The sequence below is a fragment of the Cupressus sempervirens genome, chromosome 2 (genome assembly GCF_028749045.1).
Source record: "Cupressus sempervirens isolate cs-2001-9-10 chromosome 2, ASM2874904v1, whole genome shotgun sequence".
NCBI lineage: Eukaryota > Viridiplantae > Streptophyta > Pinopsida > Cupressales > Cupressaceae > Cupressus > Cupressus sempervirens.
In genome coordinates, this window is record NC_143119.1 from 668,070,820 (window position 1) to 668,142,908 (window position 72,089).

The window sequence follows — 72,089 nt, forward strand, 5'->3', positions numbered from 1 at the left end:
ATGTTTAGTCACGTGACTAAAATTGATCACATTCCACTATTTCTTCATATTTTATAGGCATATGTGACTAAATAAGTGACTAATTTGATGACTAGGTAAAATTAGAAGATCAACCAAATAGAATTGACTAAATACACTACCAAATAAATGACTAAATAAGTTACTAGATAATTATTCACTAATAATTATTCATTTAAACACAAGTGACTAAATACACCACCAAATGAATGACTAAATAAGTGACTGGATAATTAGTCACTAATAATTAGTCATTTGTACTTTCTCTCTTCAATTTTTCTAAGGTGTATTTATTAATGTATTGTGTTTATTTTATTTTCTCAAACTCATTCATGATCCTCAAACCTTCTCTTTCTCATACTGATTGTGGTTTCACATTGCATCTTCCTAGATACATTACTCTTTATTAAATGACTTAGGATATTTTATTCACCATTTTGGATTCTTTGATCAATATTGCAAACTAATGTAGTTTTACTCTAAGAGGTACAACAATAAATGATAGATTGATAAATTTTCACTTAATTTAAGTCTCTTCCATTTATATTATGTATTTAAATTCTCAATTATTTATTTCAATATTCATAATTAAAAGAATTATTAAATTTATACTAATATTTAAATCTATGTTTAATAAATATAAATGTTATTTTTTATAAAATATATTTAATAACATCGTTTACTAAATGTCATACTGATCCACCTTCACTACCTATTTAACATCACATTTCATACCTAAGTACAATTTCTTGTTTACATTATCGACATTTTACCTCTATAACAAAACTTACTTAGGCTCTAAATTAAATCTTTACATGTCCTATAAATATGAATAAGAGGTTGGACCTCATTTTCTTCCTCAAATTTGGAACCTCATTTTGACAAATTATTTTTTAAATATTTACCTCCAAAAGACTTTGAAGTTTTTATTACCAATGACAAGCACAAACCTTGTCTTAAAATTTTGAAATAAAATGCCAAAAATTACAAATATATTTTTATGCGTTAAAATAAAAAAATCATAGACCTCTACATCTTCATTTGGAATTTGGTGGGTAGAACAAAATCACATTATTTTCTCATCTCTACTAAGAGACAAAGATGAATCTTAGGAGAATGGAGAAATTCCTAGAGAACAAGTATGAAATTGGAAGAAAAATGTGTCATTTTTATATGATCTGTGATCACACACACCCTAGAATGACCCTCACTTAGGGTGTAGTGGCTTCTGGAAAAAGAATATTGCATTCAAAAAATGATATTGAAGACTTACACTTCCCATAATGAGACCAAATATTTGATGCTGGTACAAGTGTAACTTCCTCTTGAGGATATCAAAAATGATGTTAGATATGACAAGGAATATAGCAAATTTGGAGGATTTGTCAATGCTAATGACAACGTAGGGTTTCCTTTTCCTTCTCTTTTTTTGTACTAAATTGGGAACATAATTTTTCACCCTTAGGCTACAAGTTGTTGTCATAAAGCATTAGCTCCTCTAGTTTTAGATGTTTAGAGAATCTCATTTGTATGATTGAACCTTGAATTTATTCTTCTGAAGGGGGATGGTAGTTAACTTCTTAATATTGTTGGTTAGTCCTACACTATTCATTGACATATTGTTTCAATTTTAAAATATTTTCTACTAAAATTTCACATCACAACCATTATTGGATGCATTTATAGTTTAAAAAGAGTGAATTAAATATTGACACTTACCATGCATATTGTGCTCTACAACTAATGAGTTAACATTTACTAGAGATTGTGATTCCATAGCCTATGAGTCATTTGGCACAAAAAGATGAGGGGAAAATTTTAGATATATTGGAAGAGCTTCCTATATTTTTTTGGCACAATCCTAATTAGTTCAATTATTATAATTTCTAGGTTTATCTATGTTGCACCCTAATGGAAACTACCCTTGTTACAAAATTTGTGTATGAAATAATTTTTAGTAGTATCCTTCAAAGAGTTCAAAACTAGTTGTTGCAACAAATCCATGCTACTAGAGTCTCTGAGATTTAGTTTAGAAGGTTCTTTTATTGATGATACTACATCAAATATCGATTACCCAAGTGATGAAACAAAAGAATGATGCTTGTATATTCTAGAAATACTATCACATCATGTGATAATGGAGTCACCTCTAAGTGATCTTCTAGGAGGATTGTCAAGTGGCATACTTCAAAGACCAGAGTGAAGAACCTCAAACTCTCTTAATCAAATTTCCTTTCAACTTTTGATACTAGTCCCTTGCCTCATCTCTTTCATTACAAGTTGTGTAGAATTTTCATTAGTTTCCTTCTTATCTCCTCATGTTTCTTTATTTCATCATTTGCATTTAATTGGGTAGATTCCAACTCATAGGTTGTGTAGATTAGAAGATGTTTCAATTCATCAGGATTTTGCACCATTAGAAATTCAACTATTTGTTAAACAAAATAAAATGTTGAGGACTATTTAATATCACACTCATAGGTTTTCCAAAGGTTAACCAGCTAATTAGAAATCTTAGAAACAATAATGATTCTTCTTACTTGTACTTTATCCTAGTGCCTCATATTCACTCAGAATAGGTGAATTATTCAGTGTGTTAAACTTATTCCCATGTCTAGATTCCTATTACTATTAAGTGCAACATTTTCAAGAAAATGAAAGTAAATCTAATTATTTATTGCACATTTTTATACACATCACATTTCAATCAAGAGAGAAACATTATTACTGGTTTCAATAAGAAGATCAAATGCTAGATTCTTTGAAATAGACTTTAATATGAATCATAATCTAAATAAAATAAGCAAGGAACCCTTGCAGTGTCATCAACATGACAAATACTTCAATACTACATACTATGTAATGCGACCAACTCAATTGTGTGCCTTGGCTTGTAAAATAATTAATAACATACTACATATATTTATAAAGTTAATGTCCTAATCTTAACAAGAGAAACATTTAGGAAATATTTTGAACATACTATCCTTGTTTGATATTTTAGTCACTTGTCATTATCCCAAACAATGAATTCACATTTTTTTTGGAATATCGAGAACACAATTATTTTCATAAGAGAAAGGTTAGAGAAAGCCCATATTTAATTGATTTCACAAATAGACATGTAACTTGGAGAAAATAATCTACTTCCATAATTATGATTGATGGAATGCCAAGATGAACAAGAATGAAATCAAAACTCCATTTAGTTATTAGAGACATTAGTGTAATACCCCTAAATTGGCATCTTGCCATTCTGAACCAATTTTGATCTATTAATCTTACTCAAAGTCCTATTGTACTAGACAACTTTGAATTGATAATCTCTACCTAACCTAAGTGTCAAATGCAGAAAAACATTAATCTGCATTAATCGCATACTTTATTTAATTCCTAAATGAAAATTGAATTAGCTAAGTTAAACCTATTAATTTAATTATAAGTCCTTGCACATTAATTAAATTAAATTCGCCCCTTTAGCTAATATACATGAAGAATTAAATATATTTGATTTAATTAAATATGATTTCATAATTGAATATTCTAATTAATTGAATAATTAAATTCAATAATTAGAATGAGGATATTTAATTAATTCAAATATATTTATTTTGTCATGTATATTAGCTAAAGGGGTGAATTTAATTTAATTAAACTACTAGGACTTATAATTAAATTAATTCAATTAAAAGCTTAATTTAGTTTATTGCTTTTGAGTGGAATAAGGAGTTAACTAATTTAATTCCTTTTCTGATTTTAGTCGACTCAAAGTTTCCATTTCTAAACTAAAGAGAGGATTTGGAGAGTATATTTAATTTAATAAAATTGAATATGACCTCATAAATGAATATTATTAATTAATTGAATAATTAAACTCAATAATTAAAATGAGGATATATTTAATTAAATCAAATACATTTAATTCCTTAATGTGTATTTTAGCAAAAGGAGTAAATTTAATTTAATTAAAGTGCTAGGACTCATAATTAAATTAAATTAACTAATAAGTTTACCTTTGCTAATTTGATTAAACTTAGGAATTAGATAGAATATGTAATTGATGCAAATTAGGTATTTTCTGCATTTGACACTTAGGTCAAGTAGCGATTATCAGAATTTAGAATTGCCTAGTAAAATAGGACTTTGAGATTGATTAATAGACAAAAATTGGTTTAGCATGGCAATGCGCCAATTTTGGGGTATTACAATCAGTGAGGTTTGAAACACTAGGATTTCCCTCCAAAACAACTTTAAAAACTACTTCTAAAGGATTTTTTCCAGCTACTATCTATTTTACTTAGGACATAGACTTTAGGGTAAGTCTCAAGAGGGTTATAAGGAAAAAATATTAGACTTTAAGAGTTGGCTCAAGCTGTTTAAAAGAAAACGATTTCTATAGTCATAATTTACCCAATAGTCTTGAAACTTGATAATCAAGATTTAGATTACCATAAGAAACAACAATGTTGTCAAAATCGCTGATAGGCAATGAATGATTGAGGATCTATATCCATGAATAGGAATTATTAAGATTTCTTCATTTTCCCCTTACATTTAAGATTCTATGTGATGGTTTGACATAGTTTTCTATTTTTCATTTTTCACAGATATTGTGAAAGTGAAATGGCAATTAACACATTTTTTTGTACTGGACAATTCAGTGTTTATGAGGTCTCATACAAGGCTTTAGTAAAAAGGTAAAACTGATGATTACCTTTGTTCTCTTTTAACAGGCTACTATATGTACTACTAGAGATAGTGTTGCCTATGAATGAACTGGTCTATTTAGTGATAATGTTGTAATTATTGCATAAGTTTGTGCCTTTTTGTGCTTATTTAATGGATTTTTGTTAGCTTTGATTACTTACATTTCTTCAGTCTTTAGTGCATATTTTTTGTTGATTCGCGTTCTTTTTCATAATGCTTTGCTCTCCTTGTAATTATCTTCTTTGTTGAATTCTTGTTGATTTTCTCATCAAAACTTAATCATGTGGCATTGACGATTATTTTTGTAGTGCATATTGCTACCTATATGCAAGGATATGTGCAAAGGTTTTAAAGATAATTTTCCTAAATATTTTCTTGCCCCTATTTTAAAGTTCTAGAATAAGAGATATCTTAATATTTGGCTTGATGCCCTTGTTTGACACCACATGACATAGAAAAATAGGGATAGTTCAAAAACAATAGTTTTAAATTTTTAAATTTTTAATCATTATTGTGTCTAAATCATGAAGACAAGGCAATTTGTCTTTGAATGTCATTTATCTTTATACATGAAGTGATTGATAAAATTGGAGTAAGTCAAAATGAAATTGGTGATATTGTTGTAGGAATTGTCCTTTCTCTTGGTTCTCAAAGAGCCAATGAATGCAGGATGGCTAGTTTTTATGCTGGATTCCCAGGTATTTATACTGCAACTTTTTTCAAGATAGTTTTGTCATAAGATGAGTGAGTTTATCTAACATTAATATGCCATTTATTATGTTTTCATTCCCTTAGAGACTATACCTATTAGGACTGTAAACAAATAATGTTGTTCAAGCCTTTAGGTAGTTGTAGATGTCATGGCTACAATTATAGTTGGATTTTATGATATTGGTATATACTTTTGATTTGTTTCAGTGTATTATAATGGTGGGATTGAATTTAAATAGGATTATAATTTTGGCATATGCCTTCTTTAGGCATTGGTATAGGATTGGAGTCTATGACTATCAATCCTATGGCTTGGGAAGACTTTGTTAATCCAATGTTAACAATTGAAACAACTAAAATATAAATTTAAAGAGAAGGATTTTTTTTTTTTATGTATTACATTTTCATGTCTCTATTTAGCCTCTTTGTGGTTGTTTATTTAGTGCCTTGCAATAGGTTGAAACCTTAAAAAAAGCACAAGATTTCCTTCTTCCCATGGGTATCACCTTAGAAAATGTGGCTGATCATTATGGAGTTTCACACCAAGAGTAGGACAAGGAAATAGTATGCAATATATTTTGAGGGTTTAATATTTGATTTATGTCAAAGCTCTTGTATTAAATAAGAACCTATTGAGGTATAGAAAATTGGAGGACATAATATGAGTGGTAACAAAATTATTTTTATTCAAGTTGAATCCCATAGGAAGGGAACAACAACAATAGTTGCAAGAAAGTTCAAAGATAAAATCATCGCTATTGATACTAAGGTAAAAATGATTAATGTTTTCTATAAACTATGCAGTCTTGTGGCTCAAAAGGTTTTCATATAAATATGTTGACATGATCCATGTTGTGGCTCTTATTTTTATGCTTAAGCTTGTTGATCCTGAAACTGGATATGAAAAGCCTGTGATAATTTTTGTTGATGATGGTTTTCGTCCCAATGCATCATTGTTTGATCTGGCAAAGCTTAGACTAGTATTCAAGAAGGATGGTAGTACTACTACTAGTATGTTGTTTCCTTATGTATAGTTTTCTAAGATCAGATTTTTCAACCATTATTCATATTGAAAATTTAGATGTTATAATAGATTATAGGCTTTTTAGCTTTTCTAAGATTTTAGACTAACTCTAGGTACTATGGAATTATTCACTTCTTATCTACTTCATTTTAATAAAAATCTTGATGCAATCCATTCAATAAACTCAAGAAAAGTCAGTGATGGAGTTGGTGTTGTACTACTCATGAAGAGGTCATTAGCCATGCAAAAGGGTTTACCTATTCTAGTGTTTTTCAGGTTTGAAATGGCAATTTGATTTTGAATTAGTACCATTATGGTTGAAATTATTTCCATTTCACTTTTTCCTAAACTAAATGTTGATTTCATTTTACTTTACCTAAATCAATTGTCAATTTGATTTTTCTCTAATTTTACCTATCATAGTTGTTCACATTGTCCTTAATTAATTGCTTTGTAAGATATGTTTTCTAGGAGTTTTTCCATTGTTGGAGTGGACCCAACTATTATGGGAGTTGGTCTATCTTTTGCAATTCTAGCGGCAACAAAGGCTGCTAGTTTAGAAGTTGGTGATATTGATCTTTTTGAAATAAATGAGGTAAAACATGGCAATTGAAACTTAAATACATAATCATTCAATTAATTGAAGCATATCAATTTTTGATTATTACTTTCTTTTCCATGTATACACAATTTTTTGGTGAGGCTTTTTTCCTCTTGATACACATATTGTTGCCAAATATTGGAACTAGACCTTGAAAAGGTGAATGTTAATGAAGGAGCTCTTGCATTGGTCATCCCCTTGGAGCCATAGGTAATAGAATGATAGTTCTCAATTTTTTTTTGAAATTAGGCTAGGTTTTATTCACATGGGATATGTTTGAGACACACTTAAACTGTGAGGATAAAAGTTTTTCAAATTGATTCTAAAATTTTATCTTGGTTGTGTTATCCTTGTGTGTAATGACATTATTAGGGAGTAGATGAGTGCTATGGTAACAATAATAGTATTTCATATAGTCTACAATGAATTGCCAATCTTCACAAATCTATTTCTTTGTTCTAATTAAAATACATTTTCATGTTTGTAGTCTCCTAGAAAAGTTTACTATTGATCATGGCCTTAGGTCTACTGCTACTCTTGGTGTTCAGGAGCATGTCTTCATTGGAAGGTACAATTTGAGACTTCTTGATCATGTCTAGATTTTATCTATTCATCAAGCTTATTTCAATTGACATTTTGTGCAGTGCATCATGATCTTTATCTTCACTTATGTCTAATCAGTAATCAAGCTTTAGATATTAAACCTCACAAATGTAGTTCTAGAGGTTTTTTCATATTTGTGTGTAATTTTAACTAAGCTTTAGTTCTCTAAACTTAATTTCTAGACCACCTCATCTTTTGTAGGTTTCACATGCATTATGAACATCTAGATGTCTTTGACAAGATTTTTCATATTACAAGAGGAGGCATAAGCAATGTATATCATATTATTAATATAAGTGAAGATATATATGCAAGTATTTTTATAATTCCTTAAAATTATATCCACTATCTAGGCATGCTCCTTTCACAACAAAAAAATTAAATGCATAGATCATGTTCTAATTTTTGCTTTAAATTATTTTGGGTAAATAAATTATGGTAATGGTTTCTCACATTTTGTTCAAGTTTTAGATTTTAATCAAGTGGCATATTGATTGTGGAGGTTTAAAATTCAGCCAAGGAGAAATCACTAAGAAACCCACCCTTTATCTGCTTGGCATCCTTGCTTGGCATTGTTGGTGTTTATACATGAGCCACATTGAGACAACTTCTAGCTACAGCCATAGAGGCTACCTTCATGAGACAAAGATTTAGGGTAGGTCTATAATGCCTCTCCCATTTGATTTTTGTAAGTCATCCTAATGGATGCAACCTTTATGATCTTTCCTTGGGAAGTGATCATGATTGGGACCATGAGTGGTCTACACCCTTGAAGTGATTAGATTTATGTTACTATATTAGTTGCTTTGATTATGCTTATGGTTTATTTTATGAGATTATGATGTGTTAGATGGTTCACTGGGGTTTGTGCTAGTGGTTACTAGGATTGATGTCGTATCATGTTGTTGTTTTGTGATTACCCTAAAATGTGTACAATGATTGCACTGTGTATTTTTATCCTGCTACACTGGACCAGGTTCCTATAGTAGTGGTTAGTCATGTATATGAGTGTGTTAACTTATGTGTTTTAAGTGTCTTTTTATGTTGTTTAAACAACCATTATTAAATGCTTAAATAATTAGAAATGAATTGTCCATGTTGGATTCATTGGTTATGTGCTGTGGATATTTATCTTGTTTATTTTGGTAATTTATGAAAAATAGTTATTTAATATAATTTAATGCATTTATCACTTCAACTATATTATTATATGCAATTGCACTTGATTGTGTTGTTTAGTGTGCAAGATTTACATCCCTAGTAGTGGCACATGGAGCTAGTGATTTAGTTGTTCATATATAGCCAATGTCATCCCCATATGATCAACGTATCATATTTAATTGTTTAAATTAAACCTTGTGATTTAGAAAATTTAGACTCATTTGCATTATACAATTAGCCCTATGAGCATGTCTATGAATTTAGAGATTTTCAATTGTCATGAAAGTTATTAAGGAAATTTTGGGCTTTATTTATTTAATTTAATTCCTGATAACTTTGTCACAGATGAATTCCAATTACTTGGAATAGCCTGTTTTTATTTGGGTGGATTTAGGGTTTAAATAGGTAACCTAATTATTTACCCTAATCCTTTATTCACTCAAAAAGTAAATAAGTATACAAAAAGAAATTTTATTCCTCACTTCTCACTTTTGAATTAGAAAGTTTGAGAGTAAATTCCAAATCCTTTTCAAGAGGAAATATTGTTCTATTCATTGTGGGAGCTATGGGTGTGGGATCATTGTAAGGTTAATCTTGTTGGATCCAACTTGAGGAGACCTTGGTTTGCTGCAAGTTTTGGCAACTTTCACAAGATTTTTATTTTATTGTTTAGATTTTCATATTTTCTCTTTTGGCTGTGAGGTAAGGCTCTCCTATTTTATTGTTTTAGCTCCATTTCTACTTCTATCTTTGGTAGCTATTTGTTAGGAGGCTAAGAACTAGTTTTCCCCTTTGTTTTTGTATGCCATCTCTACTTGGTTGGGTAGATATGAGCATTTTACTATTTTTTGGAATGGGGTTTTGGGGTTTTGTACTGTTATGCTAGCTATTTTCACATATGAAATCCAAACCAAAATTTTAGTTGATATTCATGGATTTTGTACCCTAAGACCAAATGGTTTTTAATTTTAAAGTTATTGGGTTTTGAGGTTTTCACCTTGATTTGTGTACCACCCAATTTCTTAGGTTTTCTTGGCATGGTGTTGGTCATGGATTTAGATTATCCATATAGGATATCAATCTTACCATTGTTGGATCTTTATGTTTGCATTGGGATGTGTGTCATATCCATACTTTTGAATTTGTGTTTGGTTGAGGGATTTTGTACTTGGTGTTATTGTTTTTGATCGAACACTTGTTGTTATTTTATGGATGCTAGGATTCGTGTAGAATCCATACTCCTAGTTTGAGGCTGGTTGAGTAAGTCCATGATGTTTTTTTTATTATTCATTGGGATTCATGTAGAATATGTACTCCTAAGATTGTATTTCATAAAGTGTTATTTTTCTTGTGTTATCATCCAACCCTTGTGTTATAATCTCCATGATGGTGGTATGCCCATACATGAGCATGTGTGCATGCATTTGTTAGGTGACTTGTGAGGCCTAAACTCCCTGTTGTACTTTAGTGAAGTTATGTTCATTTGGGATTGGGTTGGAAATATGCATGCCTATGAGAACTCATCATTGGATGAGTATGGGTATTTTAGGGTAGCACCATAGAGGGGCTTCTACTACTATCTTGGTGACTATTTCCTAGGTTGGCATAAAGAAGGCTTAATTAAGTGATAACTAGATAAATTAATAGGTATTAAATATAAGATAAAAAATAAAGTGAGCACCCAATTTAGTTTGAGGACACTTGATATGTGAGCACTTGGTGTTAGTTTGAGGACACAATGTATGTGCCTTCCATTGGAGAGTTGATGTCACCTGATACTAGCTTGGGATACTTGATGCCAAGAAATTTACCCTCCAATGAGTGTCTAACTAGGACTTGTTGTACTTGCATTATCTCATGATCTTGGTTTTAGTTCTCCTTACTCTTTGGCATGAGTGTTAGCCATGGACATTTTCTTTATGTGTTTTTATGGTTGGTCATTATCTCCATTAGCATGATGAGAGTGGGACTATGGGTTCCATGTGGTTGGGAAGTGTAGCTACCTATACCACTATTGGGGAATAATGTATAAAGATGGTTTATTTCTAGTTGAGACCAATGCTTGATGTTTCACTTGGTATTTCAGATTTCCGAAGTATGTTTCCTTATAATTTATGCTTTAAATGAAATGCTTGGATATCATGTTTTGATGATGATATTTTCATTGATGCATTCCTTTATTATGATGTTGTAGCATATGGTTAGATGATGTGATTCACTGCTAGTTGGAGTATCTATGCTTTGATGGATTAGCATGTTGGATATTCTTGTTCTTATGATGTTAGTTACTTTTGTAGTAGTAACACCATCTTAAGACAACTCTAACTATCTTGTTGCTAGTTTGGGATGTTATGCATAGGGAATGGCTAGTGCCTTTGAGGTCTCATAATGCTATTATAGTTAGGAGGAACCACACAAGAGTTTTAGTTGTTTTGGTGCTTAGATGCTTATGCTTTCCTTCATATGATGTTTTGTTTATGAACCATGTATGTTCATTATGATGTTGCCTTCTACATGTTCTTTCATATTTTGTTATAGATTAAATTGATTGATTTTTTCTCCTTCTTGTTTCATGGTGTCTTGTATTTTATGCTCTCAAATGATCATTCCTCAATTTATGTGAATCTGGTACTCCCTAGTGTGGTGCTGTTATGTTTTTATGCATTTTTTTCTTGCTTCATTTTTCTGCTATTGGAAATCCTTGCATGAGAAAAGTGGTTCCTCATGTGAGAATGTATTGTCTCATGCAAGCATACATTCTCCCGTGCATGAGAATGTACTTCATCACATGGAGTGTGTACTTCCCCATACAACATGATGGGAATCCTCATGTAGAGTAATGCACTTCGTCACATGGAGGAAATGCACTTTCTTACACAATTTGATGAAAAGTATCATGCAAGACTAGAGACCAGTGCACTTCCTTGTGCAATAAATAGGGGGAGTTTAGGCTTACTTGATGAAAGTTTGAAATTTGGTTTTGGACACCCTATTGGATTTCACACCTTTCCAGTTCAAAATAGTCTTTCTATGGGTTTTAAAATATAGCATTTAAGTAAAAATTACTTAAGATATATTTTAATATATGTGAAAATTTATTTTAGATAGGTTCCAAACCTCTCCAAGTTAAGATAAAGATTGTAAGAAATTTCATGGCTTCAGAAATTCAGACTTAGCCATTTTTTAGGGATTTAGGATTTTAGGCTTACCCAAATTTTAGGAGTCATCTTTTATTGTTTAGCATGGTGTTTAGTAGATGAATGGTGGTAACTTTGACCTAACCCTCATCTTTTGCATGGGTTTTGTTGGTCTCTTCTTGTGATTCTTGATTATGATATGGTTAGTGGATATGGACTTGTATGTCTAACCATTCTTGAAACTTTTACTTCAAGATTAATGAGAACATCCTATTGGTATATTCTCATGATTTGTGTGGTCTTTTTGTGTGTGTCATGGTTTATAGCTTGGAGATCTTTGTAAGTATATGTAAGACTTCCACTAGTATAGGTGAACATGTGAGTCTTGCCATGTTCCCTATTTTCATCTGCTTGTCCTTGTGTTTCATTATTGCACTTGTTTACTTTATGTTATTATTAAGTAACTTATATTAAGAAAAAAATATTCAGTGCATGTTTTATCCTTGAGTTCCAAGGATCTCTAGCTGGGATTATAAGGTAATTTTGGCTATGAATATTTAGTTAATACGAGCATCCATTAGGATTAAACCCTCCTATTTTGTATTAAAATCAGAACTAAAATGTTTGCAATTAAGGGCTAAATATTTTCTAGTAGAATCTAAATAATCAAAATATTTTGCATACTATTCAAAGGCTATTAATGATGTGGGAAAAACTTCTATATTCTACAAATGATCATTGGACCATCTATGGATGAATGGCAACTTTTTGATGTAATGTCTATAAGTATATGCTCTATGAGAACTTGCATGAATGTCAAAAAATTATTTTCTATAATGTTTACTCAATGTTTATGCTATTTACCTTGGGAATTGTATCATTATTGTAACTATTTCATTGTGTGATGTTATGTGATACATAAAAGAAAAACCCCATAAAAAAAATTGGTGATTTGTTATGTGTTTCTGGCTTAAGAGCTTGAAAATGTCAAATCATAAATTACACACAAATTGTTTAACAAAATACCAATTTCACTAGAATAAGAATTTGAGGATGGAATTCACAGGGGCTTTTACAAATCTCTACATCCTTAGTTATTCTAGGATTCTAGAAAGTAGCAATGCTCCTTGAAGCACCATGAACATGAGAATAGTGGAAGCCTTAGTCTCTATACAAACATAACTCAATCCTATGAAATTTCTTACTTTTTATTTTGGTCTCTTGAATAAGGAAGATATCATATCTAATAATTTACTATTTTACATCTTTATGTCTTATATATTACTGTCACAAAATTTTGCACCCTTGTCCAAAGTTTTTACCTAAAGACAACCTTGTGAGACATGAAAACAACCTCCAAGCTATGGGACTTGAACTATGAGGTTGTTTCCACATTTCACAAGGTTGTCTTTAGGTAAAAAAAATTGGATAAGGGTACAATTTTTTGTGACAATAGTTTTTGGCATGCCTAGTGGGACAATATTCTAGAAGATTTCAAGTCTACTAGTGTTAAAAGTGAGAAATTTCAAGTTGATGGTAAGGAAATAGTGCTGCTCTCAGTATTCCATGCCTTCAAGAGGCTCATTTCTACAAAGCACTTGGTGACTCTATGCCCTTTATATCTAGTTTGTAGACCAAATTTCTAGTGATTCATGCCCAAAGCTGAAACAAGGGCATCTTCTAGAGGTAATTTTCAATATTAAGAACTCTAATTTTCAAATCCTAGAAGAAGAAAGACTAGATTATCTCTATCACCTGTTAGGAGTACAAGGGAAATGCATAGCCCTATAAGATCCATTTCTAGTCCTCCTGTTGTTAGGTATCAATCTAGAATACCATCATCTCATATCAATAGATCACTTGCTTATATGGCTAGAGCTCATGATTTTACCATCTTTAATGGTGGAAGTCCTCTTTTATTAGCTCAAAGACATGACATACCAATAGCTTCACTTAAAAGTATACTAGATTTCACTAGTGAAACTTCTATCTCTCCCTTAGAGTACATTCAAGAGGTTGCAAATATTTGTAATATTCATGGTATATTTGAGGACAATGTTGCCATTAGGCTTCTAGCTTCATCTTTAAAAGGAAAAAAACTTCAATGGTATAGAGGGTTGCCTCATAACTCTATAATAGATTGGGATGGATTAGGAGCAGGAATATGTGAACACTTTGAGGACAAAAGTGAGTTCTTTTCACTTTTGGAACAACTAACTACCATAAAAAGAGCCCCCCATGAATGTATGATTGATTTCAATTACAAATTTTAGAAAACATGGGATAGAATACCTACTTCAATAAAACCTACCCTTGGTAATGCCTTCTGACATTACCTCAAAGCTTTTAATAGTGAAATTTTCACCACAATCCAAACCATGGGAGGAGACACTTTACCTAATGTTTATGAAATTGCAATAAAGATAGAAAACATATTGATATAAGGAGGAAAGATAGCTTCAACGCCTCCTATTTCTTTCTTCCCTAATACACCAAATCACCAACCAATGATAGCCCTGATTCCCACAACTTCCATACCATAATCCCTTGCTTTAGTCCCTCAAGCTTCCACATTGTCAAATGTGGTGGATGAAATCAAGGAGATGATGTAGTCTATGATGTTGAACATAGATTAAAGGTTGCAGGCAAAGAGAAGAAATTGGAAGATAGCTTCTCAGTGATACAGAAGGTGAGCAACAAGGTGGTGACTTTGGAAAAGCAGCAAGCTCAAGGTAGTGAGGCTCATCAATTGCACTATCAAACTCCAAACAATGGTAGGCCTCCAAATCATAATTATGGGAACAACTCTTTTGATCAAAATATGCAGAATAGTCATGCCCCTACTTCAAATAAAAATCAAAGTAGAGTCATAGTCCCACAAAATAATATGGCTCAGGATCAAGATTTTCGTTCCTCCTACAACTACTCGTATGCCTATTGCATGTGTCAAAAGGTTGAATCTTATTTTACTTTGACCACTCAAGAACCTACAATAGGATAATCATTCAAGGAGAACTATTGAGTGTTCATTTTGCACGAGGTCAATGGTAGGAATCCATTGCATAATTCCTCTCTTGAAAAGAAAATTCATTTAAGGATCCACTCCAAGGTTCAGTGTTTGTTTGTGACGTACCAAAATTTTATTAGTAGAAGATAAATGTGAGTGTTCACAAGGAGGCCTTTTTTGCTTCTAAAAAACACTTGTATCTCAGAATCAAAGTAAATTTGTTCGCTGTCTCAAAATAACACACCAAAAAGAACAATATTTTTGTATTTTCTATTTTCAATGAATGCAACTCTAACAATGCAACTACTGTGAGGTCCTATTCTAACAAGGGGTTAGTAAAGAAAATAACAAAACTGAAACCAAATAACATGAAAATAAATGACTTGAAATTGAAATTCTTAAATGGACATAAGCTATAGAACACTACATGCTATGAGTTAAACCTCTAAAGAAATCAATAGGAAACCAATGAAAATAGGAGTAGCACTTTTTAGAATCCACTGATGCAATTGTCAGTGAGAATCTTTAACAAATCAAATGATATTTTACTCTTCATCAAATCACAACACCACAAAAAATGCACTCATGTGAGATGAAAATCTATGTAGACACAATCGGGTGACCTCTTCTCAAGCTCATTACATCATCAAAATTCGTATATCTATAGCAAACACCGAAACTAAAAGATTGCACAACTAGAAACAACACAATAAACATTTGGCTCAATCAAAATCTCATGAATAAAATTCACAAAATAATGAAACATTGAGGAAAGCACCAAAAGTATAATTTTATTGCATAATAACAATGGCCCTTGTTACATTTTACAATGGGGTATTTATAAGAAATCATCTCCTCAATTTTTTTTGAGAGTGAGAGATATCTTTCATGCAATAAAATTATTTTAACAATAAAAATAAACTAAATATTTATAGATTATCAACTAATCTAGTGCTTAGAGGGACTCCATCCATATTTTACTCATTATTTGGATGCATGAGCCCTTTACATGTCAAAAACAATGATAGCATGAGAGAGAAAGTAGGAGGAAGCCATCAATTGAAGTGGAAGTTCATGGACGCACCAAAAATAGAAGTTGGCCCTTCACTAGGCATGTGTCAGAGTTAACTTGCCATCAAAATGCACTCTTGATGCATGGAAAGTGCTATTTTTGGAACTGCCAGTCAACTATCAGTGCACCTTTGAATTGGGGAGCTGCAGACCTACAAAGTTGTGGACCTCATTTGTCCTTGAATTTCTCTATCATATTAGTAATTTTAGTAGCATCTAGAAGATCTAAAGCCTCATACTTGTCTTTGACCTTCTATGTATAGTTGTCCACCTCAATTTGAGTTTTTTCAAAATCTCTAAGTTTGGTGTCCAACTCTAACAATGCTTCCTCTATCCTGAAGGCTTGTCTAATGTCTTCATCACTAGAATATTCCTCTAAAGTTTTCTTGAAATTCTCCACTACTACCTCAATTGGCAACAACTTCTCTCATTCTTCATCTTCAAAGATGTCCAAGCATTCATCATTATACAACTTTTTTGCTTCCAAAATTTTCTCTCGAGTTTGGTCCTTGAGCCTATGTATCTCATCATGTAATGTTTCCATCACTTTATTCCCATTTGAAATCTTCTCTATCCAATCATCTATTATGTCTAACTCTTCTATGATATATACATCAAATAGAATGTGGTACCTTTTCCCTTTTATGGCTTGTAGAGTTTTTAAATCTTTGATCTATGCTTGTACCTCATCCATGATATTGAAGTCCTACCTCAAAATTTCCACGATCTTATCAACATTCTCTTGCATAGCATGCAGAAAATTCAAACTTCTTGTGATTATAGTGACACCTTTATCCTCAAGGTTGTCTTGCCAATCCTAGAAAGATTTTAAAAATGGATTGAGTTGTACAACTTACCCTTCTCTAAAAATGGTATTTAGGGTCTCCTCGAGGCACTCAAGATCGAGAGGACCAATAACTTTGACTAAATATCCCTTTAGGATCTCAAGTTTCCTTCGAAGAGTTTGTAGTTCAATTTCATCCTACTCCATATGCTTGAGAACCTCTTTGACTCCAATAGTCACCATCTATCAAGATGTATCCCATGTAGGCTTTCCCAACATAATATATTTCACTTCATAGTCCTCAAGACTAATAGCTTATGCATCTATACCTTCAAGAGGGTGAGCCACTTGTACAAATAAGTCCTAGTTCTATATTGTAGTGATGAACACAAATGGAATTGAATCATGTAATGGAGACTTAGGCTTGTCCAAGATCTCTACAATATCACAAATGTCATCCTCTGAAGTATGGAACTGATGCTTGGCACTTCTCATTATTTCTTTCTGAAACCATCTTGGGATGTGTCTCTCTACAACCTTGGCTCTAGATGATTAAGGGATGTGTTCAACTACCTCCTTCCCATTATCACTCTTTCTCAGAGTCTCCTATTGTGAGGACTCTTCTTCTATAGTCTTGATCTCTATAGGTCCTGTAGTTTGATCCTCAACTCCCTGAGAAGGTTATTGCACATATTCTACTATCTATGCCTCTTTTGATGCCTTATCAGTAACTCTTGGTTTTGGTTGCTCGTGTGATGATGGTTCCTTTTGAACATGTTCCTCTTCTAAACTTGGAGGTGGGAGAGTTATTCAATCCTTATCTACCACCATGACCTATGGTGGAGATGGAGGAGTGATATTAGGACACTATGTCTCTGGTGGCATCTTTGTCTAGTCTTTCTATTGGATTTCACCTATAGGGGTGTCCATGATCTTAACTCCAACTAAATTCATAGCTATAGGCATGAAATCAAAATCTAAGATGGAGAGAACATCTTCATTTTTCTCCCTTTGCTCATTCACCCCCCGTTGCACTTCATCCTCTCAAGAAGAGAGCTCTAATGGTTCTACTTGGGTGGGTTGCAGGGTTCTCATGGCACTCTTTCTTCTTTCCAACTCTATGGCTTTTTCTAAATAAGTTCTCATTTGTAGGGGCACTTGTTATTCCTCCTCATCTAATTCTATTTCTCCCTCTAGAATGGTTTTGGGAATTGATGCATTAGGCACTAATCTCTTATTGACTCTTTGTCTTTTGTTCATCATAACCTTGATCCTCTTTTGTCTCTTCAAAATTGTATGAGAAGTAGACTCTTCTTGCTAAGAGGAATATAGGTCTTTGGAATTACTCCCTCTTTAGGTTGGCTTAGCAAAATAAGAGGCAACTAAGGTTCATCCTAGATTTGAGAGGCTCTAATACCTTAGGATTCTTGTGAGCTCTATTCATGCTTCTAAGAAGACACATGTTCTATAACCTATTCTATCTAAATCCTCTGAGAAGAGGTTCTCTTCCTCTTTCCCTTCCTTTTAGGAGGGTGATAATATCCCGTTGGGTGATCAAGCTGGTAAACTATCTTTGTCCTAATAGGAGACTAGAGTGCAAAGATAGGAACTATGAGTTTCCTTTTCTTACCCCTTTTTGGGCAAGCATGTACATGGAAGATTATAGTATCAAAAATTGGATCAAGTGGAAAGGGTTTCTTAATCCAACTCTTTTTCATTCGAATGACATGTCTTGCTCGATGATTAATATCATCTCCTTCCTCTCTATCAACTTCTACATTTAGAATGGGTCTCCAACCAACATTATCTATATTGAATAGGGGATCTAGTAGTTCCTTGGAGTCCTGTAGCCTTATCTCATCAAGGATGGTCAAATGGAGAGCCTTTTCTGCTAGATACAAATTCATCCTACAATAGTCTCTGATGTACACACGTAGTTGTTTGTGGCATTCATCCAATGATCTTTAATGACATCCTCATGATAGAAATCCTTCCTAGCTAGGTTTTCCAGTTTTCCCACATTGTCAAAATATGGCCAAGGAGAGTTGTACTCTTCGAGTGGATAGTTCTCCCATTCCCACTCAAATTTTAAAATATCCTATTTTCTTTTTACCTAATATACTCCTACAAAAAAAGGCCAATCCCAACAAGGTCTCCATTTTCTTTTGATCCTCTCATAAGCTAACTCAATCTACCAAGATATTTCCATTAGTACCAACTTGTCACTTGGGTACCTCAGGAGTTTCTCTAGATTGATAGATGCACCACCTACTTGAATATATGTAAATGTCCTAAACTGGATCAAATATGCTGCAAGAGCTGTGATTTGTGCCTTGGCTTCCTTGGAAAATCTCTTCCCATAGTCTCCTTTCATGAATCAAATGATCACAAAGATGAAAGCATCATTTACGATTCTATACTCTTTGCTCTGTGGTGAGAGCTTCTTCTTCATCAACTAAGGATAGACTATGTATGGCCAAGCATTGGGGTCTTGCATACTGCCTTTCTTGTATAACTTGGGATAGTTCATTGCCCTTGCTACAAGTAGCTACACCACATAAGAAGTCATATAGAACTTCTTCTTGTCCTTTACCATCCTCAACTACTCACACAAGTTTTCACTAAGTGTGGTGGCTCAATCCAGTGGTATCTTTGCATGCCTAATGGTCTCAATGAAGTTGACCATGAATGGAGCGAGATGACTCATTGCATGTAAGCCCATGAATCTACTCAAGAGAATGATAGAGTATCTTATGTCATCCTTCTTGTATCCCCAAAACATATCCACTTTGTTGATTGTCTTTCCCTAAGGTGGCTTCTTAATGAAGTACAAGGAATGTATAATATCAATGGCTTCTTGGTGATGATCTTTATACCATCTTTTAGCTGCTTCATAGGAGAGTTGGATGAACTGATTGGCTCTGGGAAGATGAAAGACCCTCTTGATGTTGTCAGGATGTAGATCTATGACCACTTCCCTAGTGATTCTCTTAACTACCCTTTCATTAGGAACAAAGTGTTGAGACAAGGTCATGACCAATTCAACTAATTGTACTGACACAGGATGTGAGATTGTATTCACTAATCCAGATCGAATCAATGTGGACACCAAGGTTAACCTTTGTGTTAGATTTTTGCAAACTATTAGGAAGTCTCTCAAGCCTTAGAACTTGAAAATACCTAGTTTAGTTGTTGCTTCAAATGTAGACGCCATTTGATCATGTTACCTATGCATTACAAGAGAATAAAATATCATTAGTCACTAGATAGAAAACAAGAAAAAACAACATAAGAAGAAAAAAAAGTCCCCCCTGGGGCTTATTTATTATTTTTGTGTTTGAAATTATTATTATTATTTTTTTTTTTTTTAAATTTAAATTTTTAAAAATTAATTTTTTTTTCAAAATTTAAAACTAACACTTTTCAAAATTTTAAAAATTAAAATTAAAAAATGAATGGAGGGCATGGGCACTGTGTGGGCATTGTCGCCAGCACTACTATGGCACAGCCACAAGCACTGCACTGGTGCCCCAAAGGGTTCCACGTGGGCATTGCACCTAGTGCCACAAGGGTGTGGGTACAAGCACCATGTAGGTGCTACACATAGCACCACGAGGGTGTAGGGGCAGGTGTAGGGACCATGCTAGTGCCATGTAGGCACTGTGCTTGAGTGCACTGTGTGCATGCAGCATGCATGCCCATGAGGGTACTGGAGAAAAAGAGAGAGAGGGGAAGGCTTACCTCTCCCTCCTTAAACACTTCAAAAAAAATGAAGAAGAAGGAGGGGAGGGAGGCTTTTATAACCCTACTACTCTTGCGTGTGAAAAACCATACGTGTCATGCCTCAATGCACACATGCACATGTGAGGGGAGGGGAATTTATTTATTTATTTTTGAAACTTTCATCTCCATTTTTTAGTTTTCTAATTTTTGGGGTTTTTGACTTTTATTTTTATTTTCTCATTTTTTGATTTTTTGATTTTTTTTTGACTCTATGATGCAAATTCCTAAACAGTTTTTCTTCTCTTGACTCTTGAATTTTGAGTCCTGGAGTTGGAAAAAAAAGGTAGGGGGTCCCCATTCCTAGCAAGGAACGGGGTGTGTGTTGTGGACACCACAACAAGAACCAATCCAAAGATGCCTCATAAATGCATAGATAGGGTGATTGCTCCTTTATGAATCATCAGGTGGAGGAACATTGTAATTTAAACCAAGATTCCATTGCTCACAACACTAGGAGAAAAAGGAGAGCTATTGAAGATTCTACCTCTCCTTCTTCTCAAAATTTTACATCAAATGTAGTGCCTTAGAAACAAGTAGCAAGTGCTCAACCCAATGCCCCTCAATAAAAAAGGAAAAATAATAGTAGAGAAGATGTCAATAATCCCCAAGTTGTCCCATCTCAACCTCCTACACATGCAACTCCTAAGGCTTCTACTAGAGCACCTAATGCCTCATTTAGTGTGGTAGAGAAAATGAAGATGACAAATGTTAATATTTCCACATGGGATGTTGTTGTTTCTATACCCACATAAAAGAAGTTGGTACAACAAGAATTGGAAAGTATTGAACCAAAGGATTGGCCACTTAGCATGGAGAGTGCCACAAGTCTAGTACAACTATCAAGGGAGGTCGAGACAAATAAAAAGGTTAAGCCTCCTCCATTTTATGTTTCTCTAATTATAGGGGATAAAGTAGTTCAAAATTGCATGATTGATTTAGGGGCTAGTAGTTCAGTGATGCCCAAGTGTGTTGCTAATGCTTTAGAAATGAAATATGAACCCATTGTTAGGGATATATTATTGTTGGATGGTAGTACTATCAAGATTGTAGGGATCCTTAGGAATGTGGAAATGGCCCTACATGCATGCCCTAGTTGTAGTATAACTCAAGATATATTAGTTGCTAAAGTCAAGCCACACTTTGCCATTTTTCATTCAAGAGACTTCCCTTTACAAATAGGTAGTTAAATATCTTCTAATTGGCCATACATTTTTTTAGAACAAGATATGGGACCAAGGCTTCAATAAAAGTAGAACCTCTAGCCCTCCATCATATTGAACCCTACACCCCTAATCTTATCAATATGAATTGCACTATCCTAGAAATGGATGAGAATGACATAGTGAATGAACCTACTGCTTCTGTAGTAGAGATACCTAATTTTCTCTTATATGAATCTGCTAATGCATATCAATTTGATCCCATATTAGAAACCCTTGAGATAGGTCTTAGTACATACTATGTGTTATAAAAGATGCTCTTGTCCCTAGCCTTACAAAGGTACAAGAAGATATGAGTGGGATATGGAGTATGTATTTTGATGGATCAAGGAATAAGAAATATGGATCAGGGGTTGGTGTGATGTTGATTTCTCATACACAAGTAAGGTATTGCTCCTTTAGGCTCTAATTCAGTTGCACTAATAATGTGGTAGAATGTGATGCTCTAACCCAAGGTCTCCAATAGGCATAAAGGAGGGGTATCAAGCTCTTAAGAATATTTGGGGACAGTGAGTTGGTTGTTAATCAAGTTAGAAATCAAAATATCATGAAGAACAACCTTCTAAAATCATACACAAACATAGAGTTTGGGATCTACTTGAAGGCTTTTAGGCTTTCAATATTCAGAGTGTCCCAAGAAACAAAAACAAACATGCTAATAGGCTTGCAACCATTGGTTCTTATTATGCTATACCAAAGCATGTTAATGATGAAAAGAAAGAAAAAATCAAAATTGTTGTAAAGCCTACCATCCCAAATAATTGCACAAATTGGCAAGTATTTGATTTAGATTTATAGATTGTTAATTTCTTGCAAAATGAAGTAGAGTTCTCTACTAGTAATCAGTCCAAGCTACAAAGTCAGTATGGGGAATAGATTATGAACCTAAACTCCAAGAAAATTCCTAAAGGTCTAGTCACCTTAGAGGGCATTTTCAACTCTGATGATCAAGCAAAAGGTAGAGGTCCTAACTTGACCGCAAAGAGGAATGACTACACACCTAGCACTGTTGCTAATGGAAAGACTTTTAACTTGGGAAAGGTATGCACTAATGCTTAACAAGAAGTTGTCATTAATTTATGTCAATAATTCAAGGATGTTATTGCTTGGACATATAAAGAATTTAAGGGTTTTGACCCAAATTTATTTCAGCATACCATAGATTTAAACCATAATGTTAAGCCTATTAGAAAAAAGCAAAGGCTAGCCAACCCAAAGATTGAACCTTTAATGAGAAAGGAACTATCCAAACTTATAGAAGCCAATATCATTTTTCCCATTAAGCACTTTTCATGGGTATCCAATCTTGTTCCTATTAGAAAGAAGAATGGAGAAATCAAATTGTGTGTAGACTTTAGGGATCTTAATAAAGCTTCTCTTAAAGACCACCATCCCCTTCCTTCTATGGAACAAATTCTATCCAATGTTAGTGGCTCAGAAAGGCTTTCTTTCTTAGATGGTTTTTCAGGTTACAATCAAGTGCTAGTCAAAGAGTCTAATAGATAGAAGACTACATTCACCATTAAGTGGGGCACCTATCCTTATAGTAAGATGGCTTTTGGACTGATGAATGCATGTGCCATGTTTCAAAAGGAAATGGAGATGGCCTTCAAGGGTGTGCTAGAAAGTTTTGTATTAGTATATCTTGATAATATAACTATTTTCTCAAAACATGTAGCAAATTATTTTGATCATTTCAGATAGATATTTGAAAGATGCAAAGAGTATGGTGTGTCCTTGAATCCCAAGAAGTGTGTGTTTGCCACTAACAAAGGAAAGCTCTTAGGACATATTTTGACAAGAGATGGGATAATAATAGATCCAAAGAGAGTAGAAGAAATTCTCTCTCTCCCACTTCCTAGTCATAAGAAAGGATTACAAAGCTTTCTTGGTAGGGTCAACTTCATAAGAAGGTTCATCCTTGACCTTGCCTCCATGGTGAAGCCTCTCACAGCTATGTTGAAGAAGAATATGGTGTTTACTTGGACCAAGGAGGGGAAAGCTAGTTTTGAAGAGATCAAGAAATCAATTGCTTCAGCTCCCACTCTTGTTAATCCCAAGTTTGATAGAGACTTCATCCCTTACTCCCTTGGAGGAGAATCAAGTATATCAACTATTCTAACATAGTTGAATGATGAGAATTTGGAGCAGCCCATTACTTTCTTTAGTGAGGGGTTTAAGGATTATGAAGGAAGATACAACTATGTTGAGAAACAAGTCCTTGATGTTGTAAGGGCTCTCAAAAAATTTAGACATCTTTTTGTCTCATGACAAGGTTCAGCTCTTGGTTCCACATACAAGTGTAAAGGAGTTCTTGTTGAACAAGGATATCAATGTAAAAAGAGCTAGATGGATCAAAAAAGTTATGGAATATGAGATTGATATCAAGATCACCAAACTTATGGGAGGTAGGAGATTGTGTGAGTAGGTGGTCTCTTCTTTTGAGACACCTGAGGAAGCTACCCTCTTAATAAAAAATGAGCAACCAGCAGGGAAAGAAAATCAAAATGATTGGTTTCACAATATGACTACTTTCTTGATAGAGGGAAGATATCCACATTGCTTGAATAGAGCTAAAAGGAGATAGTATAGGCTGCAGTTAATTCCTTATGTCATAGTTGATGGTATCCTTTTTAGGAGAGATTTTAATGGAGCCCTATTAAGATGCATTGACATAGACCATGTTGAAAGAATGATCAAAGAGATTCACGATGGTCTTGATGGTGGCCACTTCTCAACAAGGACAACTACAATGAAGATCATGAGGGCTGGTTACTAATAGCCATCCTTGTTCCATGATTGTCATAAGTATGTAAGGAAGTGTGAAAAATGTGCATTCTTCTTTGGTAAGAAAAACCTTTTAGCTCTTCCTCTTTATCCCATTTAGGTGGACCAACCTTTTTGTCAATGGGGATTGGATTTCATAGGCCCTATCAATCCTTCTTCCAGCTCTAGTTACAAGTGGATTTTAGTTGCTATAGATTACTTTACTAGATGGATAGATGAAATATCATTAAAGGATGCCACAAAATATTCAGTTGTTGAATTCCTTGATGGATTTATGACTAGTTTTGGTTCCCCTTCAACCATTATTTTAGATAATGCAAAATCTTTTGTAGGAGCTTGAATTTGTGCATGGGCAGTTAATCATAATATCTACTTTAGCATATCCTCAAACTACTACCCGCAAGGCAATGGATTGGCTAAGTCATCCAACAAAAACCTAATCAAGATTATGAAGAGGACTATAGAGGATAATTAGAGATGTTGGCATCAAAAGTTGAGGACAACATTTTGGGTTGATAGAATAGCACCTAAGAGGGTCATAGGAAATTCACCCTTTATTTTGGTATATGGTAGGGAAGTAAGGCTTCCAATTTCATTGGAGTTTCCATCCATAAAACTAGCTCATTAGTTGGAGTTAATGGAAAATGATGCCATGATAGTAAGAATAGAATAATGGATGGAACTAGAAGAGAAAAGGAAATAGACCATGCAAACCTTAGAAACACATCAGCAATAGGTAAAAAAGAGTTTTGATAGGAAGGCTAGGGATAGTATATTTAGAGAAGGTGATCTAGTATTAAAATGGGATGCGGACAAGAAAAAACTAGGGAGGTACTCAAAATTTGATACACTATGGAGTGGTCCCTATGTGGTTATTAGTTGCAAGCAAGCCAATGCTTTTCAATTAAGAAAGCCTGATGGTGAAAGCCTATTCCAGTTAGTGGAATATATCTTAAGTCCTTCTGACAAAGGATGAGTACTTCATGTATACAATTTAGGGTAGTTTCCTTTCTTTTTCCTTGGTTTCCAAGAAGTGCATGAGCACATGTGTTTTGTAGAGGTTGCAAAAGTTTATTTGGTTCTTGGTTCCTATTGCAAAGAGGTAGTTTTGACTTTCTTGAGTATGTTTTCTATGATTTTTAGGGTTTTGGTGGGTGGATTTTCATATTTTTTATGACTCTATAGCCCAATGGATGCATAAGGTCACTAATGATATGCATAGCAGGCTTGTATCCCCCCTGAGTCACTAGAATTGTTGGTCATTTTTGCCTTCCTGCCAAAATGTCCTTATTTGAATTTAAACATGGTAACGATCACATATTCAAATTCAAATAAAGTGGGGCTTAGAAATATTTCATATAAAACTTTAGGTTATAATTTATATTCTAAGTTACTAATCACTTTAATATTTTTTAGACCCATACTTACTCACCATCAGATCTTTCATCATCCATAGTGGTCACTTTATCATTATGTGGAGTTGTAAAACCTTTATTTCATGTGATATTGCGATTGCTTGAAGGAACCCCTTTCCTGTTAGAATAGTCAGGTAGTTGTTAGAGCATGTCAAAAAAATTTTGGTTTCTCATTGGCTAAGGTATGACTATACAAGGTGGGTCCCTTCCTTTTATGTGCTGGTTTATCACGCATCTTCCTAGTCATCGATCTTCCTAGGATCTACAGTTGTCACCTTGTTGCTATGTGAAACTATGAGCACTTTAATTCATGCAACATAATGAAATCACACCATGCATCTATGTGGGTCTAAGTTTCTTTGATAAGCTAGACTAAGATGGCATATAGTGGAATTTCATTGTCCAAGCTTCTAATGTGTTGAGGTCATGGGTCATATGTTTTTAGTTTTTACTTCTAACCATCTGATCTAAGTAGATCCACAATGGTCACCTTGTCACTATAAGAAGTTGCATGATATTTATTCATAGTGACAAAGCAATGAGTTGATGTATGGTAGGTGGGTCTATTCCTTTGTGGATCGCAATGTGGTGGGTCAGTGCTAGATAGGTTGGAAAAGAATCATATTTCCACTGGTTGGTGCACTAGCAAGATTGATGATTTTTCAAGACTATTAGATGGTGGGAGATCAACGCCTCTCACAATGTCACTATAGGAAGTTTCTCAATCTTTAGCTATAGCGACATAGTGAGGATTCACCATGTGTCTTGGTGGGCCCAGTTTGGTAGGTGCAATTAGAAAGGCAATCACAATTAAGGCTAACAATATTGTAAACCATCATGGTTAAGTTAAGGAGTTGGCGCAGTCAAGATGATATGGTGGTCAAATACATGAAGACTCCATGAGGTGGCAAAAAGAAATAAGATGGTTATTCCACATGGAGGGTTCTGGTTGCATGACTAGGTTGACCTAATAACCTTGCTGACTCATAAGCCAAAAATGAAGGGAGAGGTGTTTTCTTTCATGATCTAATCTTCATGATTGTTTCCAACCATTTTTCAATGAATTCTGTGCCATCTTCTTAATCAAAGTGACTTAATGGTGCCATTCTATCTTCTCGAGGCTCTATTTTGGCAAAATATTGGATTTTATTGTATTTGAATCTATACCAAGATTAGATTTTCCCTAGGGCTATATGATTATTCTGAAAGTATTTAAGATAGTGGTTGTGGGGTAACTCCAATTAGAAATATCTTAGTTATGCCTAAGCTATAAAGGTAGTTTTTGTAAATTTTGTTGTGTTAACTCTTCTCTATTTTCTCGATATTGCTCTACAAATTCACTCTACATTCCCTTTTCCTCTAAACTTATATGACATTCTACTTTATTACTTCATACATTGATGCATTGTGCAAAGACCTATTTTCCTCTCATTAGTGCATTTTGGATATTTGTAATCTTGTATGGTTGTATCTATTTTTGGCCTATAAATGATATATAAATGAATTCTCTTCTTCCTTGTGTCATTTATTTGGGTTTTTTGATTTACATGTGATTTTTAGATTAAAAAAAGTTTGAATGTGTATAACTTTTGGTGTCATGATGGCTCAAAAGTGCATGTATGGGTAGAGATTAGTTTGAACACTCTATTTTGGTGCATCACCCCCTTAGGCTAGAGTAGCTAGTTTTTCTTTCTATGCATCCCTTCTCCCTTTTCCTTTCCAATTGTAGTTAGGTGCACCCTAATAGTAAAGGAAGCTAGCCTTCTCTAGAGATTCAAACTCATAGTTCAAGTCCCGTAGCTTGGAGGTTGTTTCCATGTTTCACAAGGTTGTCCTTAGGAAAAAACTTTGGACAAGGGTGCAAAATTTTGTGACAACATATATCTTTTCATAACTTGTAGTTTTAGCACCATATGTATAGTATATCAAGAGATTTGTGAATTGCCCAAGTTTCTTTAAAAATGTGTGATTTTTAAAGATTGAGTCATAGGGATTTTTAAAGTTGAATCAAGTTTCTAAATGTCTCTCCATAGAAAAAAATAGATTTTTTAGTCTCATAAATGAAGAAACATGGAAAACTATATACAATTGTAGTTAGAAGGACATCATTTCATAGTTGCAAGCATAAGAAATCTGATAGGCAGTATAAGAAGGTGCTCTAGAGAAAAAAATATCCAATATTTGAATAGTTTTACTAAAACAAGAAATAAACTTACAAAGCATTACAATATTTTGATCATTGATTTATAAAGAAAAAAAGAAACCCATACTATTTCTCATTTTTGTTGTTATGTTTTATTTCCCTTGAATTTTGACACAATTTATCCAAGTCTAAGTCACATTTTTGGTTTGCTAAGTCCTATTTAGGAATTAAGCTTTTGATTTTCTAGTAGCTATAATATGAGAAATGGTAGAAGTTGGCAAAATACCTCATATATGTCATCTTGATGAAATAATGATTGGGGTTGTGCCGTCATTACCTTACAATGTATGTTGTTTTGAAAGTATAAGTAAGTCTCAAAGAATTTTATTACTATTAGTTTGTGAGTGATATACTAAGCTCATTTTAATTATTGTTCCTTTTAGGTTCAATAATTTTTGTAGAATTTACTAACAAAGGTGGGGTCACAACCATAAACAATGGGAGTGGTTATACCTGGAGGTTGAAGATTTGGTCAAGGAAGACTTGGTAAATAATAGAAGATTTAGGGAATGGGCCAATGAACAAAAATGAGCATGCTCTAAGAGATATCAACCACCATAAAAATGACTAATTTCTAGGAGTGTTTCTTTATATATTGACCTCTCTTCCAAGCTTAAGGAAGGAACTTGGTCAGGTGCAATATTGGAGCAGACAAATAACCTTTTAGAATGGGGAATTCATCCCATAAGAATTACTAAGGGTTATGAAAAAACCTCAAAGATTGTAGTGGAATATTTAGATCATATTTCTCAAATGTTTGAGTTTAGTTTGAACAATGTTAAACCTCTTGTGCAGACATGCATGACCACACTTCCTTGAAGATGTAAGTTTTTTTGAATTGTATAAATATGGGCCTCTAGGAACTTGTCTATATTAATTGTAAGTGCTACATTTACTCTTTTTCATTGAGTTTTTGAAAGTTATAGTAGTAAAAGGGTAGTGATAATTTTAGTTTTCTCAAATATTTAACTCTTTGCAATCATAATGTAACTCATTTTCTGGTCATCGATCATTAAAGGATTCCAATTGCCCCTATTAACATCTAGTTGAAGTTTTTTGTGCTTTTGTTGACTCTTCTATTTTATCTTCTTGACTCTAATTGTATGCACCCTAAAATGGTCACCTAGACTATGGGCCCCATTATTTAATTTATCACTTATCAAATTTCTTGAATCAATGGTTTACAATATTTTATTAAATCAATTCAAATCAATTTCCTTGATCAAATTCAATTAGTTTCATTTCGAAGGTTGATCATTTTATCCTAAGTCTTATTTAATTAAAAGAACTTGCTCTCTTTTAATTAAATAAAATAAGTCCTCATTTAATTAAAAGAAAACCTCTCTTTTAATTAAATAGTTCATCCATATTTAATTAATTAAGAGAAAAAACCTCTCTTTTAATTAAATAATTCATCTATATTTAATTAATTAAGACAAAAACCCCTCTTTTAATTTAATTAAATATTTCCTATTTAATTAAAAGAACTTGCTCCCTTTTAATTAAATAAATAATCCCACTTAAATCTCTTTTTGATGAAAAAGGAGTTAAAACAAATAAAAAATTAAATAAATCTTTTATCTACACTTAATATGGGACTTATCTTCATCCTCTCTCCACTTTCTTCTCAACCACTCCACTTTTCTTGTTGGTGGATCTTTATTTCACATGGATCATTATTTCTCCACCCTTGACTAAATGTTTTTCCTCTCAATCTAGATTTTCCAATCTTCTTTATAAGGGAGATCCCTCTCCTCATTTTTGAGACACCCATTATTATGCTATTGTTATGTTGCAGGTTTGGAGAGTGATTTTTGAAGAAGTTTTGAATATTAATGCTTTTGTGGAGAACTTCTATCTTCTTGTCTCATTCTCTCTTGCATGCATGGCTTCCATCATCATGATCCATACTTTGATTTTCATGTTAGCTTAGATCTTGCATTGATAGATTAGATCTTTCTTTCATAGATTAGATCTCCATCGTTATTTCTTTTCATAGATTAGATTTCATTTCTTGCATTGTTTTGCATTGTTATCATTTAGATTAGTTTTTCATTTCCATTTTCATGCATATTAGATCATTTAATCTCTTTTTTTGTGGTGTACTTGCATGGGCACAAACTAGGTCAGACTGAGGGCCTCCATTACAAACCCTTGCACTCCATGAATAGGGAGCTATGAGTTGCCATTTGAGACTTCATTTTTGAGAAATCTTGAATATAATGACTCATAGAAGTGTGCCCACATTTTAGACATACATTTTTGGTGCCCACCTTGAGGCAACCCACCTTTGCTGGCTGGATTTTATTCAGATCTGTTTGCAGACTAAAAAAAACTCTAGATTTGAAATATTTGATCATATCTTTCAAACGGCTAGGTATTTTGATCTAAAAATCTTTTTGCAGGGTTCTCATATATCAGGGAAGCTTCAGTCCAATTTTAAGAGTTTTTGAAATATTTTTGATTTTTTATGATTTTTCCTTGATTTTTCATAAAAATTCATTTTTAGGAGTAAATTAGCATATTTTTTAAAACATTTATAGTTTCAGAAAGATCTCAGAATTTTAAATAGAGTTGGTTCTTTGTGTTTCAATTTTAGAGGTCATATCAGGGGTCAATAATTTGACACTCAAAGAAACCCTAGATTTGAAAGATTTGATCATATCTTTCAACTGGCTAGGTATTTTGATGAAGGTATGCTCTGATACCACTGATGACGGGCCAAACCACCCATACCAACTCATAACCAAAAATGCAACGATATGGAGATAGAGAGATGACAAAATGCTTCATAAAGCATCCATTAATACTTGAAAATTTATTAGAAGAGATTACATTTGAAGAGCTTACAACTCAAGAACTTCTATTTCTTGAACTTCCTTTAGAAGAGCTTCCATTTCTTGAACTTCTACTTCTCAAGCTTTCTTACAAGAGATTATATTCGAAGAGCTTCTATTTCTGAACTTGATTACAAACAATAATAAGCCTTGCTTAAATAGGCACTTCTAACCCAAGACATTACAAACACAACCAATGTGGGATAAAAGGTAAATACAACTACTTTTAAATAAATATTAAATTCCCACCCAAATACAACTAAGCACCCAAAAAATATTAAATACATGATTTAAGGATCTTTCCACAAACTTCTAAGATGCCACCTACACACCTCGATTAATGGAATGACAACTATTTTTGTTATTTTCTATTTATGCCACCCATGCACCTTGAAAATAGAAATTCCTCTTTTCTCCTTTTTTCCTATTTTTCTATTTTTTATTATTTTCCTTCCATTTTCGTCACTTTCTCTCTCCTCCACAATTTTTTTTTTTTTCTTTTCTAATTATTTAATTTTCCCATGCAAGATGCTCCTGCATCAGACTCCCTTGGTAGATAGAAAAGTGTGTCTCACACTTTGATGTCAAAAGTGAGATATAGAACCATCTTCATCTTCACCACAAGCTTCCACCTCAATAGGGACAAGAAAACCAACATGCAAATCTTCCACATTTTTTTTGCTGATGCATGATGCTCCTACATCCGACTCCCATGGTAGGAAAAATTTTGTGAATATGGATTCACAAAATGAAGTAGCCATTGTTGACATTTTTATTTATTTTTTCTCTTCCTCCAACACATAGCTGGAACAAGTATCTGATGCCGATATATTTCCTTCTTTCTTCTTTTCCAACACCTAGCTGGAACAATTGTTTGTTGCTGAAAATGCTCCTTCGCAATGAACTCTATCCAAGTATGACTCCCATCCTTATCCAATCTTGTTGAATTAATCACACCTGTAATAAACCGAACAACATCATACCAATCTGCCTTTGCATACCACACATCACTAACAAGATCCTCATGCAAACCATCATCAATATCTTTTAAACTCATATCAAAGACAACATTCCATGATTCATAAGAATTTACCTCATTGACATCTTCATCTTTTCTTGCCTCTTTTATGTCGTGAACAATGCACGTAAGTACTCCACTTGCTTGATCTCCAACGAAGGCACTATACTTTTCCTCCATTGCTAAAATCTTCAAATCATCTTGATCTACTTTTGGCATACAAATCTGGTTATCTTCATGCTCTTCCTCTTCTCTTTCATCTTCTTCAACTTTTGGTTCGTAAATAATTTTCTCTTCATCCGCTTGCTCTTCCACTGGATCATCTTCCTTTTCCACATCCAAGGAATTATCAACATCTCTTTTTTGGTGGCATGCTCTTCATTTCCGCAACTTAGCTTCTAATTCATTCACTTGCTTCTGCAAATCAAATAGCAATGATTGTTGATTTCTTGCTCTAAATTTCTCAAGTCGAGGAATCCTTAGAATTCATCCAATCACAAAAGTCATATTCTTCTTTCTCTTCTCCATAATCAAGTCTTCAAAAGAAAAATCTCGTCCAAAACAAGAACCTCGTGCAAACTGCCTCACAGTTGGCATTCTATCTACACAATCAAGAACTTCTTCACAAACTTCACCTAACTCAAGGTCCTGGTGCAAACTGCCTCATGTTCGACAATCTGTCTGCATGCTCAGGAACTCCTGCTCTACTAAACTTCACCCAACCAAGGTCCTGGTACAAACTGCCTCACACTTCAGTGATCTTCATGTACACTCAGGAACAACCTACTCTAATACCACTGATGAAGGTATGTTCTGATACCACTAATGATGGGCCAAACCACCCGTACCAACTCACAACCAAGAATGCAACAATATGAAGACAAAGAGAGATAAAATGCTTCCCAATAAATTTTATTAAACTTGAAAATCCTTAGAAATTACAATAACATTTCTACAAGATCTCTCAAGATCCAATCCAAGCCCAAGCTAGTCCAAATCCACAGTCTGGTAGAAACCTCTGAGATCTCAACTTGTGCTCACAAACCACCAAGCAACCTCCTTGTTTCTAAACCACAGTTACTAGCTCTTCTCACAAACCTAATCCAAGATGCATCATGCATCATATTTTGATCTAAATTGTTTTTTTTGTAAGGTTTTGATACATCAAAGAAGCTTTGATCCAATTTTTAGATTTTTTTGAAAGATTTTTGATATTTTATGATTTTTTATTGATTTTTCAAAAGAAATTATTTTTGGGAGTAAATTAACATATTTTTCAGAAAAATTTACAGTTTTAGAAAGATCTCAAAATTCTAAATAGAGTTGGTTATTTATTTTTCAATTTTAGAGGTCATATTAGGGGTCAATAATTCAATTTGCAAAAACTCATTTGTTTTAACAAAATGATTTCCTATGGCACAAATTAAAAGATCTTTTCAAAATTTTGACATTTTTGGAAAGCTCTCTAATTTTTTATAGGGGTCACTTTTCTGTATTTTGAGTTTTGGATTTGAGTTCATATCATATAGATCCAATCTTTATGACTAGGTCAAAAATCAATTGAAAAAATGACATTTAATGAATAGCTTGCATTTAATTTTTACAATGAATCAATGCATGATGTGAGCTTTCGTTTGGGTTACTTGTTGATTATTATCACTCTTAAAAATCATATTTTTAGATCTAACTCAAGTTTTGCATGACTTGACATATATTGCATATCTTGTGTTTGCTTGTTTTGTTTGTTGCTTTGTTTGTTGCGAGCGAGCGTTCAAGCGTAAACAAGAAGTACAACAAAGAAAAGATGTGTTACAAGGATTACCAAGTATTTTGTTTGATCTCTAAAACATTTAGATTTGGGATTAAAATTAAACCTCTCATGTGTTTGGCTTGAGTGTTTTACATGCTTTCATAAAACACATTTCAATTAATGCTCTTAATGGGAAATGAATGAACATAGATTTTCTTTCATACAAGTTTGTGTAAGTGAATGATTGTGTTTAAACCTTAAGTAATTCTTGTTTCCAATATCAAATATCTCATTAAGTTATTGAGGGCATGGATTCATTCCTTGTTTACATAGGGAGTTGAATGCACCACTTTGTGGACTCACTTTATGTTTACTAGGAAAGTTAAATATTCCATTGTTCAACCATTTTTCATTTGAGTAGTAATGATTAGTATTCTTAGATTAATTTTGATTGATGTAGATTGCTATCTTGGGTTATTAGACTTGCTAATCCATCAGTCACTCATTTTTGCCTCGTGGTTGCAAGATCAGCACCACATTAAGGGGGAGGGGTCTATAGGAAAGAAGCATTAATTGCTCCACTAGGTAACCCTTTTGTGCTTTTTGGAACTCACTTGTTTTCTAAGGTATGGAATCACTTTGAGTTGGTGTGAAGAGTTAAATGTTCCACTTTTGGACTCACTTTGAGTTTGTGTGAAGGGTTAAATGTTCCACTTTTGGACTCACTTTGAGTTTGTGTGAAGGGTTAAATGTTCCACTTTTGGACTCACTTCACATTATCTTAAAGGGTTAAATGTTCCACTTTTGGACTCACTTCGCATTTACTTGAATAGTTAAGTGTTCCACCTTTAGTGCTCTAAATACTTTTTATAGTGAATTACTTAGTTTTTATTTCTAGGAGGCCTGCTTGGGGATTTCATCACCCCTTGGGATGACCTTAACTCCTATGTTCTGGTGGAGTATAAATATCAGGAAGTGAATCAAAAGACACCTCTCTTGGGAATTGAGTTTGATATCACTCTTGGCTAAGCCTCAAAGAACTTTATACCTTTGAGAAGTGAAGGAGGAGATTTGGGTTACCATCTCCCCCCGACTGTGTGATTTTGAATTCTTCTCATCTACAAATTTGGGCCTCATGTACCTTGTGTATATCGAGGACTCCATTTAGAAAGCCACGTATATCCTTGTAGAGAACTTGATAAGGTGTTGTGTTCTAAATTCCTACTAAAACATTGTCAAGAACATACACAAGTAGAACCTTTAAGGATTAGAAATACTAAGTCACTATACTTGTTCATGTGCAAGGTTGCTTTGCCCCTTGCTCATTGTTTGAAGACTGTTTTCTTGAGATCTATGTTTGCTATCTTGTGTGCTTGGTTCATGATAAAGAATCTATTGATACATCTAGTTGGATATTTAAAATGAACAAAACCTGAGTTCTTGAGTTGAGACTTTACGATTGAATAAATTTTTTATCCTATTATTTTTAGTCTCCCTTGGTTGATCCTATTTGGATTAGGCTATTTACCCCATTTTTAGAAGCTTTTTTATGCCTTGGGTTATTGTGCTTTGACCTCTTGAATTAGTAATCATTGATTTCACAAGAGACCTTGTTTGGAGTTGGTGAGTTAGAGACCATCCTTGTTGAGAAAGATATACCATTGGATCTTTTGATATTACGCTTGGAGAGTCTTAGTAATCTCTTGTCCATCTACTTTCATAAAAATTCAATTTTAATTATTTATAATTTGGGTAAATCATCCTGCTAGTCCATATGTGCTAGGGTATTCACCCAAAGTTGTGAGCACCTTTGTGGCAATGTTGGTTTACGCCTATTGCAAAATTCTATCTTATCACATCTCTTTTGGACAAGTTAGTGCTTTTTCTATCCTAGTTTGGTACCAATGTTTCTTAGAGTTATCCTATCAACTAGTACCTTTTCTTTCATGTTGGTTACAATTGCTATTACATGTTGCTCAACATTCAAATGATCTCAAATGGTATCAAATTTCCCAAAATAACTCTTGGTCTTCTGTCTTCTTCATCTTCTATGTCTTTCTAATCTCCCATTTCCATTCTTCCTCTTCTTCATATCTTCTTGATTCTTTCCCTCCTATTATCATATAGTCTACCTTCTATTCATTCTTTCTCTTCTTTCATGCTTGATTCTTCTTCTTCTAGAACCATGGATCTTGGATATCTTTTTAGGGATCCTCATTTGAGCTCAAATGAAATCCACCTCCTTCTTGAATTTGAAAAGTTTTGTTGCTCCAATAAATACATGGATGCTAACATTATGACAAAAATACTTTAAAAAATGGATAAATTAGACATCTTTGCTAGGATCATGTGCAAGATTAAATCACAATATCCTTCTTCCAAATATTCCTTATCTTCCAAGTCTTATCATGATTCTTCTAACTTATTCAAATTATTCATCTTCTAAGTCTTATTGTGATTCTTCTAGATATCCTTCACATTCTTCATCTTCTAAGGCTTATTAGGATTCTTTTAAATATAATTCATATTCTTCATTTTCTAAGTCTTATCATGATTCTTTTAAATATCATTCACATTCTTCATCTTCTAAATCTTATGATGATTCTTCTAAATATCATTCACATTCTTCATATTCCAAGTCTTACCATGATTCTTCTAAATATCACTCATGTAGGTCTTCACCTACCTCTTCCTCATGATATCATTCTTCTTCTACTTCTACCAAGAGTCTTATTCCTCTTATTGAGACATATGATAATGAACAACATGAAGAGTCTTGTGATATGCCTATCTACAATGCCTATAGTGACAATGGTTATGATGATGATTATTATTACATTCCTATAGTTTCTAAAATTCCTCCTAGTCCTATGCTTGTTCTTAAAGGGGATGAGTCACCGATAAATATTAATGGGAATCCACATGAATCAAATCTTGAAAACAACATTGATAAATTTTGTGAACAATACCTAAATGATAAGTCTACATTTTTTGATGAAGAGAAAGCATTTTTTTTGCTGAAATACAACATCAATGGGATAAGAGTTCCTCTTCTAAGAAACCTCATGCTAAAAATAAAGATTACACTCTTGAGAAAGATCATGTAAATGTTGAACCTTTGTCTTCTGATGCTCCCCTTCCATCTTCTACTTCCTCCACTATCCATACATCCCTTAAAGATTCCGAGTCTCTCAAATCTTGTATCAATCCTTCATCCAACAAAGATCCTTATGATTTTCATGCGGTTCCTTATAGTTATCCTCAAGGGCTACCTCTTAAAGAAACTCAAGCTAACCTTTACTTGGCTGCAAATAATTTTGATAATTAACATAATCAGATTTCCACAATCCATTAGTATGTGAGCAATGTTTCTGGATTAGATTGTGTGAGTTTTTTTAGCATCAACGTTTCGGATCATACTACATGATCCATCATCAGGACAAGAGAACATCAGAATATGGAATGAGCATACCAGGACACCACAAGCAATCCTAAAAGGAGAGGGGGGGGAAAAAAGGGCACAAAGACCAAGAGGACCAAAAATAAAGACATAACCACCAAGAGAACCGGTACAGAATAACCACTCATATGAAAAAATGCAGATAATGTGCATAGATGTAAAGGAAATTTTAATATGCATTAAAAAATGATAAAAATAAATAACTAAATAAAAATTAAAAAATAAATAAATAAGTAGATAAATAAAAAATTAAAAAATTAAGGATCAGCGTGAGAAAGGGAGGAAGCACACGATTATGGAAAAGAATAAATAACTATAAGAGGTGGAAAATACAAAGATTAGGACTTAAAAAATTAAGTATTAAATAAATAATAATAAAAAAGAAGGCTCAATCCCTAACATAAATAAATAAAAGCATGTGCAAAAATTAAGAACTAATATACAACTAAATCTAAAAAAACCGAACAAGCCAAAAAATATTTTTTAAAACCCCAAGAGAAAGAACAAGAGGAGCAACATTAGAAAGGCCCTGATACCAAAATAAAGAAGCTATACACAAGATAAAAAACTCAGGAGCAAAAAACCTAAATAAATAGATCAAACCTAAAAACCCAACATGCTACTAAAAGAAAATGCATAAATATGCCATGAGTGCGAAGCAACCACAACACTGGAACCGACCCAGATTAAAGAAAACAAGCACCAAGAGATAAAAAGCAAAACATGAATGAATAAAAGAGGAAAATAATAAAAACAAGACATCAAGATGGAAGACCCAAGGCTGGAACCACCGGCACAGGAAAGAGCTCTAGGGTTAGAGTGACACAGAGGGCTAAGACGGAATGCAAAAAGAGTGGAGAGACAACAGGAAGCAACCTGAGAAAAGAACACAGAGAATATGAGGAGGAAGGAGCTCGGAGACCACAAGGTGGGGCCAGGAGACTGGAGACGAAAGGAGGGGGGGGGGGGGGTTTGGGGGGGGGGCTCCCCCATAAACCGGACAGGCCAAAATGGGGGGGTGACAGGGGAAGGCTAGGGGACTTACCCGAGGGGGCAGGAAAGCTCGAGAAGCATCAAGGGTGATGCTGAGTCTTAAGCGAGCCCAGGAGAGGTTGCCAAGACAAGCTAATGGACCATCCATCATCTCGATTGAGGTTGATGGGATGATAGTTAATTTCAATAGCTTCCTTAAGTTTTCTTTTGAAGAAGTTATCCTCCTTGGAAAGAATTTTGGCGGCCTCCAGACAAATGTGATGCTTGGTGGCCGAAGAATGCTCAGGAAGGGCAGATTTATGGGTTCTATCATGTCTGATATCTGCACCATGCTCCCGAATTCTGGTATGAAAAGAATGGCCTGTTTCCCCTATGTAAGGGGCCCCACAAGAGCACTCAATCAGACATGATAGAACCCATAAATCTGCCCTTGCTGAGCATTCTTTGGCCACCAAGCATCACATTTGTCTGGAGGCCACCAAAATTCTTTCCAAGGAGGATAACTTCTTCAAAAGAAAACTTAAGGAAGCTATTGAAATTAACTATCATCCCATCAACCTCAATCGAGATGATGGATGGTCCATCAGCTTGTCTTGGCAACCTCTCCTGGGCTCGCTTAAGACTCAGCATCACCCTTGATGCTTCTCGAGCTTTCCTACCCCCCCGGGTAAGTCCCCTAGCCTTCCCCTGTCACCCCCCCATTTTGGCCTGTCCGGTTTATGGGGGAGCCCCCCCCCCCCCCCCAAACCCCCCCCCCCTCCCTCCTTTCATCTCCAGTCTCCTGGCCCCACCTTGTGGTCTCTGAGCTCCTTCCTCCTCATATTCTCTGTGTTCTTTTCTCAGGTTGCTTCCTGTTGTCTCTCCACTCTTTTTGCATTCCGTCTTAGCCCTCTGTGTCGCTCTAACCCTAGAGCTCTTTCCTGTGCCGGTGGTTCCAGCCTTGGGTCTTCCATCTTGATGTCTTGTTTTTATTATTTTCCTCTTTTATTCATTCATGTTTTGCTTTTTATCTCTTGGTGCTTGTTTTCTTTAATCTGGGTCGGTTCCAGTGTTGTGGTTGCTTCGCACTCATGGCATATTTACGCATTTTCTTTTAGTAGCATGTTGGGTTTTTAGGTTCGATCTATTTATTTAGGTTTTTTGCTCCTGATTTTTTTATCTTGTGTATAGCTTCTTTATTTTGGTATCAGGGCCTTTCTAATGTTGCTCCTCTTGTACTTTCTCTTGGGGTTTTAAAAAATATTTTTTGGCTTGTTCGGTTTTTTTAGATTTAGTTGTATATTAGTTCTTAATTTTTGCACATGCTTTTATTTATTTATTTTTTGTTCTTTTATTTATTTATGTTAGGGATTGAGCCTTCTTTTTTATTATTATTTATTTAATACTTAATTTTTTAAGTCCTAATCTTTGTATTTTCCACCTCTTATAGTTATTTATTCTTTTCCATAATCGTGTGCTTCCTCCCTTTCTCACGCTGATCCTTAATTTTTTAATTTTTTATTTATCTACTTATTTATTTATTTTTTAATTTTTATTTAGTTATTTATTTTTATCATTTTTTAATGCATATTAAAATTTCCTTTACATCTATGCACATTATCTGCATTTTTTCATATGAGTGGTTATTCTGTACCGGTTCTCTTGGTGGTTATGTCTTTATTTTTGGTCCTCTTGGTCTTTGTGCCCTTTTCTTGCCCCCCTCTCCTTTTAGGATTGCTTGTGGTGTCCTAGTTTGCTCATTCCATATTTTGATGTTCTCTTGTCCTGATGATGGATCATGTAGTATGATCTGAAACGTTGATGCTAAAAAAACTCACACAATCTAATCCAGAAACATTGCTCACATACTTTTGATAATGCTAAACCTAAATAGCCTAAGCCTTCATGCGCTATAATGCCTACTTAAGATAGCCCTTCATCATCTCCTCCAAAGTCTTCCATACAATTCCAACATGCTTCCTTCTCCTTAGGAGTGGCTCCATGTCAAGAGGACTCTAAAAATGATAAAGAAAAGAATATAAAAAAAGATCAAGATCAAGAACCTCCTATGTCATCCAATTATTTTCACAATGTCTTTGGTCCATTTCATGGTTCTTTTTATCCCTTACGCCCTTCCTCATTCATTCCACCATGTCTTAAGTCTTCTCCTAAGCAAGATCAAGCTACTACTTACACTGTTGAGCTTATTGACAATACAAATGACCTTAATATAGTTGTACCTTCCATTAAGGTTATTAAAAATAGTGTTGTTACTTCCAGTAATGAGCCTATTGAAAATCAAGAGAAAAACTCTACACTTATGTTATCCAAAGATCTTGTCAAGGTCAAAGTGTTCCATCTTCTTGTTCTACCACTCCATGTTCGCTTCCACTTTCTACTCTTCCTAAGTCTTCTCAAGCTTTAAGTTCTCCTATCAAAGAAGTTTCTCCTATTAAAGATGTTCATGTTCCTATTTAAAATCTTGGTGCTCACTCTAAAGATGTTGATGTCCTTGACTGTCATATAGATGTTGATGAACTTATTGATTACCCTTTTTCATCTTCCACACCCATCCTTGGACCTCCCCCATCAATACTAAATGTTTCATGTCTTCCTTCCATCTTGGGTCCTTATGTCCCTTCACTTTCCCCTCCCAATTCTCTAAATTCTTCATCAATTTTGGGTCCTTACATCCCTCCCTCTCCTATCTTTCCTCAAGATCAATGTAGATGCATATCCTTGAATCCTTTTCATCCACCCACTTATCTAAACCAGTCATATCATCCTTCTTCTTCCACAAGTCCCAAGTCTTTTGGAAGTAACTTGAATGTTCAATACAAGAAAAAGAAGCAATTCAAGAATCCATATAAAAACCACCACCATGTCTCCTCTAATCAACTTGGGGGCATAAAGTCAAAAGAGATATCTAAGAAAAAAATTATAAGACAAGTATGGGTTCCCAAATCCATCATTGAAGATATTATCTCTACATCATCAAAAAGAAATGAAAAAAGGCCTATGGCTATATGGATTCCAAAGTCTCTCTTGAGAGAGTCTAATGTTGAACAAAAATTGAAGTTGACATTCAAGCTTCCAAAGACTTCCACTTCATCTTCTTCCAAAAGCATTCTTCCATTCCATCTGCCTAAACCAAAACCTCTTCTTTCTACTCATGTATTCCTTCATTCACATTTTCTACATCCTCTCACCACCCTTCAAGATATGTGTTGACGTTGATCTTGCCTTCATTTCCATTTTTCAATCTCACTCACTTCACATAAAGCCATATCCTCCATTTTTGTCTCCCATCTTCCTTTCCCTATTAGCATCTTTGAGCATATCATTTTAATTCATTTGTATATCATGGTTTAAACATTCAAGGAGCATTATCTCAAAAGCTTGACTTCTTCCAAAATATTCAAAAAAAAAATAAAAAATGAAAATTTGCCTTGGTGAAAACCTGATAATCAGGCACCTTGGATAAGAACCGTGATGAAAACTTGACAATCAAGCATCATGCATAGTTCTTATACATCTTTCATCCATTTTTTCTCCTCTCTTTGATCTTGACAATGTTGACCTATACACAAATTTTTGGCTATCTTGTCAGCTATCATATGATGATCTTATTTTCATTCCTTTCATGTTTAGCATTCATATCTATTTTCCTCCATCCATTCTAGTCTTTCGCTATCCTTTTTCCATTTACCCCATTGGTCTTGATCTAATTTTTTTAAAAAAAAGTAAAATATGATGCTATGAAGCCTCTTGACATGTCTACTTCTTTGGATTTCATCTTTCCCAATTTTACATTATGCTTTCATGAATTATCCTATGTTGGCCTTTCATTTCTTGTCCAAATGTGCTTTACATGATAATTTTTTCTCTAGCTTGGGTACTCTAGAGGAGTCAACCTTTGAAGATCACTTTCACTTGCTTCATACACTCTTTGCTTATCCATCATATCCATTAGCTTATTGCTCCATCATGTCCTCCACCTTGTTAGACATTGGGACTACATGATATGATCTTGCTTGAGAGTTTGATGTCCATTTTGTCTAGGGGCATCTTTGTATATATTTATTGATCTTGAAAAAAAAAAAATTTGATATATTTCAAAAGTCCAAAAAAATGATATATTGTAAAAGAGTCTAAAAATTGAAAAATGTCCTGAAAAAATGATCTTCTTAGTGACAACCTAGCAATAGGAACTTTGATGTATCTCCAAAAAAATTATATATTCCAAAAAAAAATTTCAAAAAAAATTTCAAAAAATTCAAAAAAAAAAAAAAAAAGAAGAAAAAGTGCCTTGGTGAAAACCTAGAAACAGGCGCCTTGGTAGCAAAAATACAAAAAAATTATAAAAAGTCCAAAAAGAAAAGAAAAGAAAAAAGAACCCAAGTGGTAAAAATCTAGAAACGGGCACTACTTGAGGCCTTTGCACCCCTATTTCTTAGTGCATGTCCTCGAAACTTAGCCTTTCTCCATCATGCCTTGTCCTTGTTACCTTGGTTTGGAATTGGTCTTTGCCTAGGGGGCATAACTATGTTAGCTTTGGTCTCTTGGATGTGTTAGTCTTTAGGACACCTCGCAAATGGTGTTTTTCAACACCCATTAACTTCAAGTGTTTTTCAACACTTATTGGTTTGGTCTTACCCAATTTTCTCATGTGATCTTACCTACTTGCACGAATTTGATCCTTATCCTCAGAACTCAATATCAATTAACACACTTAAATTTTAAATGCAACACTTACTGCTTGAATTATGTCATGATCTTTTCTTTGTGTGCTAACTGTTATTGATTTTTGTTGAGTGTCCTTGTCTAATAAGTCTCTCCATGATGCATAGCTAGAGGACTTGGGGCATGGGGCATGTTTTTATTTGTTTTCTTCTTGTGGGTGTAGTTCTGAACTCTAGAGTGTCTCTTGTTGTTCCCTTGAAACACTTAGGAGATTTGAGGCATCATCCTTGATTTTTTTGCACAACCATTCTTATGGTCATCTTGGCATCTATGCCTTGATGCGAGAATGGTTTTGCTAAATTAAATTGGGTAAGCTAACAACAAAGTCATCTTGACCTTTATGTCTTTGATGCTTATGTTAGAATCTTTCCACATTACAATCCAATATAAATTACATTCATATCTTCATAGTTTCTCTTGTGACTAGTGATGATTGTGTAATTTTTTGATGTTCATTAATAATGGCCCAATAATATAAATAAGTTCTTTTACATTCTCTGATGAATGATGAACACAAAAATCCTATGTTACAGTTGCTCTTTTGCAAGTACACCATTGCATTTTTATGTAGCTTGCATTATTAGACTTTATATTAGTTTGCATTTTTAGGCTGCATTATGAGTTTGAGAGGGTTCTCCCTTCATCTTTATTGTGGACTTTAAATCAATTGTGGTCATGTTTTGATCTTCATTTCCTTATCTTCTTTCGTGATCCCAGTCAAAATTTCCATCTTAAATAGTTGATTTATTTTGGAGCATTTTCTTTTCTTCCTTATGTTTCTTTCCATATCTTCCAAACTCCTATCTTCCATTTTCTTTTTCCCCCACTTCTTTTCTTCTAAATCACCTTTGGGTCATAATATTTCTTGCTTGATCTACCTTAGTTCTGTGATTCTTATATCTTTCATCTTACATCAAGAACTTTATCTTTTGTTTGATTTGATCAAATTTACCAATTTGTTGTTTCTCCTCTATCTCATTTCGATTTCGATCATAAGGGGGTAGTAATTATCAACTTCAATCCTTGATTCAGATTTATCAATTTTATCCTTGACTTTTTCAAGTCAAAATTTATTTGCATTGTTTTTCCTGATGTGTTCTCGAATTGACCACACATCTAGGTTGTTTTGTGATCCCAAATTGACCTCACACTTTAATTTCTTTCTTTAACTACATGTATTCCCAAATTGATCACACATTAGTCAAAGAGGGGCAAATGTATCCACCCTAAAATGGTCACCTAGACTGTGGGCTCCATTATTTAATTTATCAATTATCAAATTTCTTGAATCAATGGTTTGCAATATTTTATTAAATCAATTCAAATCAATTTCCTTGATCAAATTCAATTTGTTTTATTTGTAAGGTTGATCATTTTATCCTAAGTCTTATTTAATTAAAAGAACTTTCTCTCTTTTAATTAAATAGTTCATCCACATTTAATTAATTAAGAGAAAAATCCCTCTTTCAATTTAATTAAATATTTCCTATTTAATTAAAAGAACTTGCTCTCTTTTAATTAAATAAAATAAGTCTCCATTTAATTAAAAGAAAACCTCTCTTTTAATTAAACAATTCATCTACATTTAATCAATTAAGAGAAAAACCCCTCTTTTAATTTAATTAAATATTTTTTATTTAATTAAAAGAACTTTCTCCCTTTTAATTAAATAAAATATCCCACTTAAATCTCTTTTTGATGAAAAAGGAGTTAAAACAAATAAAAAATTAAATAAATCTTTTATCTACACTTAATATGGGACTTATCTTCATCCTCTCTCCACTTTCTTCTCAACCACTCCACTTTTCTCATTGGTTGATCTTTATTTCACATTGATCATTATTTCTCCACCCTTGATTAAATCTTTTTCCTCTCAATCTAGATCATCCAATCTTCTTTATAAGGGAGAGCCCTCTCCTCATTTTTGAGACACCCATTATTATGCTATTGTTATGTTGTAGGTTTGGAGAGTGATTTTTGAAGAAGGAGTTTTGAATATTAAAGCCTTTATGGAGAACTTCTATCTTCTTGTCTCATTCTCTCTTGCATGCATGGCTTCCATCATCATGATCCATACTTTGATTTTCATGTTAGCTTAGATCTTACTTCCATAGATTAGATCTGCATTGTTATTTTCTTTCATAGATTAGATTTCATTTCTTGCATTGTTTTGCATTGTTATCATTTAGATTAGTTTTTCATTTCCATTTTCATGCATATTAGATCATTGAATCTCTTGTTTCATGGTGTACTTGCATGGGCACAAACTAGGTCAAACCGAGGGCCTCCATTACAAACCCCTACACTCCATGAATAGGGAGCTATGAGTTGCCATTCAAGACCTCATTTTTGAGAAATCTTGAATATAATGACTCATAGAAGTGTGCCCACATTTTAGGCATACACTAACTACTCCATTGTAGATTTTCCATCTTAGGCCTTTCCAAACTCATCTAATTAAGCAATTTAAATGAAGTCCTAAAGATAGCAAGATAGTGATCCACCTTTTTTTCTTTAGTTTCAAATAATTCCCATTATGTATGTTTTGAAGATGGCTTAGAGTTTCCAAAAGTGTTTAACTATAATCCAAGCTTGGTGTTTAGGATTAGAACACCACTGTGAGGCCTCTATGTTGAACCACTTCCACACTATTAGGTATTTCTCTTTGTTCCAATATATTCATGAGAACATGCACTCTAATGATATTGTGATGTCTAAGATAGTGATGGAACATATTGGGTGAAGCCTCATGAGTAAGGCTTTAGGTTACTCATGCAAGGCACAAACTATGTTCAAAGTTCATTCTTTGCCCCATTATAATTGGAAGGTGTTGGAATCTACTAGAAGAACCAAGAAATGATATAACCAATTGTGGTGATTCTTGCAAGGTTAAGGGAAAACTTGATGCATGATTGAGAGTCTTTCAAGTAAGTTAACTCCTTTGTACAATGGAAGGAAAATCTATTCCTAGCTTGCCCCTTGTTTATACCTTTGATGAAGTTTAGTTACAAGTCACCTTGACTAATATTAGCTTCTAACCTATTGGTTTGTGTCTACTTGTAGTCATGTTCTTCTGCTAGTTTTAATGATGATGCTAGTCTATATGTTAGTTCTTGTGAGTCTTTATTTATTCATTGGTGTGGTGGTTTTTCTTCTTGTGGTTCCTTCATTGATATTTTCTCATTTCTCAAGAATTTGATCTACAAGAACATAATGTAGGGAATTCAAAAAAAACTTCAAAACAATGTGAGGTGTTACCCCCTCAAGCTTCTATTTCTTTTGATAACTACATAGGCTTATGAATTATAAAGGTCTTCATGGACATATTACATTATAATTTCATTTCCCAAATGTCTAAATATGGCACTAGTTTTTATTCTTCTCAATTATACTATTAACATACTTAGGACAACTTGATTATTGTCAAGATGCATGACTGAAAACAATAAATTTAAAGTAGCCCTCTCTACATATTTACAAAGGAATATTGTACTATTATGATTGATAAGAGAGTTTTGTCTTAGAGGCTCAAAAAAGGGATAAATTCCAAACTCATATTCTAAGTCCCAACCTTGCCATTTTTGTATGTCATATCTATGTTAAGGTTGTGTATATTTTTTGTGCCCTTTGTTAGTAGAAACTACTCTTAATGTTGTCAAATTTGTCAAAAATGTATGATTTATTATTTATTAGCCCCCATTGGTGTTTTCCTAATTTAGGTGGCTCCTATAAATGTCCTTTTATTGTTGGGTTTCCTACAAACTCTCTATATGATCATTTAATTTAGAGAAGTGGGTTTTATTTTATGTCTAGAAAACAAGTAAAAAAAGGCACTCAAAGTTATTTCTCATCTCCTAACAACTATAGATAGAGATTCAATCCATCATTTGTAGGTGGAGGTGGAGGAGAATCATAGGGAAGAGCAATGGTTGGGGATGCCCTCATTCAATATAGGGGCCTCTGCATATTTGACTTTTTGAATCCTTGATACAATTGACTAGAAACTACAAAACACTCACTAGCACTACCTTCTTATATAGATAGGAATGGCCCTATATATCTTAGTTGGCTCATATTACATATTATAAGATTGGTTTGAGATCCAGTTAGGTACTAGTAGCAAGAGGCTACCCATCCTGCCCATTCCCATATCCATCTTTCTGAGTAATAAACTCTATATTAGGCATAGGAGAAGCACAAGAACTCCCATATTTATCCATCAGATGAATTTATTGTTTTTCAAAATGGGTACTTATACAACTACCACCTTTTGTTTGTTTTCTCCTTTCAACTTTTGAGACTAGTAATTAATGCATAAGAACTTAAATTGAGGTTTTGTTTTTTGTTTATTTGCAATTGCATTAGGTGGTGTGTTGTCTTAGTGTTCACAATCCTCTTCATTGCCTCCAAGTATTTAGGAATCATTAATTAGTAAGTTGGTAGAAATTATACAACTATAGTGCATCCTATTTTTTTTTACTTTCGTAATTCAAGTTCAGTCATCAAATTCTCCTGAGAAGTCCATGAAGGTTTTTGATGAAAAATTATTTAACTATAGGGCATATTAGTACTTGAGAAATTTGGGAATATTTTATAGTCCATGGCAAAGAAAAAAGAAGAGCCAACAATATGAAATGACAACCACCTATCCACCTAATATAATTCCATCATGTTTACTTATATTCAAGATTAATGAGTTGCCAATGTTGTGATCTTAGATTACAAACTCCTCTCATGTCTACCTAATGCAAAGTAGGCCCAAAAAAATTAAAGCCCCATTAAAATCCACATGATTTACAAGTGAAAAGTGACAATCTCCACTTTTGGGGTTTTTTTTTTGTCATGTTTATATTTTCACTACCCACTTATTCAGTTGTAAGTTCCTTTGTCCACATTTTTACTTCAAATACAAGATAATTGTAGTCATATTTGTTGTCAGATAAAGAGCTTGATGATGGAAAATAATTTTGACTACTTGTTGTTTACTCTTAGTTAGGGTAGCTCCTCCAAAGTTTATTTTATATCTACTATCTAAAAATTAGTGAGCACTAGTTCCCTCATTTGCGCCAGAGTGCACTAATGAATAGTGAAAAATAGAAGTCACTCAAATAGATATATAAGCAACTAAAACAAGAATGATACATTTAGCACTAGAGAAATTAGACCAAAAATAGACCACAAACTTATATAGTACTTAAGGGAAATAAATAATCCTTTTTATTAGAAACTACCTTTTCTATAGAATTGACACCATTTTTCAAAGTTCTCAATTTGGAACTAATAAGGACGATGCTAGCAAAGGTTGAAAAGTTTGGTTTTACACTAGTCAACTACATTTTCTTGAAATTCTCCAAATATTTTTCAAAAAACCCCTTTTGTACTTATCCAACAATCATTGGGGTCCATGAGACCATGGCTCTTTGAGGCATTTTGTCAAATAGTTGATGTGACTTGTCTTTGTTTCCATATTTTGCATTCATGTTTAGAATGACAATTTTAAGTACAACATATGCAAATACCCCATTCCAAATATCCCATGTTGGCTAAGGAATAAGGCTGATTTTACACCTACCAATTACTTCAAACCCAAATCCATAATACTCTCTAATACAACACAGTCACATGCCTCTTAACAAGACAACCAATTATTCCTACTTGAAAAGATCCACAAATAGTTAGGATTGTTGGTTTAGTTTGATGACGCAATTTTTTCATATTGTGACAGCCACGTTTCATGCATATAGCAAAGGATTAATAGAGTATGGAAATTTAAAATGATAAAAGTTTTTTCTATATAGAAATTATAGGTAGATAATATAGTTATCTTCTAGCTTTGATCATTGGAATTGTGTATACAAGATTTAATATATCATTAATTATACATTCACCATGTATGTGTAATAAATGTTTGTTATCTATTTAAAATTGTGGCTTTTCCTTTTCTCATTATGCATTGCAGAATTAATGTTATTAGGAGGTTGTAGTGTATTTATTATGGGAAGAATGAGATATTGAGAAAAATTCCCCTTTAATAAGTGTGGTTGAACCTACAGTTGATAGGATGGCAGTGTCTTCAAAATCTAACTTGAAGATAAATGACTCCCTAGCTATCAAGTCTAAGTGCACTCCATATTATGCAGAGTCACATCTAGAGAAAGGAAGAAAACTTGAAGACATGTAAGTCTAGTCCATTATTAAGTATGGATATACATTAAACATTTATTTCGATTATTTTACAAACTTTATAGCTTATGCCACAAGAATGGTTATGTTAAGGAAGTTAAACACTAAATAATGTCAAAGGACTTGAACATTGTTGTCTCATCTACATTGATGTAGCAACTTATAGCTATTGCACAAGCTAAGAGATACTAGGAATGATCAGTAATTATGCCACAATTTTTTGAAATGAAAAAATTGCAAATTCTATACATATTTTTATGTTAAGCCTTTCTCCAATCTAAGAAACTAGTTTACATCATTATTTACCTCATCAATTACATCTTGTCAATGTGCTACATGGGGATGTTGAAAAATCCTTTGCTGGCATGGAATCTAGAAGGACTTGAGGAAATATTGATTAGTGGGGTTCAATAGATGAAATGAATCTTACATCAAGTAAAGATGATAAAATCAGATTTGGTCAGAAGTATGATGGAGGAATGCTTAATGGAGATACAGAAGCAGCTATTATGAGGGACACTTTTGAAGGAATGCCTAAAACATTTTTAAGATAAAAGAGAGGTATTGCATGAGAAACTTATCATTCCATTAATGGTTCTAAGTATTCTATTGCTAGTGAGGTAAGCTTTATGTCTCATTGACACTATTTTTTTAACTCAAAAGTTTCTTTAGTTACTTATAGATGCAATATGTTGTAGTAATAGTTAGATTCTTCATATGGTAGTGATGTAATGATATATTATTTTTTAAGCTCTTTGTATTTGATAATAAAACACTAGTTAATGAAAATCTTGTATAGTAAATGAATTTACAATAACAAAACATGTGTCATCTTGTCAATACAAATTTTTAACTTGGTTCTAGTTTTTCTCAATATTCTCTTTGTATTACATTCAAGTAACATTCAATTTCTTGGTAGTTGTTTGTCTTATTTCTCAAACATTTTGGATATATGAAAATTACAAACTAAGACATGTTAGAGGAGTGAAATTATGGTCTAGTAGCTTTATTGAGATGTAATTGGGACTTTTTAATTTGTTTAATATCATTTGTTCTATTAACAATAATTAGTTATTTTTCTTCATTGTGTAACAACATGTAGATGCATCCACTATTTGGAAAGAATTCATGACCCTAGAAGGAAGAAAGTAGTAATCTCATCCTTGCATAAAATTCTCTCATTTTTTGGACAATTTTAGGGTGCTAATTTGTAACTAAAAAATCTGGATGATTCCATTGATGATGAAAAGCTAAGAGAATTGTTTTCAAATTTTGACACCATAACATCTTGCAAGGTATGTATTCGCATGAATATGATGTTGTTAAGGTTATTATCATTTTATTATTTTCTTGTGGATTACATTGTGGTTAAATTCAGCTCCTATAGCTTCTCATGGAAAAACATTCTACTTATATGTATATTTAATTTCTTAACATCATACTACTATTTTTAGGTTGTGAGGGACCCCCAAGGTTAGAGCAGGGGATCCAGGTTTGTCAATTTTTCTTCTCTATAAGAAGCCATGTGTGTTGTAAGATGTTATTTATTATCATGTTAGTTATTTTTTTTGAATTCATAGTATCTAACTAGATATTCCTATTTTCTATCCACTAGAGCATGACATGGTTTTGAATGTGATGTATTTGTCATGAATTATAGGTTGTTGAGATGAGTGGAAAGATGTCTGGAAGAAACTCTCTTTATGTTGAATTGGCTCAATGAAAACTAGAGAGAAGGGTGAAATTGGAGGTATGTAGAGTTATTGTAGTAGAAAATTCAAGATGACCATATTCATTTTCTAGATGCATAGAAGATTCAAGTTCTTGCAAACAATATAAATGCTTGATTTGTTAGCATGCTAGGATCAGTTTTCTTAAATGAGAACTCCTATTGGATTTACTACTACAATACCAACTAGTTTATCACCATATCATTCTAGTGCTCCAAGGCTCACCCCACAGAAATAGTTCTACAGTCAGAGTCTTCATGGTCTAATTCCTTCACAGGTTCTTAAATGGGATGGTAGTAAGTTATTTTTGACTTTGGCTAGAAATTCCCTAATTCTTGTAATTCCTTGCAGCCTGCAAGTTTTTGTTATCAACAATAATTGATGCCTGGCATTCACCTTTGAATTACATAGGTGCAAATTTTTATGCTACAATTTCAATTACAGAGGCAGAGCCAACAAGGACAAAGAATAGGTGGAAGGAGTGGTGGTGCACAACAAATTCAACAAGTACTTGGTGGATTTGTGTTTCCTAGACTTGATAAACTATTAATAACTCATGCTACTTTTTTTCTAATCACGTAGGGAATGCAACATGGACAACTTAGAATACTCTCAAGACTTAGAAGCTTTACCTAAGAAACCAAACTTTGTCAAAACTCCCTATCATCCAACCAAGTTACTAGTGTAGCCTACACTATTACAGATTTACCATCTTCTGAAGCAAGGCCAATACATCTTGAAACCATCATCAACATGGAAATTGCTTTGCTACACTACCAGATCATTTCTTTGTTGGCTTGGTGATTTTAATTCTTATGTGATGTTTTATTGGGATTTATTTGCATATTTTTTAGTAAACACTTATTGACTAATTTTGTTAGATAATGTTTCACAAGAACTCTTCTTTTGGGATTAAATGACATAGTTTGAGACTTTTATCCTTGTCCAAATCCAAAAATTTTGTTGTCAAAAACTTTATAGACCTTGGTACTTTGTTTTGTGAATGATCTTAGCTAATTTTGAAGAAGCCAGTGCACTGAGAATATCATTATTTTGTGTTATTTAATGATGTATAAATAGTCTCACTATATTTTAGTGTTACATTTAATTATTTAGAAAATTTTATTTGTGTGCACTAAGAATATTATTCAATTACATTATTTATTGTGGTGTAAATATTCTTATTGTATTATTAGTGTTAACGTCTAAGTTTGTAGAAATTATTAGAGATGGCTAACTACAGAAATGAGGCACAAGAAAATGTTCTTGTATTGATAGGTACATATATGGTATGGATTATGAAGAGTTCAATGTGTGCTTTTTCTGGCTCATTTGATTATTGACTGTGGCTTTTCATCTATTAGTGGAGTGTCATGCCAATGACTAGTACAGAGTGTCATTAAGGCAACGCCATTGTATCTAGTATAGAGTGTCTATTTTTGGATGACACACTTATAGCAATCTTCTAGACACTACATGCACTTCTACATTGTTAGTAACAAGTTAGACACAATTTTTAAATTTAAAATCCATTACCCCAGTTCCTTTTTCCTCTGGCTAATTTAAGTTTGAAAAACTAGAATTATTTTTTGAAATAAAAGGAGCCTTTAAAATATCAACTTGATTGGATGTTTCCTTGTTGCCCCCATTTCAAGAAATATAGGTCCATAACCTTTTTGGGTGCTATATTGAGAATGAAATGAAATAAATAATAATTTATTATGTATTCTTTAAAGGGTTCTATCTCAATGGAAGAGTGCTTACTTTACAATTAGGAGGATGGTGGTTCAATTCCATCATGCCCTATTATGACCAAGTACACTACCAAATATGTGACTAAATATGCTATTGAATATGCTACTAAATATGTGACCAAATATACTATTAAATATGCTACTAAATAAAATATCAAATATGTGCCAAATATGTGACTAAATATACTAAAAATGTGATTAAATATGCTACTAAATATACCAATAAATATGTGACTAGATCAACTATGAAATATATGATTAAATATGTGATTAAATATACTACTAAATATACCACTAAATATATGACTAAATTAATGATCAAAATCCATGATTAAAATTGTTTATTAGTAAATTTAGCAACGTTATAAATGACTAGATATTAACTACTATTTGTATACATGAAAATGTGAGCTTGGATCTTTCATCTACACTTCAACATGGTCATTATATGTGGATTCATCCTAGAATAAACATTAAATTGTTTATCCAAGAGGTTCGGCAATGCTACTTGTTGCCTTCTAACTAGAAGGATTTTGCCTATGTGCTCTTAGATCAAGATGCAGGCAACCAGACCTTTTTAGAATGAAGGATTTTATGTAGAATATGATTGTGCAATTAATCTATATGAAAATGCAAGTATTACTCTAAGAAATAAAAGACATTAAGCTAAATGTATGTATTCTTATTTTAAAATGACATTAAAGTATTTAATCAAATATGAAAGCTAGAATGTGTGATTATTTTGATAGCAATTCAATACAATAAAATTGCAACCTCCATAATGAGGGATTAGAAGCCCCTTAAATAGAATTTCCAAAATCCATCAATGGTCAAGATTGAAGCTAAGATTTAGTCAAAGTGGAAGATTCCCAATATAGGTGCATTAACTAATTTAGATTCTGAGTGCAAGGAATAGTTAATTAAAATTCACTTTACTATGAGAATGAGTGAATTAAGTTGATTCTAATTCAAGACATAGTTCACTTAGGGTTTCCATTTTGGAAGTGAAGATAAGATAAGATTTTGAAGAGGTTATTTAATTTAATAAGATGAGATATGACCTCATAAATACCTTTTTCATTTAATTGAATAGTCTCATTCAATTAATTAAAGGAGGAGCACAATTATTAAATTAAATATTTTTAATTCCTTAGTACATTAGCCTTAGTAGATAATTTAATTTAATTAAAGTATAAGCACTTCGAATTAAATTAAATCTTAATCAATAGGTTTAATATGACTAATTTGAGTCAATAATTTAGGAATTAAATAAGTAGCATAATTAATGTAGATTAGGGTTTCTAGCATTCAATAATTAAATCAAGTAGCAAAATTTAGAATAAGAATTGCCTAGTGAAATAGGACTTTAGGGTTGATCAGAATAGACTAGAATTGGTTGTCATGGAAATGAGCCAATTTTGGGGTATTGCATTTTTCCCCTCTTTGAATGAATGTGCAAGTAGTACATTCAATTCAAAGAAAATCAGAAAGCATGATGCACAGATCAAGAAATGAGATTGGTCTGAGATTGATGATATAGAGACCATTTGATAAGCTTTTAAAAGTTATCTCCAGAATACAGCTTAACCTCAAGGAATAAAGATAGAACATCTAGATACCCAAGATGATAAGATTGGTTCTGAAATCAATGACATGGAGACCAATTGATAAGCTTTTAAATATTATCTCCATAATGAAGCTTAACCTTAAGGGATCCATATAGAACACCTAGATACCTAAAGTGACAAGCTTTTAAAGATTATCTCCAGAATGAAGCTTAACCTCAAGGAATCTAGATAGAACATCTGGACACCTAAAGTGAAAAGCTTTTAAAGATTATCTCCAAAATGGAGCTTAACCTTAAGGGATCTAGATAGAACACCTAGATAACTAAGATGACAAGCTTTTAAAGATTATCTCTAGAATAGAGCTTAATATTAAGGGATCTAAATAGAACACCTAGAAACCTAAGATTACAAGCTTTTAAAGATTATCTCTAGAATGGAGCTTAACTTTAAGGGATCTAGATAGAACACCTAGATACCTAAGATGATAGGCTTTTAAAGATTATCTCCAAAATGGAGCTTAACCTTAAGGGATCTAGATAGAACACCTAGATACCTAAGATGACAAGCTTTTAAAGATTATCTCCAAAATGAATATTAACCTTAAGGAATCTAGATAGAACACCTAAATACCTAAAGTGACAAGCTTTTAAAGATTATCTCTAGAATGGAGCTTAACCTTAAGGGTTCTAGATATAACACCTAGATACTGAGATTGACAAAAGATAACTAGATCCAATCATGAGTCATAGAATCATCCCTAGAACTAGACTTGATCCTCAAGAGTCAGGATTTAGATTGCCCTGATACTTGTCCATTGAACTCTATCCAAAAAAAGTTATAAGATTGATCAACTGATCAAAAGATAAGATACATGACAAAGAAGCCAAATTGAGGGGAAAAAGATGCCCCTAGCGATGAGGACATAAGACAGGAACAAGATGCCCCTAGAGGTGGAGATTTAGATTGATTTGAATTTTAGATTCAATTATGTAATCATCATGACCCCTTGGGAGAAAAATTGAAAGATGACATACTAGAAATATGATATAAAGTAGTATATAAAGAAATATAGAAGAAATTCAAGATTCAGTAGAATATAGAAAAGATTAGAACGATCAAAAAAAAAATTGGAGCTAAATCAACATGATTTCAAGGCCCAGAAGACTGAGTTTGACCAATAGTTAACCAAATTTGACTATACTTGACTTGAGTTGACATTTTTCAAAATAAATTTTGAAAATCTAAAGAATTCTGAGTTAAAAAATTTTGAGATTTAGAAAGTATCATAAAAAATTGAACTGCACAAGCATTCCAAAAATTTAAAATGTGTTTTTGAGCTACTCAAGTGTGTCAAATTTCAAATTCGATCCCGAAAATGGATTTAGAGTAGTCAAATTAGCTAAGGGGTGATTTTCACAAAAAATGGAACACTTTGAAAAATTAGGTCAAACACTATATAAGAGCCTGAAGGGTCATTTTCAAATCATTTGTGCATTTTGTCTTTAGTGAAAAAGTGAGCTCTAAGAGGAAGATGGAAGTTCCCATGTGTATGCATTGATTTGAGTTCTCCTGATGACACAACAGGTCGAAGGACTATGGACCTTTGGTGAGTAGTCGACAATCCCTCTTCATATTGAATTTTACACACATTTTGAGATGTTTTTAGTACATTTTTAGCATGATTTTAGAGTAGGTCAATCAATTCTCACATGGGGGTTTCTTTCCTTGTGCGAACCCAATCTATCTTTGCATGAAGATCCACTAGCCTAGTGTTTCTTTGCATGTGTTGGTGGAGAATCTCACATGGGAGATACACACCTCTCATGTGAGATGCATGTGATTTTGGACAGATTTCACTCATGGTCTTGTCATTCCTTGCATGAGGACTTGTTTTATCACGTGAAGATGCAAGATCTCAAACAAGAACATGAATTTTGATGCAAAATTCTGGCATAGGGAACAAATTTGAAAAGTGCATTTTGATCTTTTATCAAAAATTTGCATTTTTTTGTCATTGTTTTGACTTGTCAAGCGGGTACTAACTATTTGCATGTTATTTTTGTTTATGTCTGTAGATTGTCTTTGATGACATTCAGTTCAAGTCTCATTATCTACCTTATGGAGCTTTGTTGTGGAGCTTAGATGATGTTGATATCAAACACATTGATAGATTAGGATTAGCATCTCTACGCTAGATCCTAGCAGTACTAGTGAATCACAACCTGTTGACTACCTTGGTGGAGCATTTCCATTTAGAGAGGAACACCTTTCATCTTCCATAGGGGGAGATGTCTATTACACTAGAGGAGATCTATTGGATACTACAGATACCTTTCCATGGGCCACAAGTAGTTTATGACACAGTGCCTAGAGTAGGAATAGAGGCATTGAGGGCCATATTTCAAAGAGATTTGGCGATAGGGTGAGCCATCACATGGGATGAGCTCATCCACACATATGGGACTACTCATAGGTTGACCTTAGTTTTGGCCATTTTCATCAGTTGCTTCCTGGTACTTGACAAAGGATAGCATGGACTAGAGTTTGGTTGGGGCATGATGCTACAATAGATGTTGGATGCCCTAGAGAGATTCAAGTAGGGATAGTGCATGCTTGAACACATGTACCGTGAGATGCACAATATAATGTACCACAAACAAAAGAGTATGGCCGCTAGGGTATATGTGCTACAGATCTAGGCATGGGAGCACCTATTAGTGATATGACCCATTTTTGAGGATTCATAGGAGCTGATGGAGCCCTATATATGTAGGTATAGAGGAAATATTACCCAAATAGGTCTAGGTAAGATTGAGCATTGGAGGAAACATCTCAATGACCTAGTATCCATCGTATGGTGGCCTTGGAGAGAGACAAAGCACTAAGACAATGCTCCTTGAGAACTGAGCTAGTTGTTCTCCTCATAGCCACTATTAGGCTAAGCCACCCACATCATAGAGAGGTTTCCCATCACATGGGTATGGCAATAGTGTAGGTGGCCTCAATACATTTCATAGGAGTACTATTCTTATGCTAGATTATCTCAAGACCTAGATCAGGGATGGTTGGCAAGGTTAGATCCTTGGAGATTGATTATAGATGTGCACAACCTAGTTGTGTCATAGTGGGATTACCTCCTAGAGATATTAGATGTCGGGATGATGCCTGCCTACTAGGTATATTTTATCAACCACCCCTTTCCACGATTCATAGACCCATTAGGAATGGTAGCACAAGGACCACAACAAGAACCCATATAGGGTCTAGTCCAGTAGCCAGTGTAGTAGCCACCATAGTGACTAGCCAAGTAGGTTAGGCATTAGATTTGGTAGGTACAAATCTGCCCCCATCAGATGGGGTCATATCTTGGTGCTAGTGGTAGTGGGGTAGAGATGGGTTGGAGAAAGAGACTACATACATAATAGTGGGTGTCGATAGAATAGTAGGAGGAGATGCAGGATAAGCCTACTAGTGGAGCCTAGGATACAATGAGGAGGGCTAGAGATCAAATCTAATAGGCTTCCTAATAGTTGGGGGAGTTATAGATACAAGTGGCTATGTGGGACACACAGATAGTAGAGTAGGATCGCAAGATCCTGAGATTATGAGAGTAGGTGCAGGTAGCTGAGCGGGGGGCAGAGATGCTCCAAGACAAGGTTTGAATTTAGGCAACTTGAGTAGCCTATTATTTTGTAGCATACTCTACAGTGGTGCTTGATAAGGCTTAGAAAGTGAGTAGATTTTCCTAGTATGCATGAGATTTTAGAGTTGCATGCCCACCAGCTAGGCTAGACATGTCAATGCTACCTCCTCCTCCTCCAAGAGGTGAGGGTGCTAGATAGAGTTAGATCTGATATTTTTCCTCCAAGTTTTGATTCTAGCTATGTATCAACTGGTGTGCCAACACCATTTTGTACCATTTTTTTATCAATAGTGCTCGGGTAGCACTCATTCTTATATTGACACTTTCATGGATACCGATATATATATATATATATATATATATGAGATTGTGAGATTAGTATCTTGTCATTATCATTTTCATACATGAGATGTTTGATGTTGTGATTATGGGATGCAAAAAATGGGTTGATGTATGGATGCATGTTTGATTTGATTTTTACATGTAGATGAAATGAACTTGTGTATTTATGAATGAAATGCACAGGTAAATGGACTAACATCTCATGTGGTGTTTCATGTTTTTTCTTGATAGTGATAGGTATGTCATCAAGGAGCACAAGAGGATGAACCAAAGAATCAAATGCTTGTGTAGCCATGAAGATTCATGATACATTGAAGAGAATAAGAATTCCTCATCACGAATGATAGAAATAGATTTTCCATTGAACCATGTACTCATGTAGTGCAACCCTAGGTCTAGTAACCATGCTTTGAAAAAATTTCATCACTAATCATAGAGTGAAACCCCATATGTCATACAATTCCCATTGACATTGAAATAATATAAATCTAAATAAGTAATATGTTCTAGTTTTTTTAGGATTAAATGTAAGAATTTGAGGCACAAGAAGCTAGAATGACTAGAACATTTGTCCCTTTTAATGTAGCAAGTTAACATAAGCATCAAAGCATAAATGCTAGGATGACCAAAATGTTGCTTGTATATAGACACACTAGAGACATAGGAGATCCTCCTTATGCTAAATATCAGTAAGTATTATGTCTATAATGATCCTTGCATTCATAACCTGAGATAGAAATGGGCTAGATATACTCATAGTGACCCCATACATTCACTTAGCAGGATGATTATCACTAGTTAATGTAGCATAGAGAAATCACTCAAATAAGCAAGGAAAAGAACCAACCTCAATGAAGAGTCCATATAAAAGGAGTCGAGGTACACATGGACATCCCATACAAGATGGAGGCTCTTATAGTGGACATGCCTCTTTATATGGATTCTTTAGATCATGGGAACTAAACTAAAAATAGGAAGACAAAAAAAATATAGCATGCCCCTAGTCCTCACCTCTCTAGTCAAAGTTGACATCATTGAGTTACTCGAGGAGACATAATAAAGGAAAAAAGTGAAAGAAGCAAAGAAAAATTCAGAGTATCCAAAAAAATTCATCAATTTGAGTTTAAGATCCTATGTTTAGGAATGATGTCAAGTGTTAATGTTTAGAACATGTTTGAAAGAAGTCTCTTCAGTAGGGTGACAATAGTAGGCAGACATAGTCAAAACAACTAGTGACTAAAGTCAAAAAGGAATCTTTAAGAAGAAAAACCTTAGTAGGACTAAGTGACAGTAGATAGACATAGTTAGAATGACTGGTGACTAACATGAGAGAAATCTTTCATAAGAGGAATCTCAAAAATGACACAATTGATAGTAGGTAGATGTAGTTGGAACAATTGGTGACTATCAAAAAAGAGATTCTATGAGGAGAATCTCAAAAAGGTGTGACACTAGTGATAGTAGGCAGACACAACTAGAACAATTAGTGACTGCCACAAAAGAGATTCTATGAGGAGAATCTTGAAAAAGAGTGACACTAGCGATACTAGGCAAATTTAGTTAGAATAATTCTTGACTATCATGAAAGAGATTCTTATGAGGAGAGTCTTTAAAAAGAGTGACACTAGCGATAGTAGGTAGATTTAGTTGGAATGACTAGTGACTATCACAGAAGAGATCCTATGACACTAAAGGGTGGTGCCTCTGACTTATAACAAGATCAATCCATGAATACATGAGTGAATTTAGGAAGAAAAGTAGGAAAGCAACTATATAGGAAGCTAGAAGATGCACTACAAGATGGAGCATTGGGGACAAGAGGTGCCTATTTACCAGGTTTTCACCTTCTTGGTAGAACTTTTTTTTTTTTTGCTACCATGATGCCTATTTCCAGGTTTTTACCAATGGCACTTTTTTTTGTTTTTCCAATTTTTTTGTATTTTTCTCTTTTTTTATTTTTTTTGTATTTTTTATTTTTTTGATGTTTTTGTTATTACCAAGGGCACCTATTGCTAGGTTTTCACCAAGATAATAGATTTTTCAAGAATTTTTGCAATTTTTAGATTTTTTCAAGACTTTTAGATATATACAAAGAGCTTCTAAAATTAGATCAGCTGTAGAACCACTTTAGGTGAAGAGTGTTGATGGGCTCCTTAAGCACCTCTCCTTTAGCCATAGAAAGCTAGTAAGCCCCAGATCCATACATTACAGTGACTATGTAAGGACCAAGCTAGTTGGGTTTGAACTTCCCTTTTTGGACTCATTGTTGTTGATTCTAGGGGTTTTCTCTCAGAATGAGGTCACCCAGTTAGAAGTCATGTGGCTTGACTTTCTTATTATAAGTTTTGGACATATGTTGCTAATAAGCTTGGAGATGATTGCATGCCACTTGAAGACATTCATCTAACAACACTAGCTCTTGAAGTTGAGATATTTTGTGATCATCATTAGTGATGAGGCCCTTCATGGAGATTCATAGAGTAGGACTCTTGAACTCAATTGGAAGCACAACATCTACTTCATAGACCAAAGCAAAGGGTGTTGTACTTGTAGGAGTTCTGATACTTGTTCTATATGCCCATTAAGTTAGATTAATCTAGAGGTGCTAGTCCCTCCCAGATTTTTTAACTATGCGATGCAACATCTTGAGTATCACCTTGTTGGATGCTTCTACTTGACCACTACCTTGGGGATAATAGATAGAAGACCAATGTTGAATGATCCTAAACTTTTTTTATAACTCCTTAAGATCTTTTTTTTTTAAATTTTCCCCCATTGCCAATGATAATGGAGGAAGGTACAACATACCTACATATGATGTAATTCATGATAAACAGAGCTATAGTTTTTCCATTTACTACTAATAGAGGTACTACCTCTACCAACTTGGTGAAGTAATCCATAGCTGTAATAATGAACTTGTGTCCAATAGAAGAAGATGGGTGAATTTGACCCACAAGATAAAAATCTCGTTGTTGAAATGGCCACAGTGTGATAGATGGAATTAGCTCCCTAGCTGGAGCATGAATCAGATTCCCATGGAGCTGGTGTAATACCCCAAAATTGACTAATTGCCATAATCACCAATTCTAGTCTATTTCAATCAATCCTAAGTCCTATGTCACTAGGAAATTCTCATTTTGATTGTCACTACTTGATTTAATTATCAAATGTAGAAAACCTAAATCTGCATTAATCATACTCTCTATTTAATTCCCAAAGTATTGACTCATATTAGTCACATTAAACCTACTAGTTAAGATTTAATTTAATTATTAAGTATTTATAGTTTAATTAAATTAAATCATCACCTAAAGGCTAATGTACTAAGGGATTAAATTTATTTAATTTAATAATTATGCTTATTTTAATTAATTGAATATGATTATTCAATTAAATAGAAAATACATTTATAAGATCATATCTCACTTTATTAAGTTAAATAATATCTTCAAAATTGACTCTTTAGTTTTAAATGGAAACTCTGAGTGAACTACTTCTCGAAATTAGAATCAATCCAGTTAACCTACTCTAACACTTATGGCAAGTTCAGTTAACTACTTATCACACTCAGATCAAAAATAGTTAACTTCATCTGCACAAGGAAGTTTCCATTTTAACTGAATCTTCTATTTAATCTTTACTATTCATCAAGGTTGATCCTAGTCATTGGTTTAGTTCTAGATTCTATTTAATGGGATCATAATTCTTCATTACAGAGGTTGAATTGAATGTCTATCAAAAGTCTGTTGGACTGTGCACTTATTATTAGCATACACTTTCATTTCTTAGATTAAGAATCATTTTAGTTTTAATATGCATACATCTAGTTAATCTTACTTTATATGTTCTTATATTAAATGCATATCCCATTTTAGAATAATTGCACTCATATAGGCTTAATCACATTTAAATCCTTCGTTCTAGCATGGTCTGGTTGCCTGTACCTCAAATCTAAGAGCATAAGTAGGCACAGTCCACCTAGATAGAAGGCAACAAGTTGCCTTGTAGGGTTTCTCTTGAATGAACAATCTCATGTTCATCTCAAGATAAATCCACATATAAATATTGTGTTGAAGTGTGTGCATTAAATAGGGGCCACATTTACACATACATTTCTAGCACCCACTATGGGGCCAAGGTAATCAATTTCTCTAGCCTCATCTGCATTTTTTTCTATTATTTTAGCATTCTATCTATACTATTCCATATATTCACTCAAATCTTCGTGCAAGACATTCCATTTTTGCATGAGGATTTGAAGCTTCTTGCACAAAGTTTTAAACTGTATCACACAAAAAAGTGCCTGATTGCACAAGTCTTTGGGCAACACATATTTTCTCACATGACTCTATAAAAGATTTCACATGAGATTATACAATAGCAAGCTTAATTTATCACTTTTTAGCATTCTATTCATTTAATTTTTCTAATGTGTTTTTCTTTGGATCTTTATTGTTCTATTTATTTGGTTTTGTGTAGCTTAACTATTGTATGTAGGACATTTGTCAAAGATTCCTTACAAAACCCACTCAAACAAAAATTGACCTATTGTTTTTAGGATGACTGGTGAAGATATGTTTGGAAAAGACTACTTTTAAAACCCACAAAATAGCATGTTTTCTTTCTTGCTTTCAAAAAATAGATTAATTAGGGCTTGTGAACTTCCTAGGGTGCAAGATAGAAGAATAGGGGATTATGCTCTTCACCACTTGGAGGTCATGACCAAGGGTGAATTAGAAACCTAGACACTTTTGATAGATAGCATTCTAAAGAAGGCAAGTAGCTTAGTGGTTCTATAGTATGGGTCTTTTTATATGAACGATTATGGTTTCCTTTTAGGGAATCATAGTCTTGAGAAAAGACAAGTCTGGATTGATTAAGATAAGTCAATAATCAACTTGTTTTGCATGTTTGGATAAGAAAGTAAGGTAGAGGAGTATGCTCTTTCCCCTTGAGGGAAACCAAAAACTTTGACCCTTGCATTTGAATCACCAGTCTAAGTCAATCCTTTAGAGGGTCTGCTGGAGTGATCTAACCTTTGGGAATGACCCAACTGAGCACACTCCTTTTGCCAAAGATTCCCACTCACTATGATCAAGATGCTTTGTAGAATGAAAGACTCCAAAGTCAAATTAATTTCTTTTCCTTGATTCTTGATATCACATATCAAGGGGAAGCTCTGTCTATTGCACTAGCTGGCACTGGTCCCAGTCTTTCTAAGCAAGTGTGTGCACTCTCAAATTCTAGTGTGGGCTACTAGTCTCGACTCTACTTGTAGAGTCACTGAGAATTAATATGAATCGAATCCAAGTAAAAACCACTTAGTTAGAAGCTACCTGGTTCACCTCTGAAAGAATGCATAATCTTTGTGCAAGGAGGGGGAAGAATCTCTCCTATAGAACTCACCATAAGCATGCTACTAGACATTGGAAGGTGGTATATGCACTTGTCCCCTACCACAAGGGCACTCATTCAGTGTATACTATTGAGTCCTTTGAATATACCAAAAACATGAGTGCCCTCTAAGGGGTGACACAACTATGTGAGGTACATGCATGCACTTAAGGTGTGGGACAAAAGTTTTTCCTTCTCTACCACTTTCTATTTCTAGGGATAAAGTGTGTTTGTTATTGAGTCTTCAACATGTCCAAACCTGATAAAACAAACTAAAGAGTCAAGACTCCCTTGTCCCTCTGAGTTGCTTTGCCCTCAATTGGATTGTATTTGACTATTGCTTGCTTCCCATGTCTTGTTGAAAATACTTTGACTTATTTGAAATTCAACACCACTTTCACAAGTCTGAAATCAACCTACATTCTTCCTATTATTAGTCAAAAAAACTTGCAATCTATCTGAAACTATCCAAAATTGTTGAAAATCTCTTTGAAATCCAACTCTATTGTCAATCTAGTCCTAAATTTTTTGCACAATCTTATGTTTCCTCACATGAGAATTCACTTTTTCACACAAGCTAGTTCAAGTCTTTGCACGAGAACTTGTGTATGCTCACACAAGATCTTGCCAACTATCTTTGCTAGTCCTATCACTTCTTTGCATGAGCCACAACAAGTGTTCACACAAATTTAAATTGCTATTCTGAGTTTTTGCACCTGGTAAAATTTCTCACATGACTCATAGAGGATCTTCATGCGAGGCCTTGTTCTAAAACTATCAAATCAGCTTATTCAGCCATTTAGCTTAACTAAAGATTTGTGATCCACACTTTGACTAGTCTTGTCCTTTAGTTCTCTAGATTCTTGTTCTTTAGTGCTTTTCATACTCCATGTTATGATAGTCATAATCTTTAATTGTTCTAGCCTACAAATTAGACTATTCATGCCTTAGTATACAACATTATTGTCTTATCCTATTGAGACTAAGTTTTAGTGTGGTCCTTGTCGAGGTTCTTGCTTTTTGTCCTTGCATATGACTATTGCAATAAGGAGCGGCAACATGTTCTATCCTCTTAGACTTAGGTGAGGTTGTGCTGGGGGTCATAATCATGATAGAGGTTTCTTACTTTTTGTTACATAGTCTCCATCTAGTTTTTCTAGTGAGGCATATTCATGATCTTCCTCACCCATCAGGTCACCTCGAGTCCAATGAACATTTTCCATAAATTTGCAACAAACTAGGAATCCTTTATATCAAGAGGATCCTAAGACTAGTAGAGGTCCTATATCTCCAAACACAATGTATGACTTTCTTTTCAAAGGACCTTTTAAAGCACAACATACTGAAACTGAACATGTTCCTACAATGACTAATCATGAACCTGAAAATGGTTGTCACAGTAGACATCAAGAACCACCTAGGAATGACAAAGAGAAAGAGAAAGACCACAACATTGATGAGGAATAGGAAGAGGTGTAAATACTCCCTAAACACATAGAAAAATTTCAAAGAGATAAAAACTTTCAAAAGGTCATGGGAATCCTACTCAATAAAGAGAAAGAAAAGTACTTTCAAAAACTTGCCCAAAGGGAGCCAAGTTGCCCTCTCATTTCAATGTGGAAACCATCATCACACCTGAAGAAGAAATTGAGACTTCCAAACTCCAAAAAAAATTGAAAAATATGCAAGACCAACTAGCTTAGATGATGCATGAGAAAGAGAAGCCCTCAAAAATGTACACATTAGATGCTCTTTGTCCATTTCCATTTAACAAGAGCATAAATATGCCTCCTTTCCCATGAGGCATAGAGCTACCTAATTACAACAAGTACTTTGGAACCATTAATCCCCAAGATCACTTGTGGGAATTTGGCACCCTATCTATGGACTTTTTACACAATCAGACATATCTCATGCATTTATTCCCTAGGAGCCTAGGTGGTCAGGCTTTGGAGTGGTTCTCATAATTACCTTTGAGTATCAAAATGTTTGATGAAATTGCAAACTTATTTATCCAGCAGTATTCTCATAACATTCAAAACCCTATCCACATTCGAGATCTATGTAACCTCAAGCAGAAAGTTGGAGAACCTTTTCTCACATTCCTCCAATGGTGGAGACAATTTTACACTAAATATTCATGCAAGATTCCAAAAATGGAAAAGCTTGATGTCTTCACTAATAATCTCTTACCTAATTTTAGGTATAGAGTCCAACTTCAAGGTCCATGTACCTTTGAAGAAATGATCATACAGGCTATCCACATTAAGGAATTTATGGTCAAGAAAGGTGAACTCACTCTTTAGAAGGAAAAAGAAAAGGTTCCACCTCCAATAGCGATAAAACCAAATATGTCAACAAGAACTAAGAAATTGTACATGATGGAGTTGTTGACAATGTCACTCCCAAACCTAATAAGGAAATATTTAATCTCACATATGGTCTTAATGCGGCCAAAAATGCTAAGAAGCCTCCTCCTAACAACAAGACATTGGGGAACAAATCAAGAAACTCATGGGCTGCATGCCCTAAGTGAGATTATACACCCTTGGGTGAACCTTTGGATGTGGTTTACAAAACATTGCTACAACACAAGCTTATTTCACCAATGGACAACCCTCATCCCTATGATCCTCAACCACGTCCACCATGGTGGAATGAAACCTCATTCTTTGAATATCACCAAAATAAGGGACACAAAACTAGAAACTACATAAACTTGGGTCATAAAGTCTAGGGTATGATTGATTCTGGTGAACTTGTGATAGATGGACATAACAAGAACTCAGATCACAAGGTGTTCAATGAGCCTTTCCTAGCCTATGAAAAAGGAGAGACTTCAAAACCAAAGCCCAACAAAAAGGTCAACTACACATTCCAATGATGATAATGTGATTAACATGGTTGAACCTATGGATTCTAAATTCTCTAATGTCATTACCATTAAGGGCAAACAAGATAATGACAAACCCAAGATACCATTTGTCTTGAGGGGCCCTACTTCCAACACAATGGATAACACACCTTCACAAAATTGTGTTAATGTTATTACTCACTCTCACACCAAGTTGGTTCTCAAAGGCCATGTGCCTTCTACTCTTGATCCCAAAAAACATAAAGACAAAGCCCTTGCTGGTCCATCTGCCAAAGGTGTAAAACTCACAATGAACTCAGCGGCAACAAGTTATAGTGTTCTTGATCAATTGAAACAAACTAATTCTTAGATATCCATCTTTCAGATGCTTAAAATCTCACCTACTCACAAGTAGATTCTAGGCAAAGCCCTCATTGAGGCAAATGTTCCTCAAGATCTTGATATTGAGTGATTTCAATCCATGTAGGCCACCTAACCTTACCTTATCTTATGACCTTCTCTAAGGAGGATGATAACTCACTGAGTCACCTACACAATCAACCTCTACACATCAAGGTTATGATCCATCAGACATATGTTTGTTGGGTACTCATGATAAAGGTGCTAGCCTAAACATTGTCTCTATTGTTTTTCTTAGAAAATTGAATTATTCTAAGTACTATTGATCCTCAACATAACATCACCATCAAAGCACATGAAAAAGTGGAATGAAAGTCTCTAGGTCTTGTGGTCTTACCCATTTGCATTGGTCCTATAGAAAGGGATGTCACCTGTCAGGTGCTCAACATTCCCTTGGCTTACAACATTCTGTTAGGATAGCCATGGATACATGAGATGTGTGTTGTGCCATCCACATATCACCAATGCATCAAATTCTTATTTCATGGCTCTGAAGTTACTATTCCCACCACCACAAGCTATACCTACAATATGCTCAAAGCTGCTGAAGTTATCATGATAATAAGCTAAAAAAAATTGAGCAATCATTCAAATTGAAAGAAACTGGCATGGGAGAGTACCATATTGAACTAGTGTTGTCATTAACATGTCTTCTAGAGTCTCCTCATCATTATGGAAGACCCTCAGAGGCAAAGAATTTGTTCAAGCTAACACCCCAGACCAAGTATAATGGAACTTTTGTCAAGGCTATAGTTCCCCTAGAGGATGAAAGTGAAAATAGAGCCATTTTTGCATGGCTTTACAGAGAAAAGACTTTAGTAGACTTAATAGAGAAAGCTCAAGAAATCACTCCTAAGAAATATGGGCCTAGTCTTAGGCTCATGAAGCATTTTGATTACAAGGGAATTGGCCCTATTGGGTGTAATAACAATAGCCTAATTGATCCTATCAAGGTAAGAACTCAAAGCAATAGTGATACAACTAGCCTAGGATTTAAGAAGGTTCCTTTCCTTTTGGGACCTAATAAATTCATACCAGAACTTGAGAGTTCATCTAGAAATGAGTCACAAGCTAAGTTAGACACTCAAGAGGAATAATCTAACAATGAGGATCCCTATCCTTATTCTATTCCGCATGATCTCACTAAATTCTTTGATGAGCTAGATGAATTTATGCCATGTGTTAGCACTGTGGATGATACTCATGATTCTTTGGAAGATAATACTGAGTAACCCAAAGATCATTTAGAAAAGGGAGAGTCTAGTCAGTCATTACATATTTAGTATCTATGTAAGAACCTAGATGATGAAGGCAAGTATGTCCCTATCACTGTTGGGGATTTCTATACTTTGTCACCATGTAGCGCTAATTCTAAGGAATACAAGTTTGACTCTCTTTTAGAAGTGACTACTGATAAAGACATTGACCAAGTGCATGTCTATGAAAACCAAATTGAAGTGGGTGAAAAGTCTAGGGTTAGGTTGGATGGTTTTGATCCAACTATTGTCCTAGAGTCATCAATTACTGACATTAGTACTTAGAGGCATTCAAATACATCTATGGATGAAGTCACCATAGGTCTCAAATTGCTATTCCAAGTACTTAATGACTATACTGTAAACATAATTGAACCAACCACTACTCTTTCACTCACACATCCTAAGCTTATAGACTAGAACCCTAATGCATCTAGTAAAGTCCCCACATTCCCGAATGACTATGCTCTCACCTACTACATAAATGTTGTTGAACCTATAATGTCTTCCACCAATGAAAAAAGCATCAACATGACTTAAGCTAACATCAAATATCTCAATCATACAATTAAAAAGAAAAAATGCAAAATGTCTGATGGTGAAAACCACATTGTGGCAATGTCAAAACCTAAAAAGGTAAAAACAAAAGACATATCCAAAGGTGAAAACCTCTTTGAGGCACCCATGGATGAGATATTTGATGCACTTCCAAGTAACTTTCAGGAGATATCATCAATGTTGATAGAGCCAACACATCCCATTAACCTAGGTACAAAAGAACATCCTCATATGATACATCTAACATAGTCATTGTCACCCAAAGAAAACAAGGAGTTCGTTGCCTTTTTCAGAGAGAAGAAGATAAATTTTTCTTGGACATATTATGACATGCCAAGACTAGATCAAAATCTTATCATGCATCACTTGTCCATTGCACCAAGCATCAAACTAGTTAAATAGAAAATTCAAAAAATGCATCCTCACATTGCATTGCTCATCAAAGAAAAACTGGAGAAACTTCTAAAGGAAAGATTCATCCATGCAATTGATTATGCTGAGTAGATATCCAATATTGTTCCAGTCTCCAAGCATGATAAATCTATCATCCTTTGTACTAACTTCCATGATCTCAACATAGCATGTCCTAAGGATGATTTTTTGCTTCACAATATTGATATGATAGTGGACATGATGGCCAGCTATGAGATGTACTCACTTATGGATGGGTTTTTTGGTTGCAATTAGATAAAAATTGTGCCAAAAGACCAGGAGAAAATTGCTTTCACATGTGCATGGGGAAGCTTTTTCTAGAATGTAATGCCATTTGGCTTGAAAAATGTTGGTACAACCTATCAATGAGTAGTAACTACAATTTTCCATGACATGATGCATAAGACCATGAAGGACTATGTGGATGATACCTTGGTCAAAAGAACCCAAAAAAATACCCATCTACAAGATTTAGGACCCATCCTAGATCACATGGAAAAATTTAGCTTGTGGCTCAATCCTAAGAAATGTGCATTTGGTGTCACATTAGAAAAGTTGTTGGGATACATTGTCTTTGCAAAAGGAACTGCGGTGGATCTAGAGAAATTACAAGCAATAATGGATATGCCACCACCTTGTAACATTAGTCAGATGAGAGGTCTACAAGGTAGGCTCCAATCTATTCACAAGTTTATCTCATAATTGGCATATAGATCACAACCCTTCAAAAGACTTTACATAAGGGTGTGAAATTCAATTAGAGCCAAAATTGTGAGCAAAGCTTAACATAGATCAAACAATATCTTATCAATTAACCAATCCTGATGCCTCCTATCGATGGGAAGCCTTTTCTTTTGTACATTTCAGCAACTAAAACATCTCTGGGAATCCTATTGGCTCAAGAAGACAACAAAAAAAAATAGAGAGTTATTTACTACTTGAGTGACACACTAATCTCTTATGAGAGGAACTATAGCATCATTGAGAAAGCTTGATTGGTATTTGTATTTGCTTCCTAGAAGTTGAGACACTACATGCTTTCCCACACTACATGGCTCATGGCTAAAATAGATCCACTAAAGTACTTGCTCAATAAGGTAGCTCTCACAAGAAGACTGGCTAACTGGGTTATGATACTCAGTGAGTTTGACATTCAATATGTTGAATGCAAAGCTATCAAGGGATAGGCAATGGTAGATCAACTAGCTAATGCACCTATGTAGAGTCTCTTGCCAATGGACATTGATTTCCCTGATGAGTCAATTCTAACAATCACACACCAAACATGGGTTATGTTCTTTGATGGGTCCTTCACATAATAAGGATCAGGTGCTAGATTACTCTTCATAACACCACAAAGATATTCATTTCCCAAAGCATACAAGATTTTGTTTCCTTGTACAAATAACATTTTTGAATATGAGGCTTTGATTAATGGCATGAAAATTGTAGCTAAATGGAGAGTGGATTAGTTAGACATCTTTGGTCACTCCTAGCTTGTAATCAACTAGGCTAATGATGTGTATCAAATAAAGGATGAGAAATTAATTCCTTAAAAATGCATGGTTGATGACTTAAAGAAGTATTTTTCACACATCGCCTTCCAAAAAATTCCTCAAGTAGATAATAAAGTGACTGATGCTATTGCTACTTTGGCCTCCTTACTGTAGATGCCTAAAAATGATCTTTGACATGAGTTCTTGGTGGAAGCATTATACTACCTAGCCTATGACACCCTTGATTCTAGGATGATATGTTCTATTATAGGATAGGATTCATCCCACTACCCTCACATCTATTCTTATCTTTGTAATCAAACTATTCTGGAAGGTCTGACCTGGAATAAGAAACATTATCTAATCTATAATGCTTCAGGGTATGTCATTATTGCTAATGATGTATATAGGAGAGGTCTTAATGGAACACTCCTTAGGTGTTTAAAACCCAAAGAGTCCAAATGCACACTAATTAATGTTCATGAGGGCATTTGCAGATCCCACTCAAATGGCCTGACACTAGCTCACAAACTCCTTAAATCTAGTTACAATTGGCCTAAAATGGAAAAAGAAGCTATCAAGTATGCTAGATCCTACAAGCAGTGTCAGCTTCATGGGAATCTGATCCATGCTCCAACTAGAGAGTTGATTCCCTCTACTACAACATGGTCATTTCAACAATGGGCCTTTGAATTGGTGGGTCAAATTCACCTAACCTCTTCTATTGGACATAAGTTCATTATCAAAGCTACAGATTACTTTATGAAGTGGGTAGAGGTAGTACCTCTCATAATAACCAATGGAAAAACTATAGCTCTTTTTATCACAAACTACATCATCTACAGATATGGTGTACTATCCTCAATCATTACTGACAATGGAGGACAATTCAAGAACAAAGACCTCAAGGAACTATGCAAGAAATTCAAAATCACACAACATTGGTCTTCTATCTATTACCCCCAAGGTAATGTCTAGGATAAGGCATCCAATAAGGTGATCCTCAAAATCCTTCATTGCACATTCAACAAATCAGGGAGAGACTAGCATCTCAAGATTAATCTAGCCTTGTAGGTGTATAGGACAAGCATCAAGACTCCAATGGGTATGACTCCCTTTGCTTTGATGTATGGAGAAAATGTTGTGCTTCCAATAGAGGTTGATATTCCTACCTTGAGAATCCCTATGAAGGGCTTTATTACTAATGACAATTATAAGATAGGTCAACTTCAAGAGCTAGTGTTACTGGATGAATGTCGACAAGTGGCCTATCAACAATGAATGTCAAGAAGCTACAATTGAAAGGTTAGGTCACATGACTTTCAGCTAGGTGATCTCATCCTGAGAGAGAACCTTAAGAATCAATAGCAATGAGTCTAAAAAGGGAAGTTTGAACCAAACTGGCTTGGTCCTTACATCATTACTATAGTATATGGATCTAGTA

At 34.0% G+C, this 72,089-nt stretch overlaps 1 pseudogene; it reads left to right on the forward strand.

Moving 5' to 3' along the window:
- Nucleotides 1-5,275: 5,275 nt before the first annotated feature.
- LOC149575120 (3-ketoacyl-CoA thiolase 1, peroxisomal-like) lies at nt 5,276-38,700 on the forward strand (annotated as a pseudogene).
- The last annotated feature ends 33,389 nt before the right edge of the window (nt 38,701-72,089 follow it).